This window comes from Triticum aestivum, chromosome 7D (assembly GCF_018294505.1).
Source record: "Triticum aestivum cultivar Chinese Spring chromosome 7D, IWGSC CS RefSeq v2.1, whole genome shotgun sequence".
In the NCBI taxonomy this organism is placed as follows: Eukaryota; Viridiplantae; Streptophyta; class Magnoliopsida; order Poales; family Poaceae; genus Triticum; species Triticum aestivum.
This window is the reverse complement of record NC_057814.1, coordinates 34,531,855-34,603,943: the sequence shown is the minus strand read 5'-3', so window position 1 is coordinate 34,603,943 and position 72,089 is coordinate 34,531,855. Positions and strand designations below refer to the sequence as shown.

General features: G+C 46.3%; 2 protein-coding genes across 3 annotated transcripts; both read left to right on the top strand.

The window, feature by feature from the left end:
* Window positions 1-54,182: 54,182 nt before the first annotated feature.
* On the top strand, window positions 54,183-55,332 carry LOC123168953 (histone H1). The gene is made up of 2 exons (XM_044586814.1): window positions 54,183-54,661; window positions 54,747-55,332. Exons 1-2 carry the CDS (start codon window positions 54,299-54,301, stop codon window positions 55,107-55,109), a joined length of 726 nt encoding a protein of 241 aa, XP_044442749.1. The 5' UTR covers window positions 54,183-54,298; the 3' UTR covers window positions 55,110-55,332.
* A 4,190-nt stretch (window positions 55,333-59,522) lies between these two features.
* LOC123168078 (barley B recombinant-like protein D) lies at window positions 59,523-62,935 on the top strand. 2 transcript variants are annotated; one of them, XM_044585942.1, is made up of 3 exons: window positions 59,523-59,863; window positions 60,986-61,102; window positions 61,750-62,935. In XM_044585942.1, exons 2-3 carry the CDS (start codon window positions 61,034-61,036, stop codon window positions 62,674-62,676), a joined length of 996 nt encoding a protein of 331 aa, XP_044441877.1. In that variant the 5' UTR covers window positions 59,523-59,863; window positions 60,986-61,033; the 3' UTR covers window positions 62,677-62,935. The 2 variants fall into 2 exon arrangements, with proteins under 2 accessions (XP_044441877.1, XP_044441878.1); XM_044585943.1 differs by lacking the exon at window positions 59,523-59,863 and adding an exon at window positions 59,899-60,075.
* Window positions 62,936-72,089: the final 9,154 nt, after the last annotated feature.

Genomic DNA, 72,089 nt, shown 5'->3' with positions numbered 1-72,089 from the left:
ATGTGTTTCAGTGTTTTACACGTCGTTTTTTGGATTATAGTTCGTGCCTTGCAAATACAGGTTATTTCGGTGCCTGCCAGTGGGCTGGCCCAGACGCGAACTGTTGTGCGTCCCACGCGCTATTTGACGCAACTAGTGTCATATAGTAGCTCCCACACGGCTGCCCTAAGAAAGGAAAAAAATATGTGTATAGATTTTGTTTCGTCCATTCCACACGTAGCTCCCCAATTTTTTCGGTTGTCCCCCAGCTGGGCCAAACTGGACCTACCACACATTTCTTTTTCTGTCGGACGGACGAGCAAAAAAAGAGGGGCGCGAGTGGATTGAACTATGGACCTTCCCTATTGTGCCCACGGATAAAACCAATCCAGCTAGCTTGCAATTATGATAGGAACAGTCTCATCTTGAAATTTTATACTAAATAACACCAGTTCTTATATGTCCATAAGTTGTCTGGAAATAAGGAAGTTATGTGAGAATAAGGAGGTTGTTTTGAGAATTATGAGCAGAACGAGGGAACTTGCCAATAAAAGACAATATGCTGGAGATAACTTGCACGTGCCATGCTGGCTGGCTATAATGGGAAAAAATTGTGGGCAGGTGCTAATAAAAGAGAATATGCTGGTTTTGCTCTAATTAATAAAATTTATAGGCACGTGAGCGTAAAAATAGTTGAAGAGAATAAACCCTGAGAATGATGGGACATTCATGCCTGGTTATGCGCTACTTATACTAATGAAACATAATTTATGCGCTGCAATTAGTAATCCATCCGGTTATGTCGTCGTAGGAGAAAGTGATCGAAGTAACCGTGCCTCGAAGGTCGCCTGCCGCCCAGCAACCAAATGAAGACGGAACCACAACTCCGAGACAGAGGTCGACCCGGAGGAAAAAAAGGTACAAGTTGGGTGGTCGCCGCCGCGTTGACTAGCCCCACCACTATTAAGATCTCACGGGCCAAACATGACCCGTGGGAAGACCGCAGCTCCTCGCTCTGTCACCCACCGCAGTGGAGATCATTTTTTATGAACACATCAATTATATTTTTCGCCGCTTGTTATAAAAACAATTATCTCCCCATTGCAACGCACGGGCATATGTGCTAGTTAGCAGAAAAAAAGGAATATCAACTCGGCCTGAGTGGCGTGGTAGTCCGCCATGCCAATGAAGCATCCGTTAGTCCGGCATGTGCTTAGTTTCAGCTGCAGAAGGACATCCATGGTTTGGATGGTTTTTTTTTTTTTTTTTTTTTTTTTGCGAATGGTTTGGATGGTTTTCTGCCCTTCTAATTTAACCCATCCCCGTTTTGTTCCTGTTTAGATCTTACTTTTTCTTTAAGCTGATTTAGATCTTACCTGATGATGTATGCATGCAATTTTGGATAGCTGAAAAGAAAGAAAAGGTGTGGGCTGAGAACCTTAACCTACAGACATCAGCATGTATGACCATCAAGAAAATTGTGTAACTTCCATACCTGGTGAGACCTGCACAGACCAGCATGTGGCGTTCTCAAGCTAATTGAGTTATTCATGCAACCTCATCCAGAACCGAGAAACTATTACCTCTCAATACATGCACAGTTTATTTTCCCCACTATGGTAGCTATTACATATTGCAGTTGTGAGGATGCACCATGGAATAAGTTAACACCATAGTTACTAATCCATTGCACAATAGTAGATGCATATACATTTATGAACATGAACATTGTATATAATTGTTCTATTCCTTCCCTATTATAATCTAACAAGAAGCTTGACAGGTAAAGTGTTTGTATACAAGATCCCAAGCTCACGATCTACTAAGAAATACAGATATCAACAAATTATTTCAACTCAATATTTTATATCTAGAATACATATTTTATAAAAGCTGATGTTTGTTATCCGTTGCTGTAATTTTTTGGATCGACAAAAAAAAGTAACCAGGACTTCAGCCTTTCTATATACTCACATACAAGTGGTCAGGTTCCACTATTGATAAATATTTTCTTCTGCAATGTGTGAGGTGCTGCATTATTTTTCTATTATTTATAGCCAGATTAATGTTACCTTACTCATATTATAATTTCATACCAATTGATTTCAATACTTATTTATGTAGATTTATTTGAGCTGATTATGCATAATTATATTCGAAAAGCGAAGGTTTTTGGTGCCAATGGCTAACTACAAATCGATCCTTCATTTCACTCGAAAGAATTTATCAAATCTATCTTTACGTAGATAACTATTCTTTGAAACAGTATGTCGCCAAGAAACGGAAGCGCTCAAAAAAGGTGCAACGAAGGAAAACTAATTACAAGAATAAAATTCATTTTCCCCACAGATAACAAAGAGATAATACGTCCTGTTGTAAATATGTTGGTTTGCCTATATTTAAGTCCTTTCTGATTTTTTATGCCGGTGTTAATTTACCAAAGATCAACTCCACTGAAATGGAAATTCAAAAATCAATTTTAACTTTCAAATATACTAAGGTTGTACTTTTCAGAATTGACACAGTTATAAGAATATCTTAGTCGGCTTTGGATTTACAAAACAGTTTTAATATATAACAATAATATGTCAGATATGTATATGAAATATGTTTCAAACTCAGATTTGCTTTCACAACTGATGTGCTTTTCAATATAGCTAGCCCGTGCAAGCGCACGGGTTGACGACTAGTATATATAATTACAGGGTAGGGTAAACTCCAATATACATGTAACACAAAATACATACTCAACACAATCTCGTGTCGTCGGCAGTCGGACACGGTCACCGGCGCGAGCCGGGCTCCGTTGGTGGCTGGGCTCTCCTCCCGGGGCCCCAGCGGCTTTGTCCGCGAGATGGGCTTCGTGGTGACCATGCCGACGCCCCTGGCTCGCTTGATGTACGTGCCGGTCCAGGCTCCCGCTCTGGCCATGCCGGAGCGGGGACGGAGCTGCTGCTGACAAGCCCGATCGCCGTCGTGCCTTGCGCCTTCATGTGGTACAGCGACTGCCCAGTGAGCTCAACCCCGTTGCCAAGGGAGGCTTCTCATGTGGCTGGCCTCCTCGGCGATCACCCGACAGGCGAACCCCGTCAGGACGGTCTTGTAGGTGTGGATGATTCTCTGGCTAGCTGCGACTGTGAGCATCCTAGAATAGGGATGAACACCGGTGTGTGTGTGGACGATGTAGACATGGGTCTCTGGTTGTGGCTGGGATGTGTTGACCGACTGAACGAACAGACAGTGGCGTAGCCAGGATTTTTGGGTTGGGTGGTCCAATTGATATAAAATTATATTTACATCATAAATACAACATACCAACATATAGTTATGTGTCAAGATGAGGGGGCCAATGCCCCCCGGCAAGTTTGAAGCAACTTTGGAAAAAATGGGAGAGCTTACATGGGAAAAATTTAGCCTTTGCTCTTCCCTATCCCCCAACACTTATGGTTTGTCTTTTTCCCTCCACGGGAAGATATCGGGTCTATTTGGTTCGGCGCCCCTTCATGTGGCACAGTGACTGCCCGGTGAGCTCAACCCCGTTGCCCAGGGAGGCTTGTCATGTGGCTGGCCTCCTCGGCGGTCGGCCGGCAGGCGAACCCCGTCAGGACGGTCTTGTAGGTGTGGATGATTCTTTGCCTAGCTGCGACTGCGAGCATCCTAGAATAGGGCCGAATACTGGTGTGCGTGTGGACGATGTAGACATGGGTCTCTGGCTGTGGCTGGGATGTGTTGATCGACTGAACGAACAGACAGTGGCGTAGCCAGGATTTTTGGGTTGGGTGGTCCAATTGATATAAAATTATATTTACATCATAAATACAACATACCAACATATAGTTATGTGTCAAGATGAGGGGGCCAATGCCCCCCGGCAACTTTGAAGCAACTTTGGAAAAAAATGGGAGAGCTTACATGGGAAAAATTTAGCCTTTGCTCTTCCCTATCCCCCTGTTGGTGAACGTAGTAATTTCAAAAAAATTCTACGCACATGCAAGATCATGGTGATGCATAGCAACGAGAGGGGAGAGTGTTGTCCACGTACCCTCGTAGACCGAAAGCGGAAGCGTTAGCACAACGCGGTTGATGTAGTCGTACGTCTTCACGATCCGACCGATCAAGTACCAAACGCACGGCACCTCCGAGTTCAGCACACGTTCAGCTCGATGACGTCACTCGAACTCTGATCCAGCCGAGCTTTGAGGGAGAGTTCCGTCAGCACGACGGCGTGGTGACGATGATGATGTTCTACTGACGCAGGGCTTCGCCTAAGCACCGCTACGATATTATCGAGGTGGATTATGGTGAAGGGGGGCACCGCACACGACTAAGAGATTAAGAGATCAATTGTTGTGTCTATGGGGTGCCCCCGTATATAAAGGAGCAAGGGCGGAGGCGGCCGGCCAAGGAGGAGGGCGCGCCAAGGGGGGAGTCCTACTCCCACCGGGAGTAGGACTCCTCCTTTCCTTGTTGGAGTAGGAGAGAAGGAAAGAGGGGGAGAGGGAGAAGGAAAAGGGGGCTGCACCCCTTGTCCAATTCGGACCAGAGGGGGGTGCGCGCCTCCTTCCTTTTGGCCTCTCTTCTCTATTCCCGTATGGCCCAATAAGGCCCAATACTTCTCCCCGGCGAATTCCCGTAACTCTCCGGTACTCCGATAAATACCCGAATCACTCGGAACCTTTCCGAAGTCCGAATATAGTCGTCCAATATATCGATCTTTACGTCTCGGCCATTTCGAGACTCCTCGTCATGTCCCCGATCTCATCCGGGACTCCGAACTACCTTCGGTACATCAAAACACATAAACTCATAATATAACCGTCATCGAACTTTAAGCGTGCGGACCCTACGGGTTGGAGAACTATGTAGACATGACCGAGACACGTCTCCGGTCAATAACCAATAGCGGAACCTGGATGCTCATATTGGCTCCCACATATTCTACGAAGATCTTTATCGGTCAGACCGCATAACAACATACGTTGTTCCCTTTGTCATCGGTATGTTACTTGCCCGAGATTCGATCGTCGGTATCTCAATACCTAATTCAATCTCGTTACCGGCAAGTCTCTTTACTCGTTTCGTAATACATCATCCCGCAACAAACTCATTAGTTGCAATGCTTGCAAGGCTTAAGTGATGTGCATTACCGAGAGGGCCCAGAGATACCTCTCCGACAATCGGAGTGACAAATCCTAATCTCGAAATACGCCAACCCAACAAGTACCTTCGGAGACACCTGTAGAGCACCTTTATAATCACCCAGATACGTTGTGACCTTTGGTAGCACACAAAGTGTTCCTCCGATAAACGGGAGTTGCATAATCTCATAGTCATAGGAACATGTATAAGTCATGAAGAAAGCAATAGCAACATACTAAACGATCGAGTGCTAAGCTAACGGAATGGGTCAAGTCAATCACATCATTCTCCTAATGATGTGATCCCGTTAATCAAATGACAACCCATGTCAATGGCTAGGAAACTTAATCATCTTTGATCAACGAGCTAGTCAAGTAGAGGCATACTAGTGACACTCTGTTTGTCTATGTATTCACATATGTATTATGTTTCCGGTTAATACAATTATAGCATGAATAATAAACATTTATCATGATATAAGGAAATAAATAATAACTTTATTATTGCCTCTAGGGCATATTTCCTTCACCCCCAACACTTATGGTTTGTCTTTTTCGCTCCACGGGAAGATATCGGGTCTATTTGGTTCGGCGCCCCAAGCAACCCGGCCAAATATTTGGCGTTGACTTCAACATCAGCCTCTGTTTTGGATCTCGTCCAATTTATAGATTAACGTAAGCCCCAATAGCTTTCCCTATTGATTTCTAATCCTATATTTTGGTGAGGGACTGGCAGTCGAATTCTCCGGCAATTATTTGGCGCGCCAATATTGGCATGGCGAGCACAAGAAGGATCCAAACAGACCCATTGTATAGCTCAGCCACTGCATACTGTCATAGAATTTATCAAAAGAACACATCGTTAAGTTTAATCTTGCAATAATTCTACAATAAAAAGATTTAATTTATCAACTGTCAGTTCGAATGAACCCATAACCATAATTAGTTAGTTGGCTCCATTTATCAATTTTGAGTTCTGATTTGTATTCACATCTCAACCTTGAAGGAAAAATCATACTTTGAATTGAAAATGGAAGTCATACTTTAAATTGGAAAGATGTGAAGTCGATGGAGTTCCTTCTTCGGTGGCTCAGTCTGCCCGGTGCACTTGTTACTACCTCCCGCCTCGCCGGCACACTACATCCTCTAGGATACAAGAAAACTTGTTTAAGGATACGAGGGAATATTTCTTGGCGAAAGCGTACACCTTTATTTTGAGACAATCTCACAAAGTTTTATTAATTTGTCACAGTGTTTACAGGGACGGACGAAAGATCTCCGGGATGTCCTAATCAGACATGGCAGCCATCACCAAGAGAGAGAGAACATGCTTCGCTAAATTGTGAGCTTCAACATTTGAGCTCCTAAATTCATGAATTACTTTGCAAAAAGTAAAAGAAGTCGACTGGTCTATAATCTCACTAATAATTGCACCATAACTAGCTAAACTCATTTGCTTGATGTCATCAACTACCACCTTACAATATGAGGCGATATGGACCCGTTGAATATAGAGATCATCCACCAGAGCCATTGCTTCCCTTACTGCGAGCGCCTCCAGAGTAGTGGGATCTGAAATATTACCGAAAGCCATTGTTGACGCACCCATGAAAGCTCCATCATAACTCCTGCACATTGCCCCCACTGCTCCGAAACCCAGTCGTGAGACAGCCTCGTCAACATTAGTCTTCACACAACCGAACTCTGGTGCGGTCCAATGAGATGCCCTTTGCGCTGTTGGAATTGGGATTCTCGGTAACCGGATACCAAGATTTCGAACTCTGAAAGATACGACGTGATAAATCCTTGAACCGAATGTGGACTTTGAAAAATGTTCTCATGTATCGCCTTCCTCCTCTCCTCGCTCTCCAAATCGCCCGAAGTGACACCACTAAGCGGGAGAACTCATCATGTGGTAGTATTTCATGTAGGGCAAAAATCCAACTCTTTGCATTAGTGTCGTTGTTTGCACTCATCTGGGCAAGAGGCTCTGGTGCTAAAGCCCACACGCATGTAGACATAGTGCAGCTAAGTAGTGCATGTCTCCAGAAAGTAGGAAAGAATGAGGCAGCTAGCTATCAGATCATGTAGTCGTACATATATTGTGGGCTCGGGCCTTGAACGTTCGCTAGGGCCTGCCAATTTTATTTTATTTTGCAGATGTACTGAATTACTCGGCTGATTTACAGGGTGGTCCATGGACCACCCTGTCCACCCTCCAAATACGCCACTGCGGACAGAGGCAGAGCCACAGAGCAGAGCAAGAGGGATAGCAGGTAGACGATGGACATGGTGGATGCCTCTTGTTTGTGATGGAGCTAAGAACATTATGCATAATTCAAGATGAATTACAACACTGGAAATCTCCTTATTCAGAAGGAAACATGGGAGATTTATAACTATGACAATTGTCAATTTGGCATAATCTGTACTAATCTACGCTTTTATAGAAGTTGTTCCAATACAATCAACGGGAGAGATTTTTTTGAAAGAAGCATCAGGAGAGATAATTGATGTGTCCATCAAAACGGTCTCCACAACAGTGGGGCGATAGAGCGGAGAGCTGTGGTGTTCTCGCGGGTCATGTTTGGCCCGAAAGATCTTTATAGTAGTGGGGTTGGGCGAAGTGGCGGCCACTACACAATTCGTGCCTATATTTTCTTCAAATCCGCCTTCTTGTCGAGGTTGTGATGACCTCCTGAATTGTTTTTTAACATGTGAGCATTTTTTTTGAAAACATAGTTAATTTCTGTAAAAAAAGTAAACAAAACTTGAAACATGAATATTTTTTTAAATTTACAAACATTTTTGAAAAAAGGACCATTTTTAAGGCAGAGAAACGAACATTTTTCGAATTTGTGAACAATTTTTTAAAACGGAAACTTGTTTTGATCATTGAAAACAATTTTCAAAAATGTATTTTTAATCACGAACCTTATATTGAATTTGTGAACATTTCAATAAAAAGAATTATATATCAAATTTCTACTCCCTCCGTTCCATAATGTAGTGCCTATAGATTTTTATAAAGTCAAACTTTACAAACTTTGACCAAGTTTATAGTGAAAACTATTTATATATACAATGTAAAATATATAAAATATGAAAATGCATCTTACGATGAATCTAATAATATATGTTTGGCATTCTAAATGTAAATATTTTTCTCCGTAAACTTGGTCAAAGTTTGTGAGGTTTGACATTTTCCAAAATCTATAGGCACTACATTATGGAACGGAGGGAGTATTATTTTTAAAATGAAATTTATTTTACAAATCTCGAACAATTTTAGATTTTTTTTTAAAATTTGATTTTTTTTCGAATTTCAAATACATTTTAAACAAAATAAAATTTTAAACTTCCAAATATTTTTGAAAATTCTAAGATTTAAAGAAAAGTAAAAAATTTAATTTTTGAAAATTCTAAAAATAATTTATGGGAAAAAATAAATTGGAATGGAAAATAATAATAATAAAACACAGAAAAATTGAAAATGGGCCGGCCCAACACTGGGCAACAGATGGGAAGCTCCAACTATATTCCGCTCTATGCGACAAATAAGGTTTCCCAGCTGCGTGCACAGGATATAAATGGGTGGCTTTTCTCGGCCTTAGCGCGTGCGGCCCATATACGAAATTCTGGGCAAAACTCTTTTGTTTTAGCAGATGGACCACAAAAATTTAGTACCACATCGGATAAAAAAATATTTTTAATGGTGAACGGATGAAAAGTTGGAGAAATGCACCTTGCTTTATTAGTAGGTATAAAAATGTGTATGAAAGATTCAAAACGTTAATAAATCATGCACCAAACTATTGGAATTCTGACCATAGATAGCTACAAGTAACTGTAAATGCCTGAATCAAAGAAACATCATCTTTCAAATGACTATAAAATAATCCCACGGTAACATACAACATTAAAGAAAGGAGCGGAGTAACTTCCAAATCGTTCTGTATTTAAACAACAGATTCGAACAAGTCCCTTTTACTAATTCGCGTTGATGAAAGCGACAACATACATACCACATGCATTGGTCTCTCTTGGCACAAGCGGTTGACTTAGTATGCATGTAAATTAAAGACAAAATGAGTGATGTCAGCAAAAGATTCTCTTTATTTCCAAACTTCAAAATATTTTGTAGCTCAAATCGTCCGCCAAATTGAAAAACTGTCTTCACATAAAAAATTCGTCGCGACGAGGGCTTCGAAACTAGATCCCATGTTGTTATGTTTCAACGAAATTTTTTTGGGGTCAAAAGTTACCCGACCTAGGCTAAATAAGTTATCACGTCTCTGATACGTCGGTTACCATCTTGTTTACATAGAAATTACCGAGGCATAAAAATGGCTCGTCCAACATTCACTCCAGATGCAAATGCACTAGAGCACAGGAATACTGATGTCATTGTAGATTCTCACTATTTAAAAACTGTAAAATGTTTTATAGCTTACTGTTGTTTCTGATTGAAAAATCATTTTAAAATAAAAATCCATCGCAACGAGAACTTCGAAACTAGATCTCATGTTGCCATGTTTTGATCACCTTTTTCGTCAAAACCTTTCTACTAGAGAAAGATTCATGTGATGTCGGTATTGGTGCAGTGCTTATGCAAGACGGAAGAAGTTATATGTATGTTAGCATGTTATTTATGCAGAAGTGATCGGGATGTGTTTTCAACAACTCCTTCCCCTGGGTCAAAGTTACCGTGGTATTTATACCTAAGTTATCAGGTCCACGATGCATATATCACCGTGCTACTTGCATAGAAGTAACCAGGGTATGTTTCAACAACTTTGTATTCGGGTCTAAAGTTATCATGGTGTTTGTATCTAAGTTATGAGGTCTATGGTGCTTATATTACCATGATAATTATCAATGTTCAGAAAATCTTTAATTGGTAGTTGCTCAGTCGATTTAGGCGTAGCGATTTATCAGTAAATGGGCATATTAACTGGATTAATCGGTCGACCATTAATCGGTAGATTGAATACGAACTTGCCAACATATATTCAAACTTTTTGTGTATTATACCATACTCTCATTGTCTGAGCTATGTAGTATACCAAAACATGCTTCCATACACATATGAAAACATAGAGAGGAGGTAAAATTATTAATGCAAGCTATTAAGGAGCGGGATGGGGCTAGAAGGGGTTACTAGCCAAAAATTTGGGCTTTGTTTGCCCACCCGTTCATGGGCCAGCAGGGATTAATCGGCATGACAACTGATTAATCGGTCTAACTGGCCTGACAAGTTAACATGATGAATAGGTGTTATTCGATTCGGCTATGCTATGAGTAGCGATTAACTGGCCAGTTAACTGATTAATCGGATGCATTCTTCAACAGTGATAATTATACAACCGGGGGGTGTATTCAATTTTTTCCAACATCCCTCCCCCACCCCTCACCACCGTCGCCAAAGTTATCATGACTGGGGAACATAAGTTACCAGGTCTGCGATGTGTGACTTATCACGCTATTCAAACAAAAATGGGGTATATTTCATCAAGCGCCCTCCCCCCATCCGGTTGCCTAATTTACCAAGACCGTGGTATAGGTTATCGAGTCTGCGATGTGTGAGTTACCGTACTATTCATATAAAAGTTACCGAGGGTATATTTCATCGCCCCTCGTCGTGAAAAGTTACCATGACTGGGGTGCATAAGTTATCAGGTCTCCTGTGTGTGAGTTACCATGCTATTTACACCAAAGTTACCGGAGGACATTTCATCAACCCCCTTCTCCCACCCCCGTGCCATAGTTATCAGCATTGGGGTACATAAGTTATCAGGTTTATGTTGTGTGAGTTGCCATGATATTCAGTTATTCACACAAAAGTTACGGGGGGATATTTGATCAAGCCCCCCCCCCCCCCCCCCAATTGCCAAAGTTGTTGTCAGGACCGGGGTACATAAATTGTCAGGTTTTTGATGTGTGAGTTACCATGTTATACACACACAAAATAACTGATGATATATTTCATCCCCCCCCCCCCCCGCGTCCATCTCGCCAAACTTACCACAGTGTCATCAACTCAAGACTAGTTGGTAAAATAATCTACTTAAGTGCGAAAAAGATAGGACATTGCATTAACTTTTGTGTAAACCTAGAACATGAGACATGTTAAATAGCCTATTTACTTTCATCTGTTCAAGAAAAGGGAACGTACGTGAGGTGGTTGGCTAGTAGAGTTACCTCATAAGAGGTATAAGGATCGAAACATGTCGTGCATATAACCATACTAATAGAGTAGATAAGTCATCGGACTAGAAAAGAACAAGAAAACAAATGCCAAAATGATAAGAAAAAAATAGTGCAAAAAAGGAAAAGAAAGAAAAAGGTTTATTTTTCACCCCGCGTTACATGCATGTACAAAAGACTGCTGACCTAATTGTAAACACAAGCTAAATGTAGGCCAGGCCTTGGCCTTCCAATCAAAGTGATTTCTCTCTCTAGTAGTATTTCTATGTCTATGTCTGTGTGATGCCAGCAGCCTTGGACTTGGAGGCTTGAACTGCTACGTGTGATGCCTTGCCAGCAGCTAGCCTTGGAGGCTTCAACTGCTAGTGTAAGGGTGCCGTACCGTCGGACGATGAGGATGCTCACCTAGCTTCTGGATGGACACTAACATTGAGACCACATTGGAGGTTTCCGAGCACAACCGCTCAACAAACTAATGCACTTGAAGATCACCATCACTGAGACCATAGCCCTATCGACGAGAAGAGGAAATTGCCGCCCATGACCACAGCCTGTTCCAACGGAAAAGTCATGAGAAGGGAAAGAGGTAGAGTGAGTTCAAGCACTATCAGAAAAGCGAGTTCAAGCACTACGAGGAAATTGTGAATATGCTGCATTCTGACATCCTGTTCTTTGATTTGAATTGACCACATGAGACGTGATTGTTCTTTGATCATTCTTTTTGAATAGTTTGGATTGCTTTGCGACGTGGTTGTTCGTTCTTTGATCATTAGAGACTGCAAATGTTTGAGTGCGATCCTTTTTTGTCAATTTGATTGATAGGAGTACTTTGCGATGGCAGTGGGTCCCGGTTTGGTTTGATGTCTCCGAGTGGGACTGAGCTTCAGTGACGTAACTATAGGTGCAGTTGCTGGCTCACATGTCAGTGACCCAACTGCACCTGCAGTTACATCACTGAAGCCGAGTCTCTCCGGGTGTGCCTGTGCCGTGTGGACGACGGATTCTCATCGACTCCAGATTGCACAGCTAGAAAGCCTTTTTTGCCTTGGCTGACCAATTTTGGGGCAACACGTGTTTCGACAAGGAACGCTTGTGCTAGGAAGGAAATTTTGCTTCGTCCAGTAAGAAAGCGGCAAAACACGTCTGAAAAGCAAAGGAATTGACTTGTTTTATTGTCCATCCACATTAGTAATAAGAACATCTACAACTGGATATAGCAAATTCAGCCCCTATACTTCTCCAGAGATGTCCGTGAACAATGACCGGTCAGCCCTCGAATACCTCAAATTCGACCCCTCAAAACAATGTTATCCATGCAACATGCTATCTATGTCAAATTCGACCCCTAAAAACCATATTATCCATGCAACATGAAAAATTATTTACGTCGAATTCGACCCCTAAAAACCATGTTATCCATTCAAGATGAGAAACTATCTACGTCGATAATCATATGAACATAGATGAACACAGTTATAAAAAAAATACACAAGCATATAAACAATTATCGGTCCAACAATGCTAGTTCATCACGGGTAACATAGATAAAAACTAGATTAACTAGAAATTTAAACGGTGACAGAGAGGTGTCGGGACATCACCATTTACGTGCCGGTTCCTTGCTCTTGCGGTTACCGGTGCAACTGTAGCCCTTCATGTAGGCATCGGTGGCGCAAGCGTCGTCATCGTCGGATCCGTCGAAGGACGAGACGAGGCCGACCATCCTCAAGACCATGCGTGCCTGCTCCTTCGCCAGTCGGCGGCCTTGGTCTTGGCCGCCGCATCTACCTACGCTTCACGCTATGACTGCTCGATGGCGAGCCGGGTGCTTTGACGTTTTTGGGGTGGAGCCGCCGTGCCGAGCAAGTAGCGGAAGACCGACACGAGAAGCTAGTCCTCCAGATCGACCAGAGCACACACGTGGGACCGACAGGACATTGCATCCGCCGCCATCGCATTCTCCCTGACCTGTTGTCTCTCATGGTGTGTGGCCCGCGCCTCGGATTCAGGCGTTCGCGTCTATGCCAGCACCGGCGTGAACCCAACCGTGGCCTAGGACGCCATCCGGAGCGGGTAGAAAAGGGCGGCAGTGGGGGGGGGGGGGGGTACATCAGGAGGAGCGTCGAAGTTGTGCGAACGCGATGGGCCGACGTCATTGTCCGCACTGCGTTGCTGAGCGACAAGGGACGACGTGGAGTCATAGCTTCCGCTTCCGCCATGGTCCAGTCGTGACCGACGCAACGCAATGTGAACGATGAGCTCCTCCACGTCGTCCGCCTTCACCTCGCGTAGCAACAACTCCTAGTCGATGTTGCTGTCGGATCCGCCGTCGAATGATGCGCTGATGCCGGAGCTCGACATGGATCGGAAGGGGATGGGATGGGAGAGAAGGAGACAAAGAGTGGCGTGGAGTGAGCTTTGACTGCGTTCTATGGTTCCTCTGAGTGGGGATGTTTGTGGGGTCCACATGGGCCATGGTGGGCTGATCCGATGTCACCGGGCACGTCCGGATCTCCCCACGCCCACCCCATATTTGGGCTGGGTTTGAGTGATGCCGATCAGCCCGGACGACCGCGACCGGTTTGGGGAGACCGGCTGGGTCACGATTTTGTGACTGAGTACTCACCAGGTCGTCCACCTAGTTAGTTTGCAGAGCTCGGTTGCAGATGTTCTAATCTACAAATTGGAGACTCACCAAGTTTTTCTTATGGTAGTACTGTAATTAATTCATTGTTTTTTCAAACGAGCCAAGAGATTAGTCATTTTTATTGGTCGATAAGAAGAAATCTGCCTGTTTAATTAGAGGAAACCAAACAAAAACCTAGGGCCTTTTTGATTCACGGGATTCTGAAAACGCGGGAATAGGAAAAGTTATAGGATTGAAGTGTCATGCCCATTTGAATCCTATTGGATAGCAAGGAGTGTTTGATTTCACGGGAAAAGCAAAGGAACTGTAAAAAGAGGTCGGAGTGGATGTTAGATTTCCTATGGAAGTAGTACAAAAGATTTCATTGGAAAAATTCCTATATGATTCAATCTTATGAATCAAAGGACAAATGTAGGAAAAATTTCAAAGGATTTCAATCCTCCAAGAATCCAATAGAATTCCTTTAAATCAAACGAGTCCTTAGATTACAAAGTCGTCCCATATTTGTCGTTGGGTTACCGCCTCGCACCCTTCTTTGCAACACATCCCACATGGCAAGCACCGTGCGTAGTATATTGGGAGGTTGCCGCGCGCCGTACAATCAAAGGCTGATCGGACGGTCGCTTCAACTGAAGGGAGACTTTTCCGCGTAATTTTCTCGCGCAATGCCGAGGGGAACAAGCTCGAGGCGGCACACAAGCTGACCGACAGTGTCACACGTACGCACACAAGCACAAACATGCAGGAAACGGACTCCCCCACCGCCATCTCCCGCCCGGCGAGAGAAAACCCGAGAAGCGACCGACCGTTCATATCTGGTTAGTAGGCGTACGTTTGATCTGGAGCCCTGTAGAAGTAGCCACCGCCCGTGTGTGTGTATGTGCCCGGGGCAATAATGGAGCTCTCGTTCTGGTTTCATCAAGAAGAAGAAGGTGATACATCATGTTGATGTGTGCCTTGCAGCGAGCTGTCTTTGATGGCTCTATTGCTGGTTTTGGTTCTGATCGCTGCCTTGGCGTTAGGTAGAGCGAGCTGCATGGATAGATGCTGTCGACCATGGAAATGGAAGGATTCTGCCGCGAGTGCAGGCCATGGAAGGGACAGCAAAGCACATCCGCCGAAGTGTGAACCAAGTGGAGTAACGCTTTGGTCTTTGGTGCGAGCCACGTGATTGCCGGTCACTTGCAGCTACAGTGAGGCCTCGTTTGGTATCCCTCCCACCTCCCACAATGTGGGTTCCCAAATGGCAAAGGGAAGGGCCCTCAAATTAACACAGATCACAACAGACTTAGCTGCACAAATAACAATAGATTTGCACTTACAAAATTTCATAGCCTCCATACAAAATTCTACAGATAACAATGGACCACAGATAAGAATTCCACAAATAATCCTAAAAAAACAAGCGCATAAAATATCAAAATTCATGAACTAGAATTTTAGGAGATATTACAACCGATAACCATCTGTTCACAAGGGTTCAGATACCGGTCGAGCGTTGGTCTAAACCGTTTTCATGTGCCATCATCACTCAAATTTGTTCATGACAAGAAAAATGAATTATCACTTACCATGTTCAAGGCAGAGATACTCTCGAATTAGATGAACTGCATGGGCGCGATCACTGGCCCTACTCAAGTCGTTGAGAAACTTCGCATCAACATCAGGTACTGCATCTTGATGTTGATTGAACTACACAAAAAATTAAGTTGGCACCAGTACACAATTTCAATACACAAATTTAATTATAAACGGATTAAGATGAAATAGTATCAACCAACGTATGATATGTGCAGTGTGCATAACAAAATCGAGACTATATTGCTTGCTAAAAGAATATAATTTCTTCAAGCTTCTCTGAAGCTCTGCAAAGTACTCACAGTCAGATTGTCCTAAGAGCCAGAATGCCACTTGCAGTCACTACAAAGTACTTATATTTTATATTCATTTGTCAGGGGACAAAGCAAAAAGAATCTTCAACCAGATGTTTGTGTGTGTGTCATCCTTAGACTACCCACAGTGGGAGTAACATAGGTGGTAACATCACACTTATCTAGGCAAAATAGATGATGTGGCATGTAATTAATGAAGAAAGAGAGGCATGTGGTAACATAGCTAGTTACTGTAATATCACACATATCAAGAAAAGATGAGTCTACAACGTAATAAATGAAGTGATCCATGACACAACACATATGTTACTACCCACTGTAGAGGTAGTAACATAGACTAGTAACATATGCATGTTACTACTCTAAGTTACTCCCCACTGTGACTAGTCTTAGCCACGAATGCCTATGTAAGGACGGGTTATCGATTAGGTGAGCTGTATATTCGAAAATTTGGGCTGGACAATGATAAAACACGAAACAATGGGATGAAGTTATGTTAGATGTGAGATAATGTGAGATATTATCTCACATCTAGATGTGACATAGTCAAGCCCTTTTCTTTTATGATTGTAATGCGTAGGTGAACCAACAAACAACTACCTCTGTTTAGGTATATTAGTTCCTTAGAGCATCTCCAGCCACACCCCCAACAGCCCCCCCCCTCCCAAGACGTCATTTTTTTCGCCGGCGCCAAAGAAAAACCTAGTCGCCCCCTAGGATGCCGAATTCTGTCGGTTCAGTCCATTTTTTAGCCCGGCGATTCCAGGCCGAACCCAGCGCACTGGGGGGCACTTGGGGGCTCCGGCGGAAGGAAAAGTGATGCGTGGGCCAGCACTGTCAGGCGAGAAACGCCTTTTCCCCGCCCAGATTCGACCCGCGCTTCGCATGACGCCACTTCCCCTTTCGCCGCCATGCCGATCCTGGCGCCGCCCACCTACCCACAGCCGCTGCTCCGCCGCTAGAAAGGCCATTTCCCCACGGAAGAGAGAGTTTCGCCGCGACAGCCTCCATCCCGCTCCTGTGCGAGCTTTGCAGGGGCGCTAAAAACCATGTTATCCATGCAACATGAGAAACTATCTACGTCAAATTCGACCCCTAAAAACCATGTTATCCATGCAACATGAGAAACTATCTACGTCAAATTTGACCCCTAAAAACCCGCGTACGTTCGATCTGGAGCCCTATAGAAGTAGCCACCGCGTGTGTGTGCACGGCCCGGGGCGATAATGGCGCTCTCGTTCTGGTTTCATCAAGAAGAAGAAGGTGATATATCATGTTCATGTGAGCCTTGCAGTGAGCGAGCAGTCCTCTATTGCTGGTTTTGGTTCTGATCGGTGGCTTGGCGTTGGCTAGAGCGAGCTGCATGCAGAGATCCTGCCTGCCGCGAGAATATACCCGGTGGAAGAGACAGCAAAGCACATCCGCCGAAGTGTGAACCAAGTGGAGGAGCAACGGCTTGCAGCTACCGTGAAGTGGTGCACATACAATCTCTTGAAATAAAATAATTTTATTTAGCAAAGTTACACTACAATATTGCATGCTTGCATTTAATCGTAAGAATTTTGAGTCTAGAATATACCCGGTGGTTAGCTCGAGAAACCAACAAGAAATACAACGAATCTACCCGGTTTACCATGTGATGGGTGCATACCCTTTTTGTGTCGCCGTTTATTTTGTCACCAAACTTGAAGCCCACGCTGAGCGGATTTAATTTGGTATTTGGCAGTATCCGTATCAGCAACCGAGAATACAAATCATTCATTCAGTATTGTTTTCTTTTACTACCTCCGTTCTCATCTATTCGTTCCTTAGAGCATCTCTAGCCGCACACCCAACAGGCCCGTCAAGACATCATTTTTTTCGCCGGCGCCAAAGAAAAAACCCAGTCGCCCCCTAGGATATCGAATTCCGTCGGTTCGGCCCCTTTTTGGCCCGATGACGCCAGGCCGAACCCAGCGCACTGGGGGGCACTTAGGGCTCCAGCGGAAGGAAAAGTGGCACGTGGACCACCACTGTCAGGCAAGAAAAGCCTCTTCCCCGCCCAGATTCGACCCGCGCACCGCAGGACAGCAATTCCCCTTTCGCCGCCATGCCGATCCCGGCGCCGCCCACCTACCCACAGCCGCTGCTCCGCCGCTAGAAAGGCCATTTCCCGGCGGGAAAGAGAGGGTTTCGCTGCGACAGCCTCCATCGCGCTCCCGGACGAGCTTTCGAGGGGCCCTAAAAACCATGTTATCCATCCAACATGAGAAACTATCCACGTCAAATTCAACCCCTAAAAACCCGCGTACGTTCGATCTGGAGCCCTATAGTAGTAGCCACCGCGCGTGTGTGTGCGCGCCCGGGGCAATAATGGAGCTCTCGTTCTGGTTCCGTCAAGAAGAAAAAGGTGATATATCATGTTCATGTGTGCCTTGCAGCAGCGAGCAGTCCTCTCTATTGCTGGTTTTGGTTCTGATCGGTGGCTTGGCGTTAGGTAGAGCGGGCTGCATGCAGAGACGCTGTCGACCATGGAAATGGAAGGGTCCTACCGCGAGCCACTAGTAGAAAACAGGGCTTTGGTCACAGCGCAATATACACATTAGTCCCGGTTGCATTAAGAACCGGGACTAATGTGAGCATTAGCCCCGGTTCAAATGGGCCCTCTAGTACATGGAGATATAAACCGGGACTAAAGGGCGATGCCCTTTGTCCCGGTTTGTGTCTCAAACCGAGACTAAAGGGCCCATTTCTCAAACTCTACCCCCCCCCCCCTTGTATCGCCATTTCGGTTTTGAAAAAAAAAACAAAAGAAAATGATAAAAACTTCAAAAAAGAAAATCCTTCAAGATGTAATTATATTACTACATCTACTAGTTAGGAAAATTAAAAAACTTAAATTTGGACATGTTTTTCAAAAAAGTGTCATGAAAAAGTAAAACGGCTATAACTTTTGCATACGATGTCGGAAAAAACGTATAATATATCAAAATGTTCAGCACGAAAATCCGCATCCGATTTTGGCGGCCGTAAACCTGTTTGCAAATTTTTAGAATCCTCAAATTCTAAAAGGAAAAAAAGGTATGCTCAAATTTTAGTTTTTTTGAATTTTGGTTAAATTTGGTCAAACTATCGTCAAACTACTTATTCAAGAAGTATTAGTGTTACTACATAATTTTTCACGAATATTAGTGTTACTAAATCATTATTTTATTTTTTTTGAATTTTGGTCAAATCTAGTCAAACTGTGGTCAAACTACTTACTCAAGAAATATTAGTGTTACTAAATAATGATTGTTTTTTAGAATAATAGTTTCAAACTCAAACAGTAAAACGTGTGACTTCATGCTCAAGCTAAACTCCTGAGGGTTAATAGGATTGACATCTTACTATTGTCAGGAAAACAACAAGTGCAGACTTGGAAACGAGGGGGAATAGAACCCGGAAGTTAAGTGTGCTCAGGCTGGAGTAGTGAGAGGATGTAACCGGCCGGGAAGTTAGATGATTTGGAATGATGAGGGGTGATTAGAGATTAGAGGTTAAATTAAGCAGTGATGAGGGGTGATTAGAGATTAAATTGTAAAATAATTCAGAAATTTGTAAATAAAAAAAATCATAATTTCCTTTAGTCCCGGTTGGTGTTACTAGCCGGGACTAAAGGTGGAGCTCCAGACAGCAGCCACATGGAGGGTCTTTAGTCCCGGTTCGTATAAGAACCGGGACTAAAAGAGGGGCTTTTAGTACCGACCCTTTAGTCCCAGTTCCAGAATCAGGACTAAAGGCTCTCTAAAACCGGGACAAATGGCCCTTTTTCTACAGGTGAGCACAGGCCATGGAAGAGACAGCAAAGCACATCCGGCGAAGTGTGAACCAAGTGCAGGAGCAACGCTTTGGTCTTTGGTGCGAGCCACATGATTGCCGGTCACTTGCAGCTACAGTGAGGCCTCGTTTGGTATCCCTCCCGCCTCCCACCATGTGGGTTCCCGAATGGCAAATGGGCCCTCAAATTAACACACATCACAACAGACTTGGCTGCACAAACAACAATAGATTTGTGCTTACAAAATTCATAGCCTTTGTACAAAGTTCTACAGATAACAATGGACCACAGATAAGAATTCCACAAATAATCCTAAAAAACAAACACATGAAATCTCAAAATTCATGTGAACAGAATTCTAGGAAATATTACAACCGATAACCATCTGTTCACAAGGGCTCAAATACCGGTCGAGCGTTGGCATAGACCGTTTTGATGTGGCATCATCACTCAAATTTGTTCACGACAAAAAAAAATTGAATTATCACTTCCATGTTCAAGGCAGAGATACTCTTGAAGAATTAGATGAATGGCAAGGCGGCGATCACTCCACATATGATATGTGCAGTGTGCATAACAAAATCGAGACTATATTGCTTGGTAAGAGAATATAATTTCTTCAAGCTTCTTTGAAGCTCTGCAATGTACTCAGAATCAGAATGTCCTAAGAACCAGAATGTCACTTGCAGTCACTACAAAGTACTCATGACTTAATATTCATTTGTAGGGGACAAAGCAAAAAGAACCAGAATGCCATTTGCAGTCACTACAAAGTATTCAGATTTTATATTCATTTATCAGGGGACAAAGCAAAAAGAATCTTCAAGCAGGTGTTTGTGTGTGTCATCCTATGACATGTATAAACGTTGGACAAGATTGTGCCTGAAGCAAGCAAGAAAAGCAAGAGCATCTACAGCCGGACTCAGCAAATCCGGCCCTTCAAACACCTGCGTCCGCAGGCGCTCCCTATATTCGCGTCTCCGCCCCCACGTATCTCTTATTCCGTCCCCTATTTTCACACTAAACCATGCAACGTTGATAAAAACTATGTAGATCAAGAGCGGACATACAAATGCACAATCGGTTCATCAAAAGATTACAGCCGGATCATCGAAAGATAGCCAAAATTCACATAATACACATAATACGGCAGGCAAATTCAAACTACAACTACAAGCTTGAAATAAAGACGGATCTTCACCACTTCCTCGTCGGCCCTTTGCCCTTCCGGTCGCCAGCGCGGCTGTAGGAGTCCGCGCAGGAGGTGGGTCCATGTTGGAGCCATCGGACCCGTCGGAGGAGGAGGAATCAGAGATGACGATGAAGCCTTGCAAGCGCCAGACAACGCGGTCTTGCTGCCGCTTGAACTTGGTCACCCTCGCCGCCTCGCTTGCTGCCTCCGCCTCCTCCCGCTCGGATTGCTCAATGTCGAGCCGGAGCTGCTTGGCGTTGAGCCTCCGGAGTCGTCGGGCCTTCGTCTCCTCCTCAGTCAGTGACCGGCGGCACGCCCACACAAAGAGACGGTCCTCCTTGTTGGGCACCCGGCGGCGGCGGCGGACTACGCAGACCCGTCAGACCCGCCCGCCATCTCCATAGCCCTCTGCCTCTCGCGGCGGGCAGGTCGTGCCTCCGACTCCGGAGTCGGCATCCGTTGTGTCGGCTGAGCGGGCACTAGAACCTAACGCTGCCCGCGCGGAGCAGCGGCCTGAGGTGGACGAGGCCGTCGGGCGGGAGGAGCAGATCTGGCAGGCCTCGCTGATCCGAACGCAGGGCAGGAAGGGCTGGCACCGGCATCGGCGCTGGCGCGATGGGCGACAGGGGGCGTCGCACCACACCCGGAGCTGCCGCCCGTATCGACCCGCGAGCGCTCGAGCGCGATACCAAACGCCAGCTCCTCCTCTTCTCCGGAGCTGCCGTCGGAGTGGCTGCCGGTGCTGGACATGGTCGCCGGCTCTAGGGATTTGGCTGATTGGGTAAAAGGGACAGTCGGGAAGGGGAGAGGAGTGGAACGGAGCGGAGTAAGCTAGGGTTTCTGCCGAACAGCGGTTTTTGTGAGGTCGGGGTGGGCCAACAATGGGCCGGGCTGATGTGGCGGGCGTGCCCGGACCGCCTCATATCCGCCCTACATTTTGGGACGGATATGAGGGGTGCCGGTCAGCCCGGGCGTTTGAGGACTGTTTGAGAGCTCTGGTTGGGTCAATATTTTGTGACCGGTCAGTTATCGGACGGCCTGCCCGGACGTATGAGACGGATATAGGGCGCCCGGTTGTAGATGGTCTAATTAGAAGCTGAAAAAGCACGACCAGAGTACCAAATTACTAATAAACTAATAATAATAAATATATAAAGGTTTGAGTCGTTGGTGATGAGTTCACCCACCTCCTCCTATTCATTCTTACACATGGGACCCCCTACAGCAGAAGAAATAAAAAAGTATGTATCATAAGTCTTACACATGGAACCTGCTGCAGCTAAAAGATTAAAAGAAATGTGCACCAGATGACCAGAAGTCAACCTCAGGATGTCTGTAAAGAAATGCATGGCTTGGCAACCGAACCACCCAATTGCTTGCACGTAGAGAACAATGTACTCCATAATCTATCTATCTATCTACCTATCTATTATCTATTATATTATTAAAATGATAGAAAACGAACGGACAAGATTTAACTAGCAAAAATGAAAGGTGATGATTTAAAGAAGCTACTAATATAGATCTGTACGTGGGAGTCAAAACGTTTTTGACTTGGGCCAGATTGGAATCGGAAAGGTATTACAAGAACGTACAAGTAACCTCGCTGGACAAAAAATGTAACCAGAGCAGTCGCGTTTTCACATGTTTGTAAGGCAAAGGGTGATGGCCTGGATTCATGTCACAAATAAGAATATTTGACGGCGGCCAGACTCGACGGACAAAAAGAAAGGAATCTAGAGCAGTCCGGTTCTTACACGTTCTTAAGACAAGAGTGCTGTGGCGTAGCTTCACGTTAATTACAGAAAACAGTGCCGTGGTGGAAATCATATTGGTATAAATTGGCATCCCATAGTAGTGGAAACAATGACATCACGTGTTGATGTCTATCAGTCAATATATTTTGTTGGCAGCTTTTTTCTTTACTAACAATTAGACAAGTACTAACAAAGCTGTTGTCTACAAGATAATATACTAGGCACAGCCATTTTGTATTTGATAAACAAATATACCGTATTTTCAAGATTAGAAGTAAACAAATGTTCTCACATACGTACTTCAGAATTTTATAAATAATAAAATTTAGATGGTAATAAATTGAAATTAGCATTCTCGCTAGAAAAAGACGAGCTTAGATATTTATTTCAACATGCTACATGTGTGAGTACTGTATCATATGAAAGAAGGAAATTGATATTGTAGTTACTATAGCACATGTTGGAATTAAGAACAATAGAACATGCAATAAAAAGCAAATAATTATATATTTTTATGTCTTTTTTTCCTTCTGCAATATAATATATATGGCATAGCAAATCAATATGGTTACGATCACAAAGAACACGCTAAGATGGGGCGAGAAAAGGGAATGTTTAAGACATTTCCAATGAATATACACGGATAAATATATATTGAAAATGAAAATATATTATGTGAGGCCCTAATAAAAGTATAAAAATAAATATGAACCTAAATTGATTGAGGGATGATTTAGATAAACTAAAAGACTCACAAATGAAAGAGTGAGTGTGAGATAATGTTTTAACAAACAAAATGTAAAACATACATGTCAAGTATGTAATATATGAACGGCAAGGAAAATGAAAACCCACACAAGTGGTAAGAAATAACAAAAAAAGGCTATAATTAGGACGATGAATCCCAAAATGGATAATATAAAAAACACAACCGTCAGTGTGAGATGATTCGCAAAAACTATAAACTCACAAGAAAGGGTGTAGATAATATTTTAACAATAAAGTTATAGAAGGGTCATGGTAAGTTTCTACTGGCGTATCTTAATTATGCAAAAAAAAGTAAGGCCAAGTCAAACAACATCGAGATGACTGGAAAAAACCATATGACATGTCCAAGTAAAAGAGGGAATGTTTTTGAAACTTTGAGGGATATATACCAATAATTGTATTGTCTTACATCAGTGGTCGGTCCACATAGGTAATTTAAGTAAGATGAGTTTGGTAAAAGCCTCTAGAAGCTCGACATGGCACTAATCGAAAACACCATAAATATCTAAGTAAAGGATGAAAATGGAGTAACATGGTGCGAAAAAAAGAAACACAATTTAAACCAATAAGGAGGCTGGGAGACTCGGCTCCAGGAGGCTCGCTCGATTTTGTTGCGTTCTGGCCATCGGATGCTGATCAAAGAGGTGGTTGGCGTGCTCCTTCTCGTTCGATTCATCGTTGCGGTGTCGCGTCTCGTTTTGGCCGGCCGGTGAAATCGCAGGGGCTAATGACGTGTAGGCTCATGGCTTGTAGCGATAGGCTGGGTCAAACGTTTCTTGGTGTTTGCGCGGCCTCTCCTCACCCGCCGCGTGCGCGCGCCGCACGCTGCGCCTGTCGGGCACGCCTGACTGTTCGTTGTTGTGGGCAGTTGGACCGCTGCAGGTGGGCCTGCCTCCCCTCTGGTCCAATCCGTCAATTTCCCGCCGTTGCTTGTTTTGTATGCGTGTGGCGTCGGTGTCTGAAGAGAGGCCCGTGGTTGACTCCTACATGGTGCGTTGGGGCCGACCCCCACTCCATGCCGCGTCTCGTCCAACGTTGTACCGGCGCCTTTTGCTGCGGGTCGTTCTTTACCATGGTTCTCTCCTTAGCCATCTGATCAGCGGTCCATGTTTCCTTCTGGGCCCGCGCACCAGTGTCGATTGCTGCTGTGTTGACCGTCTCACCCAGCCACAGGCTCCTCCTCCCTCACCCAATGGCGGCTTCCTACCTTTGCCTGCGCCTCGCCTCTTCCTCCTTCTGACAGCGGCAGCGGCGAGCATGAGAGCAGCGGAAGCGGCTGGACGCCATAAGCTGGCCAAGGTGGTCTACGGCGAGGAACGGTCAAGCTCGACGCCGTCCTCCAACCCGTACGTCCCAACCCGATGCATACCCAAGGATTTCGGTGGTAGCTCGAAGGAAGGACCAAGGCCTGGGACGACGTGTCTTGTCCTCATCTCCCTCTAACATCTCCATGCCGATTGCTGCTTATTAGGGTGGGAGGGAGGGAGGGAAAAAGATAGATGGCGGCAGCTGGAGCTGGATGAGTTATTTGGGGAGCTGCGCAGGCGTCGGGCGACAGCGAGCGCATCCGACGCCAACACACCGGGGTGAGATTCGCTCGTTCTTTCTCTCCCCATGCGGCCTCCTCCCTTCGCCCCGATTCATGGGCGTGTTCAGACACCTTTTCTTCTTTGACTTCTCCCCTCTTTTTCATAAAAGCAAAAAGAAGCAGGAGCAAAACGAAAGTGAGCACTAAACCATGGCTGATCATCACGTGAGATGGAGTAGTTTTCAATGGTGAACATCTATATGTTGATCATATCTACTATATAATTCACGTTCGACCTTTCGGTCTCCAGTGTTCCGAGGCCATGTCTGTACATGCTAGCCTCGTCAAGTTTAACCCGAGTATTCCGCACGTGCAAAACTGTCTTGCACCCGTTGTATGTGAACGTAGAGCTTATCACACCCGAGCATCACGTGGTGTCTCGGCACGACAAACTATCCCAACGGTGCATACTCAGAGAGAACACTTATACATTGGAATTTTAGTGAGGGGTCATCTTATGATGCTACCGCCGTACTAAGAAAAATAAGATGCATAAAAGATAAACATCACATGCAATCAAAATATGTGACATGATATGGCCATCATCATCTTGTGCCTTTGATTTCCATCTCCAAAGCACCGTCATGATCTCCATTGTCACCATCTTGACACCTTGATCAACATCGTAGCGTCGTTGTCGTCTCGTCAACTATTGCTTCTACAACTATCGCTAACGCATAGTGATAAAGTAAAGCAATTACATGGCGATTGCATTTCATACAATAAAGTGACAACCATAAGGCTCCTGCCTGTTGCCGATAACTTCTACAAAACATGATCATCCCATACAATAACGTATATCACATCATGTCTTGACCATATCACATCACAACATGCCCTGCAAAAACAAGTTAGACGTCCTCTACTTTGTTGTTGCAAGTTTTACATGGCTGCTACGGGCTTCTAGTAAGAGCTGTTCTTACCTACGCATCGAAACCACAACGATGTTTCGTCAAGTTTGCTGTTTTAACCTTCAACAAGGACCGGCCGTAGTCAAATTCGATTCAACTAAAGTTGGAGAGATAGACACCCGCCAGGCACCTTTATGCAAAACAAGTTGCATGTCTGTCGGTTGAACCGGTCTCATGAACGTGGTCATGTAAGGTTGGTACGGGCCGCTTCATCCAAAAATACCGCCGAATCAAAATAAGACGTTAGATCTATCCTGCCATGGTAACAAACTATGTGTTCTATCCTGATCAGCTAGATCGGCAGTCCAATTGGGGGAGAAGCTAGGCCAGTGTGAAGGCAATTCAACTCTAATATGGCAGAGTGTTATTGGTGCTGCTCTTACCTGATCCTTAATTAGTACACAATATACAATTTATGTTGGTAGAACCACCCCATATGCATAATTGAAAAAGGAATATTTTCCTCACAAACAAATACAAAAAGACTTTTTACTTAGTGCGATGTCCACGTAATTTGTCAGGGTCGTTAGTGGCAGATTTTTTTAACTAAAATAACACCTAGAGTTTGTTCAAAATAACTATATGTTCTTTTTCTTTTCTTATTATTTGAACCAAATAAATTCCATGGCATTTTAGATTTGCAAGCTTGATCTTTTGTACCTATATTGGACATTCTTGACATAGAAATGATATAATTGGCTTCTTTCTTTTCTTCTCCTAAGACATTTTGGTCATCTCTTGACATCCATAACTTATCATAGATGGTTCAAAAATTTATCATTCTATTTCTGTTTCCTGTAAGTTATGTCTTTGTTTGCATTAATTTGTAATGCAATTAGTGAGCTTAGCATTGTCATTGCTTCCTGACAATAAATCATGCATGTTATTTTGCACATATCCTTTGTCTTTTATCAGAGTGATATGGATGAAGTGAGGCATGAAAGTAGAAGCAAACCACACTCAGAATTGACAATCCACGATTCACTACACTAGTCGTTTCTCATTTTTAACCGTGTAACCAATAATCGTGCATGGTACCCCTAGCTTCGTGTACCAACTAGACATGTTATGTACCCAGCTAGATTTTGCTATCCATTCGCAACCTCTTCATTCATATATCTCTGTCCACCACATCTTTCACACAAAAATAACAACCGAATGGTCGACAAATAATTCAATAATGGGCACTTAAACGGGCAACGTGTGACGCCATGCTTCTGCACTGCTAGCTAGTACATATTAAAAAGAAAACAAGAACAATCTATACCATGCAAACACGTACATGTATATCATGTATCCCAATATTTGTACGTAATGAAAAGAAAGAAAGAAAATATCAATCTAGCATACACGCACATGTAAATAATGTATCTTACTCATACCTTTCTATTATCACTTTCAATTATCATGAGCTTATTAAAATTAGTATGAGCCATTAAAGGTCATCTTTCGATAGGGCTATCGGAAGGAGTAGGAAATAACATGTTAGTTCCTTTGTCCGGTGACCGTAAGCGCCCCAACTCCTTTGTTTACTTGGACAAACATCAGCTACAACCCTAACAACAGTAAGTATCGTTTTAGATTTCAAGAAAGCATCGGTTGGTAACATATCATTTGACTTCCTCGCTGCCATTGATTACAAGCAACACCAGCACCCTTATCTCATACAAACTAGAATCGACCACCAACAGCTAAGGAAGAAGGCCCTGTTGCAATCCAGCGGTAATGTGCAATGACAAGGATTAACCGATTTGTTAAGTTTAGGAACCTATATGGAGGACATACGATCTGTTGATACAATTTGTGTAATTGTTCACACAAAGAAAAAGGAAAAGGTTAGCTAAATCGCTATGATTCTGAAGCACCCGATCGAGTTAAGGTACTATCAAAGTTTGTTGCTGCGGACAAGTAGGAGTATATTGGCAAACAAAGTTCTTGAAATCTGAGTGAAGCTTGTTAAAAATATGACTGACTGATATATGAGATGGAGTGAGTAGTTTAAACCAGCAAGTAGTATATCATAATATATCACTGACTTGACTGATACATGATTTTTCTTTTTGAGAAGAATAATCACCGGGGCTCACTGAACTGAAGTGAACAGAACTGAAGCCTGAGGTGGAGAATCAGCTATAAAAGGTCGACCACCCGCAGCTAGCTCCATCACAAACAAGAGCCATCCACCATGTCCATCGTCTACCTGCTAACCCTCTTGCTCTGCTTTATGGCTCTGCCTCTGTCCGTTCACTCGACCAACACATCCCAGCCACAGCCAGAGACCCATGTATACATCGTCCACACGCACTCCGGTGTTCAGCCCTATTCTAGGATGCTCGCAGTCGCAGCTAGCCAAAGAATCATCCACACCTACGAGACCGTCCTGACGGGGTTCGCCTGCCGGCTGAGTGGACCTGCAAGGGCTTGTGTGACTTCAGTGGAAGCCATCGAGTGCTTCTCGTTTTGTATGATAGGGAGAGGAGTGGAGAATAACCCTGTGGTCACATGGAATGTTGCTCCATGGCCGGGGCCAGGCAAAACGGTCACTGCAAACGCTGAAAGGGACTCAGAGAGGTTGACAGCAGCTTCTATTTATAGATCTGGGTAGAATCAGTTGGTTAACTCTGGCTAAAAGGTTGGTTAGTACTCTCCGTACCAGTACTACTCTACTCAGAGTGCAGAAAAGTTAGCTCTACCAAACCCCCAAACTTGGATAATATACTCTAGAGTTTTCTTTTGGTTATATGTAATCGTATGCTAGAATCGGCTATCAAGTTATTTGTTAGAACGTATATTTTAAAGAACTATACGAAGATTTTTTAAATATGTACTACATGTAAACACATTCAAACATGCATCATAAATTAACCCGTGGAGGTATGGGATCTTGTCATGCTTTATTTTCCTCGCATACACAGAGATTAGATGTAAATGTTTTTAAAAGGTTAAGTATTGAAAAGGAAAGGGACTAGCAAAGTTTTATTACAAAATATGGTTTAAATTTACAGTACCACAAATGTTGATTTCCAATAATAAAAAAGCTAGAAATGTAAAACGAATAACATCATAATTGCCGAATATTTAGTAAAAATGATATTTATTTACTAATTATAGATAAGTTGAAAATATATTTTGATATAATGAATTCTAAAAGTATAAGAGTTTGATATAAATAAAACGATCTAGAACTACATATATTCGTTTCATGTTTATCAATCATTGGCGGTCGGACGTATGGCGAAGCCGTGGAGGACGGTGCTGTAAGTGTGAATGACTCTCTTGCTAGGTGCGAGGAGGGTGTGGTAGGGGCGCACACCCACGGTGTGTATGATTCTTTGGCTAGCTGCGATTGCGAGCATCCTAGAATAGGGCTGAACACCGGTGTGGACGATGTAAACATGGGTCTAACCAACCGCGTGTGTAGCCGTGATGGTTTCTTTTCGGCGGAGTCCGGAAAGTGAACACGGTTTGGGTTATGTATGAACGTAAGTAGTTTCAGGATCACTTCTTGATCACTTCTAGCTTCTCGACCGTTGCGTTGTTTCTCTTCTCGCTCTTATCTACGTATGTTAGCCACCATATTTTCTTAGTGCTTGCTGCAGCTCCACCTCATCACCCCTTTCCTACCCATAAGCTTAAATAGTCTTGATCTCGCGGGTGTGAGATTGCTGAGTCCTCGTGACTCACAGATTCTACCAAAACAGTTGCAGGTGCCGAGGATACCAGTGCAGGTGATGCTACTGAACTCAAGTGGGAGTTCGACGAGGAACTTGGTCGTTACTACGTTTCATTTCCTGATGATCAGTAGTGGAGCCCAGTTGAGACGATCGGGGATCTAGCATTTGGGGTTATCTTCTTTTCATTTGGATTTGACCGTAGTCGGTCTACATGTGTATTTTGAATGATGTATGAATTTATTTATGTATTGTGTGAAGTGGCGATTGTAAGCCAACTCTCTTTATCCCTTTCTTGTTCATTACATGGGATTGTGTGAAGATGACCCTTCTTGCGACAAAACCTACAATGTGGTTATGCCTCTAAGTCGTGACTCGACACGTGAGAGATATATCTGCATCGTGGGCGTTACAAGTTGGTATCAGAGCCATCCCCGACTTAGGAGCCCCCTGCTTGATCGAATCGCTGACGTTGTTGAGTCTAGAACAAAAATGTTTTGAGTCTTAGGATTATATATATCGGAGAGTAGGATTCTTTTTACTCCTCAGTCCCTTCGTCGCTCTGGTGAGGCCTCCTGACGTAGATGTTTTGACTTTCTTCTCCTCAAATTTCACTAATTTTTTTAGGATCACGCAGGTATGGGATCATTTCGATATTCTTGTGACGAGAACATTGTTCTTGGTGCCTCCTGGCATTTAGGGGTAGTGGCAGTGTCCCGGGGAGTTGAGCTCCGAGGTGTTGTCGTCACCATTTTATCGTTGCAGTTCTGGAATACCTGAGTTTCGCCGACATCGAAAATCTCTTTTATGCAGCCAGTGGTGAGATAACCTCGACGCCACCAAGTACTGGGCGGGAGTTCGGGAGTATCGCCATAGCTCGTACAACGGATGCTTTTCGAAGGTTGAGGTACACGATTTCCGAAGGTTTCTTGGTTATGTGTTGACGGATGGATACAGCTGGATGTAGGGATTGTTAGTTTGGGTGAGATATATTGCTTCCCCTCTATCCCCAACACCAGATTGCATAACCAGAAAGTTTCGGGAGTTTATAGGTGGGAATTCAAGTAGCTCTAGCTTTTCTTCGGGCAGATATTTGGTTTGTGATTGGGTAATCCTTACCACTTATTTGCTCCAGTCGTACCTTGTTATTTCATTCTTCAATCTCTTATCAAGTGGCTTCTCACCTTAATGGACGTGTGATGTTAGCTTTGGAATTCATTCGTTCATCCTTGTTCGAATGTTTATTGTGAAGCTCTGGTTCGATCCATTTTGTAAACTTGTCAATTGCCACCAAGAGTGAGTCTTTTTATCTTTGGATCTTTTGAAAGGCCCAACCATATCAAGTCCCCAGAGTGCAAACGACCAAGTAATTGGAATCATCCTCAACTCTTGAGCCGGTACATGAGCCTGGCGTGAAAATTTCTGACAACCATCACACTTGCTGACCAAATCCTCTGCATCAGCGTGAGCCATCAGCCAATAAAACCCGTGGCGAAAAGCCTTAGTCACAAGAGATTTTGAACCGGCATGATGACCACAATCACCTTCATGAATCTCATGAAGAATTTCACGACCTTCCTCAGGTGAAACACATCGTTGAAACGTCCCAGTGACACTGCGATGGTGCAATTCTCCGTTGACAATTGTCATGGACTTAGACCGCCGGGTTATTTGTCTGGCTAAAGTTTCATCTTCAGGTAATTCACCCCGGGTCATATACGCCAAATACGGAATTTTCCAATCAGGAATCGCATGAAGCGCCGCCACCAACTGCCCTCCGGGTCAGGAACTGCAAGACCTTCCTCTGTGGGCAATTTGACTGAAGGGTTATGCAGAATATCCAGGAAAGTGTTAGATGGCACCGACTTACGCTGGGACCCTAATCGGCTCAAAGCATCTGCTGCCTCATTCTTCCTGCGATCAATATGTTCGACTTGATAACCCCTGAAATAACCAGCAATAACATCAACCTCGCGTCAATAAGCCGCCATGAGTGGACCATGGGGCAAGGCTTCATACTCAGCTGCATTGTTAGTACAAGGGAACATCAACCTTAAGACATAACATAATTTATCACCTCGTGGGAAAGTCAATACAACTCCAGCCCCCGAGCCCTCCAATCACCTGGACCCATCAAAATGAATAGTCCAATATGTGTTATTTGGCTTGTCCTCAGGCATCTGCAGCTCTGTCCAGTCATTGATGAAATCCACAAGTGCTTGGGACTTGACGGCCGTGCGAGGCATATATTTCAAACCATGAGGTCCAAGCTCAATGGCCCACTTGGCTACCCTACCTGCGGCCTCTCTGTTTTGAATAATATCCCCCAAGGGAGTGGAACTAACCACAGTGATAGGATGACTGAAGAAATACTGCTTGAGCTTGCGACTAGCCATGAACACCCCATAGACAAGCTTCTGCCAGTGCGGATACCTCTGCTTGGACTCAATAAGCACTTCACTGATGTAGTAAAGCGGCTGTTGAACCGGATATTCTTTGCCTGATTCCTTCCGTTCTACCACAATAGCTACGCTGACTGCCCGGGCATTAGCAGCCACGTATAATAACAACGGCTCTTTATCAATAGGAGCAGCAAGGATCGGCGGCTCAGCTAATTGTTTCTTCAAGGCGTCAAACGCTTCATTAGCAGCATCACTTCAGACAAAATTATCTGTCTTTTTCATCATCTGATACAAAGGGAGAGCCTTCTCTCCCAGCCGGCTTATGAACTGACTTAAGGCCGCAATACGACCCGCCAGACGCTGAACATCATTGACCGCTGGTTTAGCCAAGGAAGTAATAGCCTTAATTTTCTCCGGGTTAGCTTCAATACCCCGTTCAGAAACCAAAAAGCCCAAGAGCTTGCGTGCTGGTAGACCAAAGACACACTTAGCCGGGTTAAGCATCATCTTATAGACCCGGAGATTGTCAAAGGTCTCCTTCAAATCATCTATCAAGGTTTCCTTCTTTCTGGATTTCACCACAATATCATCCACATAAGCATGAACGTTGCGCCCAATCTGATTATGAAGACAATTCTACACGCAGCGCTGGTAAGTCGCCTGGGCACTCTTGAGCCCAAAAGGCATAGACACGTAGCAGAAGGCTCCAAAAGGAGTGATGAAAGCCATCTTCTCCTGGTCCTTAACTGCCATCTTGATTTGATGATATCCAGAATAAGCATCCAAAAAGCTCTAACGCTCACAACCCGCCGTAGCATCAATAATTTGATCAATACGAGGGAGAGCAAAAGGTTCAGCCGGACAAGCCTTGTTTAAATCCATGTAGTCCACACACATACGCCAAGTGCCATTCTTCTTAAGTACCAGCACCGAGTTAGCTAACCACTCAGGATGAAAGACTTCAACAATGAACCCAGCCGCCAAGAGCCGGGCCACTTCTTCACCAATGGCCTTACGCCTCTCCTCATTGAAGCGACGAAGGAATTGCTTGACCGGCTTAAACTTCAGATCAATATTAAGAGTGTGCTCAGCGAGTTCCCTCGGTACACCTGGCATATCAGAAGGTTTCCATGCAAAGATGTCCCGGTTCTCACGGATGAACTCGATGAGCGCGCTTTCCTATTTCGGATCCAGATTAGCACTGATGCTGAACTGCTTGGACGAGTCGCCAGGAACGAAATCAACCATTTTAGTGTCATCTGCCGACTTAAACTTCAATAGAGGATCATGTTCCGTGGTTGGCTTTTTCAAAGATGTCATATCCGCCGGGTCAACATTATCTTTGTAAAATTTCAATTCCTCTGTTGCACAAACAGACTCAGCGTAAGCAGCATCGCCTTCTTCACACTCTAAGGCTATCTTGCGACTCCCATGCACTGTGATAGTGCCCTTATAACTCGGCATCTTAAGCTGTAAATAAACATAACATGGTCGTGCCATGAACTTGGCATAAGCCGGCCGCCCAAATAGAGCATGATACGGGCTTTGGATCTTAACCACCTCAAAAGTCAGCTTCTCTGCCCTGGAGTCATATTCATTCCCAAAGGCTACTTCCAAAGTGATCTTGCCTACAGGATACGCCGACTTATCACGCACCACTCCATGGAAAACAGTATTGGATGGCTCAAGATTTTTGTCAGTTAACCCCATACGGCGGAAAGTGTCATAATAAAGGATATTAATGCTGCTACCTCCATCCATGAGTACCTTAGTGAACTTGTACCCTCCAACTTGAGGCGCCACCATCAAAGTCAAGTGACCCGGGTTATCGACCCGGGGCGGGTGGTCCTCTCGACTCCACACAATGGGCTGCTCAGACCATCGTAAGCAACAGGGAATCGCCGGTTCAACTGCGCTTACGGCCCTTTTATGGAGCTTTTGATCCCGCTTGCATAAACTCGTGGTGAAGACGTGATATTGCGCACTATTCAACTGCTTCGGATTACTTTGATAACCAGACTGTTGCTGCTGCTGTCGCTGTTGCTGATTCCCCTGATTATTCTGCTGGCTGTAACCACCTTGATTACCTTGGCCTTGAAAACCGGCACTTGAACCGCCACCTCTATGACCCGAATCATGAGGGCCGGATCCTGAACCGCCATTTGGGCCATGGCCGTGCTGGAAAAGTTGAGAATCCCTGAACTGCCTCATGATAAAACAATCCTTCCACAAATAAATGACTAGATGGCTTTTCACGTGTTCCGTGCTTCGGACACGGCTGATTCATTATTGCTTCAAGGTCGTATCTTGGTCCCTGAGTCGACCTCATCTTGCGACGCTGATTATTATTCTATGTGTTGGTATTAGCCACAAAATCCAAATTATTATCAGCTTTGCGCTTACCATTGCCCCCCCCTGATTCGCCGGGTTACGATGCTGTTGCTTGGCGTTGCCACTCTTCTTTCCCTTTCCCGGATTTTCATCATCAGACTCGGGGTCCTTGGTTCCATCAGAGTCGGCATACTTAACCAGAGCCGCAATCAGCTCCCCCATGTTGCTGCAGTGGCGCTTGACCCGCCCTAGCTTCTGTTTAAGGGGCAAAAAACGACGATTCTTTTCTAGCATCAAGACTGCTGTGTCGGCATTGATGCAATCCGATGAGTGCAGGATAGTTGAGACCCGGCGCACCCAATGGGTTGTTGACTCGCCATCTTCTTGGACACAAGCGTCCAAATCCACAATTGACATAGGCTGCTTGCACGTATCTTTAAAATTCTGGATAAACCGGGCTTTTAACTCGGCCCATGATCTAATAGAATTGGCAGGCAGAGCTTTCAACCAAGTACGGGCCGTTCCATCCGGCATCATGGTGAAGTACTTAGCACATGCTGTGTCGCTGACATCCAACAGCTGCATGGCCATCTCATAACTCTCAACCAACGCCTCGGGGGGTAAGTCGGCTGTGTAATTTGGCACTTTACGAGGACCTTTGAAATCCTTGGGTAAGCGCTCATTACGTAGAGCCGGCACTAAACACAGCACCCCCAAGGTTCTAGACCTCACGCCTATCTCCACTGAAGTGGTTGGATAAACCGAAGAGTGTTGATAAGCCGCTTGTTGAGCCGCCGGCTCAACCTCCCGTCGTACTCTTCCTTGATCCACCAAAGCCTGAACACCATCCTGCGCCGGGTTCTGCCCACGAGGCTGGTTACGACGCCTGTCACTGCTTGAAACTTCTGGTGAATCGATGTGTCTTCTATAGCTCCGACTCGGGCGAGGGGTGGAATGAATCCTCTCACGACTGTAAGAATAAGCCGCCTGCTGGGCCACAGCCATTTGAAGCAATTCTCCGGCCCGTCGTATTTCCATGGCCGCCGGCGATTCTCCTTCGACAGGTAGAGCCGCCAGCCGAGTCGCCGCAGCAATCATATTATCCAAAGGGTTAGAATAATGACCCGGCGGCGTTGGTATATGCTGAGGCGGAGTAATATTCAGGCGGAGTGGCTCCGTCGCACGCGGCCGAGCCGGTGTTCTCACCCTAGGTGCTTCAATCTGGTTTATCACCGGCGGCTTACTGGTTCCCGCTCCAGGTGTGTTGAAGAGATGCCTCGCCTCGTAAACCGGAGGTAGACGGCTCTGGTGCCTCCTTCTCATGACTTCATTTGCCGCGTTTTGATCCAAGTTGAGCCAGAAAGAGTCCGCCTGAATCCGCTGTGCATGAGCGTCCAAAAAAGCTTGCTCCGTGGCCATCCTAGCGTTCTCCGCCGCGAAATCCTTGTTGGCCTGAGCTATCTCATCCCTTAGCTTTGCCACATCCACCTTATGTTGTTCTTGATTATCTGGGGTTACCTCCACCCCCATTAAGGTTGTTAAGGCTTCCAGCAACTCTGTCAGAGCCTGAGCCGGCCGGCGCACAGAGCCGGCAACGCTGGCTGTCGCCGCGGCCGTAGAATCGAGGCCATAGCAGCAGTTGCAGACCCAAGCGCCGGCTGAGTACCGGCCATGAAAATTGCCACCCGGCTCGATAACTCGTAGAGGTCCGGAATACTATCGCCATCGGAATAACCCCCAAGCCGGCCATCTTGTAGTTGATACATTGAATCCGTTGAGCCGAACGACTCGCTGTCAGAGTATACGACCGTCTCTCCACCAGATACGGAACCTTCCTCAAATTCCGCCCCATGGATATGTCCAACAAAGGCGTGCTTCACAGCGGATCGATCCCGAGCGGGTTGTGCACGCTGAGCCGTCTCGATGATGTCGGTGCAGATGTCCGGCTCAGGGCCCGGTTCGCCGATCTTGCCGATGAAGACGTGAACTCCGCCGAAGGGGACCCGGTACCCATACTCAATTGAGCCGGCCTCGGGGCCCCAGCCTGCGTCGTCGATGTAGAGCTTGCCGCGATGACTCTTGGTCATCCAGTCCACGGCGTATCCCTTGATCCCTTCGAACTTGCCCTTCAAGAACTCGAAACCACCGTGCGCAGGCCCCATGGTGGGCGCCAACTGCCATGGGGTTAACATGGCAGATGTCCTAGTGCAAGGACTTAGTTGTGGAGCCATCACGCCGAGGTTAGCTTAAATGGGTTAATTGGGACAAAAGACACGGAGAGTTTATACTGGTTCGGCCCCTTGCGGTGAAGGTAAAAGCCTAATCCAGTTTGAGGTGGAATTACGTGGGTTTCGATTACCAGGGAGCGAATACGCTTGACCTAGCTTTCGATCTCTTGTTTCTTGTCCTAAAACGCCGTCGGGTCATCCCTTTATATACACAGGTTGACGCCTGTCGGTTCATAGAGTCCCGGCCGGCTCATACAACGTGTCCGGCTCAGTGACTAATTACTCCTACCTTACAGCACAAGTCATACATACATGGCGGTTTACACCTACGGGCCTTAAGTCGCCTTTGTGCTTTAGGCCCTTAGCAAGCCTGCTTCATGAAACGCCATCTTCAATATTCGTGGGTTGTCTTGGTAACCCGCCATCGTCTTAACCCGGCCCCTCCTGGCCGGGTTATACCTAGTAGTTATATCCCCCAACAAGTCTCATGAACGCGGTCATGTAATGTCGGTCTGAGCCGCTTCATCCAACAATACCGCCGAATCAAAGTATGACATTGTAGTAAGCAATATGACTATTATCGTCCACAACTCATTGTGTTCTACTCGTGCATATCATCTACGCATAGATCTGGCTCATGATGCCCCTGTTGGGGAACGTAGTATTTCAAAAAAAAAATCCTACGATCACGCAAGATCTATGTAGGAGAAGCATAGCAACGAGTGGGAAGAGTGTGTCCACGTACCCTCGTAGACCGAAAGCGGAAGCATTTAGTAACGCGGTTGATGTAGTCGAACATCTTCGCGATCCAACCGATCAAGTACCAAACGCACGGCACCTCCGCGATCTGCACACGTTCAGCTCAGTGACGTCCCTCGAACTCTTGATCCAGTTGAGGCCGAGGGAGAGTTTCGTCAGCATGACGGCGTGGTGATGGTGTTGATGAAGTTACCGATGCAGGGCTTCGCCTAAGCACTACGACAATATGGCCGAGGTGTATAACTGTGGAGGGGGGCACCGCACACGGCTAAGAAATCAACTTGTGTGTCTATGGGGTGCCCCCTCCCCACGTATATAAAGGAGGGAGGAGGAGGCCGACCTACATGGGGCGTGCCAAGGGGGAGGAATCCTACTCCTAGTAGGAGTAGGTTTCCCCCCTTTCCTAGTCCAACAAGGAGGAGGAGGAAGGAGGAAGGGGAGAGAAGGAAGGAGGGGGGCGCCGCACCCACCCCTTGTCCAATTCGAACTATGGGGGCGCGCGCCACCTCCTGGCCGGCCCTCTTTCCTCTAAGGCCCATGGTGGCCCATTAACCTCCGGGGGGGTTCCGGTAACCCTCCGGTACTCCCGTTTTATCCGAAACTCTCCGGAACACTTCCGGTGTCCGAACAACATGGTCCAATATATCAATCTTTATGTCTCGGCCATTTCGAGACTCCTCATCATGTCTGTGATCTCATCCGGGACTCGGAACAACCTTCGGTACATCAAAACACATAAATTCATAATACCGATCGTCATCGAATGTTAAGCGTGCGGACCCTACGGGTTCGAGAACTATGTAGACATGACTGAGACTCATCTCCGGTCAATAACCAATAGCAGAACCTGGATGCTCATATTGGTTCCTACATATTCTATGAAGATCTTTGTTGGTCAAGCCGCATAACAACATACGTTGTTCCCTTTGTCATCGGTATGTTACTTGCCCGAGATTCGATCGTCGGTATCATCATACCTAGTTCAAACTCGTTACCGGCAAGTCTCTTTACTCGTTCCGTAATACATCATCTCGTGACTAACTCATTAGTCTTTTGCTTGCAAGGCTTATTATGATGAGTATTACCGAGAGGGCCCAGAGATACTTCTCCGACACTCGGAGTGACAAAACCTAATATTGATCTATGCCAACACCACAAACACTTTCGGAAACACCTGTAGAGCATATTTATAATCACCCAGTTATGTTGTGACGTTTGATAGCACACAGGGTGTTCCTCCGGTATTCGGGAGTTGCGTAATCTCATAGTTAGAGGTACATGTATAAGTCATGAAGAAAGCAATAGTAGTAAAACTAAACGATCATAGTGCTAAGCTAACGGATGGGTCTTGTCCATCACATCATTCTCCTAAGGATGTGATCCCGTTGATCAAATGGCAACACATGTCTATGGTTAGGAAACACAACCATCTTTGATTAACGAGCTAGTCTAGTAGAGGCATACTAGGGACACTATGTTTTGTCCATGTATTCACACATGTATCAACTTTTCGATTAATACAATTCTAGCATGAATAAAAGACATTTATCATGATATATAAGAAAATATAAATAACAACTTTATTATTGCCTCTAGGGCATATTTCCTTCAAAACAAACGTGGTGAAAGGAAGACAAGTTGGTCTCTTGGGAGAAGATGACAAGGCCAAAATATGAAGGTGGACTGGGTTTTAGGGATATTGAACTATGTAATCTTGCTCTTTTGGCAAGACAGGCGTGGAGGATCCTACAAACACCAGAGACACTTAGTGCAAAAATTCTGAAAGCGCGTTACTTTCCAGCTACAGATTTTCTTGATGCTCCACTGGGCAGCCAGCCATCTCAAATTTGGAGGGCAAATGTAGACGACAAGGAGATCCTCTCACAGGGACTCATCAAACGCATTGGTGATGGCAAAGAAACTTTGATATGGCAACATAATTGGGTTCAAAAAGAGGCGTCCTTAAGGCCCATTGTTTGCCTGAGTCAACATAGGCCACAGTTTGTGGCTGAACTTATTGATAGCTCCAATGCTAGGTGGAAGCAGGATGTGGTCCGAGTGACTTTTCTCCCAATAGACGCGGATGTGATTCTCACCATTCCACTTGCTACTCGGCAATGTAGTGACTCCTGGGCATGGGCATACGAACAGAAGGGGTCTTTCTCCGTTCACTCGGCATATCATATGCTCATCAATACGAAGCTAAGAAGGGATGCATGGCTTGAGGGCCAACCAGGTCCATCTGATAGAACCAGAGAAGAAACAAGCTGAGTCAGTCTCTGGAAGATTGCGGTTCCGTCAAAACTAAAGGTGTTCCTATGGAGACTTGCACAATGCTCTATACCCACGGCGGATGTCCTCAGTCATCGTAATATGTCCACATCGTCGCGCTGTGCTATCTGTGGAGAGGAGGACTCGTGGATGCATTCATTGATAACTTGTACGATGGCTCGTTGTGTATGGGCTCTAAGCGATCCGGAGCTGGTGGAGCACGTGATTGCAACAGCGGAGCCTAATGCAAAGGGATGGATCTTTAGCATGCAAGAATCAATGCCACATGAGGAGTTCACAAAGCTAGCCGTGACACTGTGGGCAATTTGGTCGGCGCGGAGAAAGCTAATCCATGAAGGGGAACACCAGAGCCCGATGGGGACACATTCTTTCATCACACGGTACTTGGCAGACTTGCGTATTGCTTTCTCATCACATGAAATACCGAAGCCAAGGACAATTCCAGCGCGGGTACAAGAATGGGTACCACCACCGGCAGGTCACCATAAGGTAAACGTCGATGCAGCCACCTGTAAACATCCTCCTATGGGGGCTGTTAGTGCTGTCTGCCGGGATCAGTCAGGAGCATATGTTGGATCGGCGGCAGTGGTCTTCCATGGAATGACTGATCCGAATATCTTGGAAGCTCTTGCATGTCGCGGGGCTATTGCACTGGCCAAGGACCTGACACTGACTCATATCAGGGTGGCCTCAGATTGCCTCTCGGTGGTCAAGGACATACAAACTGGAACTATGGGCACAATTGCTCCAATTGTGCAGGAGATCGACGACTTGAGCAGGGATTTTCAGTCCTGCTCCTTTACCCATGAGAGACGTCTTTCCAATAAGGAGGCTCATGGCTTAGCTAGACATGCTTTACATTTAGGGGAGGGTCGCCATGTGTGGCTGTTACACCCTCATGATACTTCTATCATTCCTGTAATTCGCTCTATTGATCAATAAAGTAAAGCATGCTTCCCTCAAAAAAAATTAGGGAAAGATGTATGGTTCTTTCGGCTGTCTGGCTCGTTCGTTTTGATCGTTGTCGGTTTCTTTAGAGGCTTGACCGTTGTGCTTTCGCAGAGGCACGGCGGAATGAAAAAAAACGTGTTTTCTTTTTTTTTCTTCTACGAGAGGCACATTTTTGCTTCGGTGAGAGGCACGGTTGTGGAAACAAAAAAAACACATTTTCTATATTGTTTTCTTCCGCGAGAGGCACGTTTTTGCTTCCACGAAAGGCGCGATTGTGCTTTCACGAGAGGCATGGCCTTGTATCTTTCGGAAAGGGAAAAAAGGTGCTCCCGGTTCGTTTTTTTTCTCTGTTTTTTTCGTGAAATAAAAGTTCGTCAAAACCTAACAACATGGGTCTAGTTTTGAAGATCTCGACGCGGGAAATCCAATAATGAAAACGGTTCAAGACTTGAACACATGATTTAAGAGGTAAAACATTTTCAATAAACAGATGCATGAAAAAAGGGAAACTCTCATGTTGCGATAAGTGGCGCACATGCAGTGCGTCACTTGTCGCAAGCTGAGAAGGTGAGATTGATCTTTGAAACACATACTTTTTAATTAGTGATTTCGGCCGCACAGGGAGAGGAGGTGGTTAACAACTCGAAGCCCAGCAATCAGGAAAACAAAAACGTAAGATACATGTGCAAATCCTGAAGCCCAACAAACAGGAAAACAAAAACGAAAAAGCCCAGCAAGCACGTCAAAACAGGTACACACGCAACGCACGAATCTTGACAAAAAAACTTATGTGATGGACAACTTAGATGTGACATAATTATTTCTTATTTAGATGTGAATAGCAAACCCGTAATTTTATAAGTTAGTCGGATAGTTTCCTTGTGATGAGATCAGTCCACCTGCGTTTAAGTTTTAAAATTTGGCACCAGTGCTTGTATTTTTCTTAAATTTATTTTAGCCCCCACCCGCCTTTACTCTATCTATGGTATGGCGTGCCAGTGAACTACGAGTACCATATGAATGACTTCGTCAATCTCAAGTTCTGTCGGCTCGGTCTCTCGGGGGTATAGAGACAACTACCCAATGCATTGTCTCTTAGGTGTTGTGGTATTTGACTGGTCAGACATCAAGTGTGCATCATAATATTGTGGCCTGCTTGTGGAGAAAAGTAAATGACAGAAACATGGGGAGAGAAGCCACACCGGATCTAAGAGCCGTATGTCCACTAAGAGCATGGTTAATAGTATAGCCATATATTGGCTATATGATCTTACCACATCATCTATAGCCAAACTTATAGCCGACAAGTACAATAGTTGCATATAAATATGTATCCTCTCCATCCTGATTTATTGATCCATTTCATATTTGTGCTAATTTTGACCTTAGATTTAACTAACAAAATATTAATGTATGTCACAGAAAATAATATCGATGGAAACTATGCTCAAATACGAATCCATAATTTTAGGTGACATGCACTAATATTTTGTTAGTTATTGGTCAAATTTTGGCATAAGATACGAAGGGGACCAATAAACCGGGATGAAGATAGTACTACTTTTTTTATACATGACCCACCTCACTCTTTCACAACATGTCTAGAAACGTGTGCTGCGGCCGGCTATTAATAGCCCGCTTCCTTTCTTTCTCCTCTAACTCATAAAAATATAATATTTAAAGGCTTACAGCTCGCCTATGTCATCCTATTTTACTTGCTCTAATATACAACTCTCATCTCTCTTTTTTAATTGATTTGTCACTTTAGCTTTTTAGCTATGACACATTTGAGGAAATATCTTTGACATGACGCTCCACTCGGGGCATCCTCCCGTCAAGCGGCATACCTTATACATGGCTAGCTTCGCTATGAGAGCGACGCCCGAGCTTTCGTCGAGAGAAATTGAACATGATGGTGCCTCGAATCTTGGGCCTACAACCATCACTGCCACCTGTGTGTAGTGTTCCACTTTGACAAGGGAGGGGCCATCGTACCATTTATGTTCATATTTGTTGCCGGGGGGGAGGGGGGGCAATTGCCCCCATATATGTTATGTTTCTTGCAAATGGGCTTTGCAAGGCTCCTGATTGGCTGGTATATTTTGAGAAACTCCATGATTTGAAAATCAATAGGAGAGCGCCCAACATATCACATTTATTGTTTGTTGATGATAATGTGTTTTTTTTCAAAACTAATACATAACAAGCCACAATTGTACAATTTGCTTTGGGTCTTTGAGGAGAAGTATCTTGGTCTACCTATCACTATTAGTGTCTATGCTAGAAGGAAGAAATAAAGTTGCCAAATGTCAACTTATAACTTACATATTTGACAAGATAATGGCGGTTTGTCAGAAAAATATCCATGGGTTGTAGGAAAGGAAATTCTTATCAAGCCAGTGGCGCAAGCTATCCCAACTTACACGATGGGGATACTTAAAATGGCAACCAGACTTCATGATGACTAAACGATTAGGAGATTATCTTGGGGAGAACATCAATCAAAAAGAAGGGTGCACTGAACCGCATGATCTTAAAAACTCAAAGGCTAGAGGGCTTGGGCTTCGTGATATGGCATTGTTTAACCAAACTCTTCTGGACTGTCACGGGTGGAGCTTGACCCAAAAGCAAGATTATTTGTGGGGGAAATCGACGAATGAAAAATATTACCCAAATGAAAAAATTATAGAGAGAATGTTCATGGGGATGCATCCTTTTTGGGGCTAATACGGAACAACTGGGGCATTGCATATATTTCGTGTTCGCCGTGTGTTTTATTTTGTTTGTTGCATTCATCATGTCATCATGAGCATTGCATCGCATGTTTTCATAAAACTTGCACCCGTTGATAGTCGTCGCTTCTTCCTCGTCTCTGTTGACCTTTCTCAAGACCGACCATTCTTTTGTTGCCCGACTGTTTGACCCTCTCTACACAATGCTCAAACCCCTCACACGCGTCCGGAAACTGCCCCGAACCCGAACTGCTCAATCATCACCGTTGCTTTGAGATTATCCCCTAACATCCCTAAAATATCTCCGTTTTCTTAATTGGACTTCCTAACCTATATTTTCTCGGTCGTTCAATTTAGATCAAAGGGCTTCCATTAGTCTGCATTTAGATCCACTTCCTATATAAACTAGACCAACCCTAGAATCTAGGGGGATGTCCCATCGATTCCTCTCGGCCGCCGCCACTATCTTCCTCGGGATCCATCCCGATGCACCCACCTCCTCTCCCCGAATTCTCCATCGGGCCAATCCCGCAGCCTCCTCCCGATCCACCAGCCAGCCACCACCAAATCCTCCTCCTTGCCTCGATCAAGCCCACAAAGAGAGGAGCTCCTCCTCTGCTTTCTCCTCGAGCCCGCAGCAACAGCGCAGCGCCCGAGCGCTCCTCACCTTGCCGCTGCACCCCGCCTCCATTCAGGCGCCGGGAACGAAACCCCCGCACCTGGATCTCACCGCCGTGTCAACCGTTCGAGCTCCGGTGAACCCAACCGCCTGAACCGCGTCCCGTCTTCCTCGTCGACCCCTGCAGCAGGACCAGGTCCAGCACCATGCCCCGCCTCCTTCCCTCGTTCTTCCTCCTCCCTTTGTATTCATCTCCCAGGGCTCTCTCTGCCGTGGACAGGAACCGCCCATGGAGCTCTCTGCAGCCTCCCGTGCGTCTTGCCGGAGCTCCACCCCATGACCTCCTCGAGCACCCCGCGCCGGCCAGGTCGCCTCACCTCATCCAGCTCTCCCTTCGGTTCTCTCTCTCTCTAATCTCTCAGCCTCTTGTCTGAATTTCTCCCCCGCCATGGCCTTGCAGCTCCCGCCGCCGCTCTGCTCTGTTCGTGGCCGTCTCCGACAGATCCGACGCGGCCCCGTGTCTTCGGCCTCTTCCCCGCCTCCAGGGTGCCGCACCGCCCCATAGGAGACCACCTGCGCCGCCCGCCAAGTCCCCTGCTTCGCCCCCTGCATCCTCTGCTTCGAGCAGGAGGACGAACGCGCGCCTCACGCGTTGATCGCGACCACCCCGCACCTGGTCGCTGCCCCGTTGACCAGCTCGCCTTCAGATCCGCGCCCAGGCCCACTGTCGCCAGCAGCCTCCCAGATCCAGCCGGCCCGCTGGCCCGCCGGCCTGCTGCCTCCACCAAATCGGGCCTTAGCCCATGGTGAGCCTCCAGCGTCCCTGCTCCTGTTGGCCCAGCCAGATTCAGCCCGATCATGTTTTTTTCTCGTTCTGCGAATTTGTCCAATTATCCAGAGTATTACAGATTTGCAGACAACCCCTTGCTGTTCATGCATTCAATAACTAAATAACCATGCACCATATGTTAAAACTTCAAATATGAAAAGTGCTTAGAATTTCATCTAGTTTTATAATATGCTACTTTCATCCATGTTTAAAATGTTTAAAATGTTGTTTGTTTAAATTTGCTTAAATGCCATGTTAAAATGATTCATTTCATAACTAAATAACCGTAGCTCCATTTTAAATAAACTTTATATGTATATGGGGTAGGAAAATGCATAGATTAAATATGTTGCACTTTATTTTCCTGTTTAACAACAATAAAATATGGTTTTAGGCAGAACAGTACCAAATCTAAAATATGGACATGAGGATTTTCCGGAATTCTTGTTTGTTGTTCCGGCCTCATTTAAATTTGCCTAAATAGTTAGTTTACTTATGCTTCACCTTTTGCCATGTTTAACAACATTTAATATTATTGGGTACATAACCAAGAGAGAACTAAATGAGTCATGTGGTGTTTCGTCAATATGCAAGTCGTTGCATATTGAGCTTCACTTAATTTGTAGTATTGTTTGTGCACTTTTCCATGCCATGCCCCATTAAACCGGACATGCATCACACTTGATTGTGCATCATGCCATGATTATGCTTGGTTGTTTACCATGTTGTTTGCTTCTTTCCGGTGGTGCTTCTTCTTGATAGTTCCAGTTATGTTGCGATTGTGAGGATCCGTTCGACTACGTTGGTTCGTCTACTTCATGGACCCGTTCTTCTTCCTTGCGGGATCTCAGGCAAGATGACCATTACCCTCGATATCACTTCTATCTTTGCTTGCTAGTTGTTCGCTCTATCGCTATGCTTGCGCTACCTACCACTTGCTATATCATGCCTCCCGTATTGCCATGTCAAGCATCTATCCATCATTTTCTAGCAAACCATTGTTTGGCTAAGTTACCGCTTTTGCTCAGCCCCTCTTATAGCGTTGTTAGTTGCAGGTGAAGATGAAGTTGGTTCCATGTTGAAACATGGATATTTTGGGATATCACAATATCTCTTATTTAATTAATGCATCTATATACTTGGTAAAGGGTGGAAGGCTCGGCCTTATGCCTGGTGTTTTGTTCCACTCTTGCCGCCCTAGTTTCCGTCATACCGGTATTATGTTCCTTGATTTTGCGTTCCTTACGCGGTTGGGTGTTATGGGAACCCCTTGACAGTTCGCTTTGAATAAAACTCCTCCAGTAAGGCCCAACCTTGGTTTTACATTTGCCTACCTAAGCCTTTTTCCCTTGGGTTTTCGCGAGCCCAAGGGTCATCTTTATTTTCAACCCCCGGGCCAGTGCTCCTCTGAGTGTTGGTCCAACCTGTCAGCCGCCGGTGGTCACCAGGGGCAACTCTGGGCTGGCCTATCGGAAGTTTGGACAATCCGGTGTGCCCTGAGAACGAGATATGTGCAGCTCCTATCGGGATTTGTCGGCACATTCGGGCGGCTTTGCTGGTCTTGTTTTACCATTGTCGAAATGTCTTGTAAACCGAGATTCTGAAACTGATCGGGTCTTCCTGGGAGAAGGAATATCCTTCGTTGACCGTGAGAGCTTGTGATGGGCTAAGTTGGGACACCCCTACAGGGTATTATCTTTCAAAAGCCGTGCCCGCGGTTATGTGGCAGGTGGGAATTTGTTAATGTCCGGTTGTAGAGAACTTGTCACTTGACTTAATTAAAATACATCAACCGCGTGTGTAGCCGTGATGGTCTCTTTTCGGCGGAGCCCGGGAAGAGAACACGGTCTAGTATGATGCTTGAACGTAAGTAGCTTCAGGTTCACTTCTTGATCATTTCTAGCCTCTCGGCCGTGCGTTGCTTCCCTTCTCGCTCTCATTTGCGTATGTTAGCCATCATATTTGCTTAGTGCTTGCTGCAGCTCCACCTCATTACCCCCTCCTTCCTATAAGCTTAAATAATCTTGATCTCGCGGGTGTGAGATTGCTGAGTCCTCGTGACTCACAGATTCTACCAAAACAGTTGCAGGTGCCGACGATACCAGTGCAGGTGACGCAATCGAGCTCAAGTGGGAGTTCGACGAGGAACTTGGTCGTTACTATGTTTCACTCCCTGATGATCAGTAATGGAGCCCAGTTGGGACGATCGGGGATCTAGCATTTGGGGTTGTCTTCTTTTATTTCGGTTCCGTACTCGGACCTTGATTGTACTTTGAATTATGTATGTTTAATTTATGTATTGTGTGAAGTGGCGATTGTAAGCCAACTCTTTATTCCATTCTTGTTCATTACATGGGATTGTGTGAAGATGACCCTTCTTGCGACAAAACCACCATGCGGTTATGCCTCCAAGTCGTGCCTCGACACGTGGGAGATATAGCCGCATCGTGGGCGTTACACATGTATAAGAAGAGGCTAGCAAATTGGTTAGAGAAATACCTATCCAGGAGGAAATGAGATTGTTATCGAGTATTTTGGACAAGCTATCCCAACTTTCATGATGGATGAAATTAAAATGTTGACGCGGTTTCAAGACGCGACCACGCTCCATTCAGGGAACACTCAAGGCATCCACCCGTCAATTTGTACACCTTATGCATGCCAGATCTTGGCCCTTGGGAACAATGCCCCAAGTGCTTCCTCACGAGAAGAAGAATGCGGTGCCTCCGACCTTGGAGCATGTAGTCGTCGACGCGACATCTGTAACATACCCCACTTTGTCCCTATGGGAGTGAATCAATGAAGTTAATAGAATTGTAGGAGGTATATATGACTGATTCTCCACCACCGCGTTGGAGATCGTCGTGCCGTTCGTCGTAAGTTAGGGCCTGTTCAGCAGCCCTCCAGCTCCTGATTCCTCCAACTCAACGGGTGGAGCTGAGCCGAACACGCCAACTCCTAGAGTTCAAAACCCAAACAAAGAAGAGATTGAGACACTGCTTCAGATCATACACCTCTTTGGCGATGCAATTGGACTAATGGTCTACCTGAGCAAGTCTTCTACGGCGTCGATTAGTTCAAAACTCTCTTGATCTAGCTCAGGTGCTTTACAATTTCGGTGGTCAAACAGTAAGCTTCTCGATCAAATGCCTAGGGCTGCCAGTCATCACCAGGCCTCGCATGGTTCACCTGCAATTCATCTTTGATTGCATCAGAGCAAGGCTGGCAGGGGGGAAAGGAAAGCTTATGTCAATTGCCAGCCGGAGAGTCTTGGTACGACGTGTCCTCAACGCGATTCCAATGTTCGCCCCAACTGTTCTGCGTGCACCAAAGAGACTTCTCCGTGTGAGCGACAACGGTTACAGTTAACTATGGTCGTACTGCCTCCTTCTGACACTGCCCATGGCTTCAGAGTCTGACGCTCGCACAGCTCTTTCCCAGCTCTACAAACGCTCGAAGCGGAAGAATAGGACGGTCGATGCTGCTCTGCACAACAACACCTGGATCGAAGACCTGCGGCGCGGCAATGCTGCATATCTGGTCGTCAAGTTCCTCGTGCCGTTGAGAGCCCTTTAGGAAGCCAATATCACGCTACAAAATGATGACCCCGACGACATCAAGTGGAACTTCGAGACGTCTAGCAATTACTCAACCAAGTCTGCGTACAATTTGCAACTCAATAGAATCGTGCAAACAAACTTCAAGCAAATGATTTGCTAGGTCTGGCCCCTGACAAGGTCAAGTTCATCGTTTGGCTGCTGTTACAGGACAGATTATGTCGCGATGATAGACTACAAAGAATGTGTTGGGAGAACAATTACCTTTGCCGGATGTGCATTCAGAACCTAGAATGCTCAATGCACATCGTCTGGGAATGCAAGGCGAAGAGCTTCCCAAAATCATGGTTGCACGGTGATCGACCCTGCGGGCTGGAACCACTGCCGCAGATCAATGGATCAGGTTCAGATGATCACTGCAAAGGGTTCTGCTCACGACAGAAAGAGGGATCAGTCCATGATGTCCATCGTGTTGTGGAAAATTTGACAGGAAAGGAACCAGCGCATGTGCATGCACTCTTGCTCATTGGTGAGTCCGATCATGGCGGCTATCAGGCGTGACATGGATTCATGGAGGTTAGCTGGTGCTAAGTGCCTGCAAACACCACTAGGTGATCCTGGCTGAAGTTTGTTTCTTCAGCTTGTTGGGTCTGCAGTCCACACCCCTGTTTTTTTAATCTTTTTTTCTCTTGTAACCTCCAACCCATGATCATTTGATCACAGCGACTGTTTTGTTGCATTCTCCGTACTTAATATAATTTCAAGCCTGTAGTGCTGGATCTTAAAAAAAGGTGGTGCGTGACTCCTATCTCATGTGGGAAATGAGCGATATATGTGCATGTAGCTGCTGCATGTCTAACAAAATTTCAATTCAGCATATGGATGCAACTTACAATGCACCACGCACATCAAGCACACAAAAAAACTTCTTGAATAAGAAGTGCCATCCATGATGAGGCACAAAGGCAGAACCAAACACAACTTGATGGCGATCCCACTATCGTCTCCTTCAAGAAGCCGAGAAGACACAAGACCCTCCTCCCTCGTCGAAGAGGCACTCTACCCCCTTGCCTGACTCGAAGGATGCCAATTGGACGAACGAGACGCTCACCCTTTAACTAGGAGAGGCGCTGGCCTCAAGACTGCCAAGGCAGAATAACCCGTGGACAACCATCACGCCATGATGAGCAGACCTCAACAACTACAATGGCGGTGCCCACGAACAACCAAACTGAAAGGAGAAAGCTTCATAATGTAGTCACCAAACAACAAGGTGCAAAGAGGCGGGCCAAGCAACAAACATCGAGCATGAACCCAAGTGCGCCCCAAGTTATTTGCACCTTTGGAACATGTTGCTGTCGTGAAGGGGAACTCTATCTCCCCTTTCCGAGGAACGAGTGCACCGACCCTCCATCGAATAGAATCATGCAATAGACACCTAGGCATAACACATTAGACTCACCAAAACCTCAACACGGATGTCACCACTCAAAACAGGCTGCCGAAGGTGCCCACCAGCCATAGCACTAGTTGCACACGCCCCTGCATTGCCCAAGGTGATGCATGCAAAGAGGGTACAATACCCTCAATGCTACAGCTGCCAATCTGAGAAGGATTATGAGCTTTCACCCAGGAACGAGGGATAGGGATGGGAGGGAGGCACCTCGGCGAAGCCCAATATCGTCGCCCCCATTAAGGTTGGACTGGATGAGCAAAGATTTTTCCTAGTCGGGAGCACACATCACTAACCGAATGTCCTCGGCAACTGGATCTGACTGGAAGAAGAGAAAAAAGGGTAAGGGAACAGACTTGCTTCAAAATCACACATCAGGGTTCAACAAGGCATCTCACACAACACGAGCCGCAAATGTCGTCGTCTTACCATCCGCACGACTGAGGACGCCACCTATCGCTTAGACGCGTCACCGCTCCATTCAAGGTTGTCACGTCAACATTGAACTTACTCCTGAAAAGCGCAACGCCGAACTTTCCACCGACTTTCTCAAATCACAAACAAGGGGAAAGTGAGCGAAGAAGTGACTTCCTCAAACATCAGAGAGTGAGAGAGGGCAAACACATGTAGTAGGTGAGGAACCCTAGCCGCCTCATAGCCGCCCTGTGTCAAACGACACGTCATTACAACGAACTGGGACTAGGGCTGCAAGAAAAGCTCGAGACTCGTGAGCCGCTCGAGATTGACTCATATTTTGACTCGACTCGAGATCGACTCGAAAAGAAATGAGTTGAGTATGAACATTTTATGTAGCTTGATGGAGAAACGAGTTAATCCTGATGGAGAAACGAGTTAATCTTGAACCGCGAACCAACCATCGAGCCTTGTAGCGCTCGAGAGAACCGTCCGGGCGAGTCTTGTGGCGAAACACCCACTTGCAAGAGATGATGTTGGCTCGAGGGGGTCGCGGAACAAGCTGCCACGTGCGGTTGCGCTGCAGGGCGTCGAACTCCTCCTGCATCGCGGCCAGCCAATGGGGATCCCGAAGGGCGGCACGAGCGGAGGTGGGGATGCGTGATGGCGTCGATGTCGAGGCAGCGCACACATACTCGTTGGAGGAGTAGCGCGTGCTCGGCCGATACACTCCTGCACGGGCACGGGTAGTCACGCCGAGCGGCGGAGCAACCAGGCCGGCGATAGTGGCAGCGCGGGCACCAGTGGCGGCAGGGGCCGTGGCCAGGATGGGTGCACCCGCGGCGGCGGGGGCCGCGACGTCAGGAGCGGGGGCCGCGGCGTCAGGGACCACGATGGCGGGGGCCGCGGCGGCGGCACGGCCAGCCGAGCCAGCGGAGGAGGAGGCGACAGGCGAGGTCGAGGTCGAGCCCGTCGCAGGGGTGGCGGTGCCAGCCGGGGTGGTGGGTGGTGTGCCCACCGGCTCGACCTCGTAGGAGGGAGCCGGGGACCCAAGGGCCCGGTCATACTCAACCTCGGGGGAGGGAGTCGAGAACCCGGGAGGGGGCGGCAGAAGGCGCCGGGCCGGGGGGTGCCGCCGCTTTATCGCTCCAGGTAGGGGGGCGCGGGGGCTGGCGCCGAAGACGCCGCGGCTGGAGGAACCTGAAAAAAAGGGAACACCGTGTCGACAAAGTACACGTGCCTCGAGGTGTACACACAATGAGTGACAGGATCATAGCACCGGTAACCTTTGGTGTTGGGAGGGTAGCCAAGGAAGACGCATGTGACGGATCGTGGTGCGAGCTTGTGTGGTGTGGTGGATGCGGTGCTAGGATAACAAAGACACCCAAAGATGCGGAGACCATCATAGGACGGTGGTGTACCGAAGAGAAGGTGGTGAGGGGCGTAGTTCCACCGAGGACGACACGGACGAATGTTAACTAAAAGAGTGGCGGTGGCAAGGGCATCGGGCCAGAACCGAGCAGGCACGTTAGCGTGAAAGAGCAACGTGCAAACGCAGTCATTAAGAGTGCGGAGAATGCGCTCAGCGTGGCCGTTCTGCTGTGAGGTGTAGGGGAAAGTCAGTCGGAAGATGGTGCCATGAAAGGCGAGAAGTGAGCGAATAGCGACCTTATCAAACTCTTTTACGTTATCAGTTTGGAGTGCAAGTATGGGGCGACCGAACTGAGTGGTGACATAGGAGTAAAAGGCGGTGAGTGTGGCTAAAGCATCGGATTTACGACGAAGAGGAAAAATCCACACATAATGAGAATAATCATCTAAAATCACCAAATAGTATAGATAGCCCGTGTTACTCGCAACGGGAGACGTCCAAACATCACTATGAATCAAGTGAAACGGAAAAGTGGAAACTGAAGTAGACGCATTGAAAGAAAGACGAACGTGCTTGCCCAAACGACAAGCCTCACAAGTATGCTCGTCGAGCTTATTACATGAGAAAGAAAAACTCCTAAGAATCTGACGCAAAACGACGGGGTTGGGGTGGCCCAAGCGAGCGTGCCAAAGGTCGACGCCGGCGGAGAGGGCGACGGTTGTGGAAGTGGAGGCGCCGGCGTGCACGGGGTAAAGCTCGTCAGGGCTATCACATCGGTGGAGCACCATCCGGGTACGGGCGTCCTTCACAGAAAAACCAACACCGTCAAATTCAATAGTAAGAGGATTCTCACGAGTAAGACGACGAATGGAGACTAAGTTAGTGACTAAGTCAGGTGAAACGAGAACATTAGATATAGTGATAGGTGTGGAATTGGAAGGAAAACTAGTGCTACCGACATGGGTGATGGGTAAAAAGGAACCGTTGCCAAGGGTGATACGAGTAGGGGTGTGAACTGGAGTGGAAGAGGAAAGGTTACCGTGATGAGCTGTCATGTGTGCAGTAGCACCCGAGTCCATGTACCAGTCGCCTCCACCACCATAGTTGCTCGGCGACGGCGCCGAGTGTAGGGCGGCCAGGAGGGCAGGGTCCCACGATGCAGGCGCCGGCGGCGGCAGCGGGCCTCCATAGGTCGGCGCCTGGGCGGGCGCGCCGTAGCCACCGAGGGGTGGCAGCGCGAGCGGGGCGCCGTAGGGCTGGTAGGGGGCGGCGACGAACGCCTGGTGGCCCGCTGGACATGGGCCAAGGAGACCCGGTGCAGGAGCCCGCAGGACGGGCATGTGATAGGCGTGGACGACGCCCGTCCACGGGTTCTGCCCGGCGGCCCACGGTGGAGGCGGCTGCTGGAAGTGGGGCGCCCCCCGGCGCCCTGCGCCTGCTGCGGCGGCGGCTGCTGCTGAGGCGGCCCCCGCCACCCCACCTGTTGCGCCGGCCCCCGCCACCTTGCGGCTGCTGGGGAGGTGTTGGGGGCGCGGGCGGAGCGGGCGGCAGCGGGTAGTAGCCGGCGGGTGCTGGCGGCGCGGGCTGGCGGGGGGCGGCCAGAGGAGCGGGGCCGCCGCGGGTGGTACCCGCGGCGAGAGCGGTGTGCTGGACCCGCTGCTTCAGCTTCGTCATCCGGTGGGCACAGCACCCACCACCCCGGCTGGCACCTAGGCATAACACATTAGACTCATCAAAACCTCAACACGGATGTCACCACTCAAAACAGGTTGCCGAAGGTGCCCACCAGCCATAGCACTAGTTGCACACGCCCCTGCATTGCCCAAGGTGATGCATGCAAAGAGGGTACAATACCCTCAATGCTACAGCTGCCAATCTGAGAAGGATTATGAACTTTCACCCAGGAGCGAGGGATGGGGATGAGAGGGAGGCACCTCGACGAAGCCCAATATCGTCGCCCCCATTAAGGTTGGACTGGATGAGCAAAGATTTTTCCTAGTCGGGAGCACACATCACTAACCGAATGTCCTCGGCAACTGGATCTGACTGGAAGAAGAGAAAAAAGGGTAAGGGAACAGACTTGCTTCAAAATCACACATCAGGGTTCAACAAGGCATCTCACATAACATGAGCCGCAAATGTCGCCGTCTTACCGTCCGCACAAGCGAGGACGCCACCTATCGCTTAGACATGTCACAACTCCATTCAAGGTTGTCACGTCAACATTGAACTTACTACTGAAAAGCGCAACGCCGAACTTTCCACCGACTTTCTCAAAGCACAAACAAGGAGAAAATGAGCGAAGAAGTGACTTCCTCAAACATTAGAGAGTGAGAGAGGGCAAACACATGTACTAGTAGGTGAGGAACTCTAGCCGCCTCATAGCCGCCCTGTGTCAAACGACACGTCATTACAACGAACTGGGAGTCTGGGACGTGTCAGCGAATTCACCTTACATCAGCCGTTGCCAAATCGAACGAGCCGAATGGACGGTGGCACACGCACGCACATGCACCGAACCCACCGGAAAACACAGAAGCACACGCCCCGACGAACACACGAGAAGAAACACACGCGTCGCGCGGCGATCCCACGCGTACGCCCGCCATCTCGCGCCCCACGGATCGCGATCCGGCCGCGGGGCTCGCCGGCCAATGGCAGCGCCCCGCGCGGCGGTATAAAGCGCGGACCTCAGACCCCCACACCTCGCCACAGCTTTGAGTTCCGCTTCACCAGTCACCACTCACCACTCGCTAGAAGGTGCTCTGTTTTGATCCAAGAAAAAGAGAGGGGGCGCTCTGCTTCGTTCGATGGCGACCGTGATGGAGGCGGCTGCTGCTCCGGCGATGGTCGGAGCTGGCGAGGAGGTGAAGGAGGCGGTTGCTGCGCCGGAGAAAGTGGAGGAGGTGAAGGAGGCGGTTGCTGCGCCGGAGAAAGTGGAGGAGGTGAAGGAGGCCGGTGCGGGCGAGGAGGTGATGGAGGTCGCCGCAGGTGAGGCAAAGGAGGCGGGTGCGGGCGAGGAGGCGATGGAGGTCGCCGGCGGTGAGGCGAAGAAGGCGGAGGAAGGGGGTGAGGTGAAGAAGACGGAGGGGGGGCAGGGGAAGGGGGAGGAGAAGAAGCCGAGGAGCAGGAAGCCCCGGTCGGCGGGGCCGCACCACCCGCCCTACTTCGAGGTGAGCGCTCTGATCTGGCCTGATGTGATTAAAGTACGGTAGGAATTCAGTTTGTGTTGGGTTCTGAAATGATCTTTGTGCGCAGATGATCAAGGAGGCGATCATGGCGGCGGGCGACGGCAAGGCGGGGGCGAGCGCGTACGCGATCGCGAAGCGCGTGGGGGAGCGGCACGGGGAGGCGCTGCCGGGCAACTACCGCAAGGTGCTGGCCGCGCAGCTCCGGAGCTTCGCCGCCAAGGGCCGGCTCGTCCGCGTCAAGGCCTCCTTCCGCCTCGCCCCCGCCGAGGAGAAGAAGGCCCTGCCGGCCAAGAAGACGACCACCAACAAGGCCGCGTCGAAGAAGGCGCGGCCGAAGAGGGCGAAGAGGGCGGGGCCGCCGCCGGCGAAGCCGAAGCCGAAGCAGCCCAAGTCGATCCGCGCCAGGAAGGCCAACAAGGCCAGCGCCTGATGCCGCCGCCGCCGCCGATGCCCTGTCCCCTGTACATATCTGCTCCGTAGCAGTACTAGTCGTACTGGCACGTTCGATCGAGCGCCGTGTTCTGTAAATATCCACCCGTGTGTGTGTGTTCCGGCAATAATGGCGCTCTCGTGCCGGTGTCGATGGATGTGAGGAAGGAGAAGATGGTGCATGTGCCTGTGACCGCAAATCTGCAAGACTGATGCTTGTAACACTCGGTCTCTGTGTTGTGATCATGCTCTGCTCCTACCCTCTGCGGTTTCTGGCTTCGATTGGTGGGGGGAACTGGCCGTGGATGCTGCTGACCATGGCAATCGAAGGATCTTGTGGGTAGGGGTGGAAAGTGACAGGGGATAATCCGAAATATCCGATATTCGTATTCGAGAAAATGCCATTCGCATCTGAAACATCTGCATCTGAACCAAAATGAAAATGGAAATTATTCGTATCCGAATTTATTTAACAAATAAAAATAAAATATGCTTTGAGTTTTTGACACAAATATGGATATGGAGTGGATATATTCGTATCCAAATAAAATTATGGAGGTAGTTTTCAAAATTCTAGCCCCAATATGCGAATTATCCAACATAAAAGCCAAATAAGTGGTCAAATTTTACTCTTTTTATGATTAAACTTAGAAGTAGTATGCATTACAATAGTATTTATTCATAAACCTGTTTATCATTGATTTATTGTATGTCACAAGTTAATTATTTCATGTCACATAGCTATTGTCGCTATTATTCGTATCTGTCCGAATGAAGAAAACATCCGATATGTATCCGTATTCAGATAACATCCGAACCGCATCCGTATCCGATAACATCCATACTCGCATCTGTATTCGTTTTGAAAATAAGAAAATGGAAGTGGTAAGAACACTATTCGATCCGTTTTCACCGCTACTTGTGGGGCGCATGTCTTGGAAGAGCAACCGCATCCGTATTCATTTTGAAAATAAGAAAATGGAAGTGGTAAGAGCACTATCCGACTCGCATTCGATCCGTTTTCACCCCTACTTATGGGGCGCATGTCTTGGAAGAGCAACCAGACGATTTCCTTAAGAAATAACTCAACATCAGAGCAGCTTGCAAAATTTAGATCGTGCTCTTTGCGGGATGAAAGTTCTAGATATGCTATTTTCTGTCTGCACGCGTAAAAATCATATTAAGGCACTTGGTACTGATAGCTCTCTTGTTCACTGTCACTCCTCGGTTCCTCGGTAGTCCTCACTCCGGGAAGCAAGCCATCCTACACAAAATTTTGAAAGATCTTCTCTGTTTACTTGTTCGACGAACTCCTCCTATTTTAATGTTGCCCTTTTGCTTGAAACTTGAAAGTTTCGTGCTCAATTCTGATCAGGCTCAGTTTCTTTATGCTCAGTCTCTTGTTGCCACTTCCAATTCACAAATGCTATTTCTCATTCAAGTCGTCGCCTATAGCGTGTCCGCTACAGGGCTGGGCCAGTAATATTGCTGTGGCAGGATTTTTTTTCATCAACGTTCTTTTTATCGGGTTATCACTGTATTGAAGCGGTTTTCTTTGTTTTCTTATGTTCTAATTGTTTCCTTTTCTTTTTTGTTTTCTGAACACATGTCTTACTTTTTCGTACATATTGTATATTTTTTATACATCAGATTTTTTTATAACACATTTGACATTTTTAAATACATGATTAACTTTTAAAAATGAATAATTTTATATCTTTTTCACACATTACATATTTATCCACATATAAAATAATTTTATATACGTTTAACAGTTTTAAAGTACATGATTAATATATTTAAAAAAAATAAGTTTTCATGTCAATATTTCTAATACACATTGTATACTTTTATATAGATATTACAGTTTGTTATACACTTTCAATTTTATTTAAATACATAATTAACATTTAAAAATATCTAATGTACATATTCTTGGAAGGAATGATTTTTTTGAAAATTGCACACATTTTAACATGTCATGCACTTTTTTGAACGTGTGAACATTTTGTGCCAATCTTTTTTAATTCTTTCTACATTTTTGAAAAGTATGTGGTCCAAATTCGCGGAAAATATTTTTAAAAATAATCACGAGTGTTTCGAATATTTATATATTTTGGAAATAGAAACCAAAAACCCCCAACAATAATAACCAGAAAACCTAAGAAAATCGGTGATATGTTAACTGGGCCTGGCCATTTCAAGCTGGCTTGAGGCGATGTGTTCTTCGTCTTGCTAGAGGCGAGACATAGTGCCCCTGAAAGCCGAAGCTGTGGACCTGCTCTTGATTCGACGGACGTCAACGTTATCTACGGCCTAGATGGGCTCAGTCCAGTTTTTCACAAAGCTGATACTCCCTCCGTCCGGAATAACTTGTTGAAGAAATGGATAAGATCAGAGCCCACAGAAAATTACACTTTTTTCAAAATGTCATATCACTTGTGTGGTGGAGTAGGCAAGCTCATTATCGCACACCTGGGATCACTAGGTCCATGATCTATGCTTTTATTCGTTTTGTTTTCTCCCACTATGTATGATTTGAGAAAAATATTTCCTGATTAAATAATGTTCATTTAAAAAAACTGAAATTTTCAAAATTTTATGAATCTGAAAGTATTCTCTTGAGTTCTTAAAAATGTCCATGAATTCAAATTTTAAAAAGTATTCATGAAAAGAATAAAGGAAACAAAGAAAGAAAACGAGAAAAGAAAAACAAAGAATAAAAAGGTTAGAGTACTAGAAAACTAGTTATAGAAGCATAGAAAAAAAACCGTCCGAAAGCTTACCAAAACCGAGTGGAGTCTTCCTAACCCTGTGAGTGATGCTTTGTAAAAATGTTCCAGTGCTTCTGCTAATGAGCCGACCCACCAAAAGTGTTGCGTGCGCCTATGATATTGCTTGCATTGAGCGATACATATCATTGATGATGTTTCTTGTCATATCTGACTGCTTTCGCACCAAAACACATAAACTTAGCCTTATAGAGTCATTAACCTTGACAACTTCAAGGCGATGTATCTGCAAAAGTGTTCGATAAAACTAAAATCCAAATGCTCACATAATCCAACCATTCATCACGAAGCTGGTCCAACATGACAAAATGTTTATCCAAGGAAGGAAGTATGTATGAAAATTTATAAATGTCGTTGATGTTATCCAGCCTTTTGCCCCCATCTGAAAGCTGCCTCTATTGTATTGTTGTAATCTGTAAAATTATTGCATCCCATTTGGCGATGGGACGGGGAGCCCTCAATGCATGTGGTGCAAGCCTATGTTCGGCTGCCAATGCACGTCTGAGCTACCACTTTCCTTCGTGTGTGTTAGCGCTAAAACGTGAGGCATGCCACATCGCTATGTAGTCACATCGATATTTGAAATGTTCCTTTATAACGAGTAGGCAAATCAACTTGCCAACTAAAAAAACTACTCCTTTCGACTTTATATTAAAGTTTTTTTTTTGCGGAAAGACTTTATATTAAAGTTGTGCTGAAGCTGCTACAAGTAATATCGATGGGAGGGAGTAGTTGATCTTTTTCTTTGGAAATTGAAAATCACGAGCAATGGAAAATATGAGCACAAGGATTTTGCCCTAAATCTACTTGATCGATGATGAGGCCAAAGCCAATGTCCTTCATTCCAGTCTAGCTTGGCTTAGCCCACTCTCTGCAAACAAAGTAGGACCTCTAAATGTCTTTGAAGATCCTGATTTTTCTATGTGAATAATCTCTCAAAGTCCAAATCTAAATGCAGTCTAGACAGAGAGATACAACGTGAATACGGGATTAGTCTTTCTTTTTAATCTACGCGTGGACTGAATTTGGTCTAGAACGGTAAGACATACTCCGTTCATCCAAAAATACTTGTCGATCAAATGGATGCACTCCATCTGTAAAGAAATATAAGATCGTTTTAGATCACTAAAGTAGTTATCTAAACAGTTAAAAAAAAACAAAGTAGCGATCTAAACGCTTTAGTGATCTAAAACGATCTTATATTTTTTTTTACAAAATGAGTATGTAGTGTAATGGTAGCAACCGAATGACGGGGAATGTGGGTCTATCCCTTTATAAGTTGGTGGCAACCCTAAAACTCGTCCTAGAGCGAATTTCAAAAGAAAAAGAAAACTCGTCAGAGCTCAGACGTTCCAAATACCAAAAATCTATCAACGTGCCAAAATTACCGCTACTAGTTTCCTTGCAGAAAAGTCAGAATAACCTCGTAAAAGTTTTAATAATAATTAAAATTAAAGCCAGTGTGGTTATATCCGGTGGATGAAGAGGTGTGTCGTCCAAGGAGTCTGCCTTCCTTCCTGCCCCTCCTCCGTCCAGCGGTGGGCCCCGGCGGCAAGTCTCTGCAAGCGACAGCGCCAGAGGGAGCGAGCGAGCGTTTCCTCCCTTTCCTTCCACCCTCGCTCTCCCCCCCCCATCGGCCTCATCCACCATCAATCTACCCGCCACCCCCGCCTCCCTCTGGACCGTGGGCCACCCCTCCCCCTCCCCTCTCCCTCCCGCGCGTCGACGCCCGTCCTCGCCGCCGCCCCTGCTCCCCAACCCCCGCCATTCACCAGCGCCCCCAAAGTCCGAGCGAGACAGACGGGGGAGCGGGAGAGGGAGGGGAGAGCGGCGGCGAGCAGCCAGCTCCGACCCCGCAGGCCCGGTCGCCGGCGGCCGTGCCCCGCCGTCCCCCGTCCCGCTGGCCGGCGGGCCCCGCCTCCTCGCCTCCGGGAGCTGCTGCTGCTGCTGATAGTACTGTGTGGTAACCCCTCTCTCTTTCTCTCGCCCTCTCTGATAAGTACAGTGCAGCGGGGGTTGCTTAATTATTTCCCCAAACGAAATTTCCGCGGCGAGCAGGGGAGGGGCCGCATTGGGTGCCTGCGGCGGATTAGGAGGGGATTCGTCGCTTACTCCACCCGCGAATCCGCGGAATCCGCGCGGGCGCCGGGGGGGAGCGAGCGGCGGCGGTCCTCGGTGAGTGATCTAGGGTTTAGCGCTTCCCCTAACTGGGCTCGTTTCCTCTGTTGCTAATTTAGCGTCCTCGTTTCCAAGTCACGGCTGTGAATTCCGCAGGAGGTGGCGGCTGGCCCTGTTTTTGCCCCCCTTTTGCAGTTAGAGGGCGCACAGAGTGGAAGTGCTGCTTACTGTGGGATGGGTACTAGTGAGCGGGTGCATGTGGTGTAACTCTCCACAGCTTCCTAGTGAGCGGGTGCATGTGGACAGTGTACTGCTAGTTTCAATTGAAGGCAGCATTGTGTGCAGTTGGATTCTATGATGCTCACCGGTCTGTTTGTGAAGCTTTGGTTTGGCTATTTGAGCATTAGATTCAGAGTCATGTCCATAACTGTTTATGCATCCAATGTTTTGAAAGGACAATAGCTGATCTGCTGCCCCCTCCTACTTGCCTAGCTAGAGATGAGTACTATTATTTGAAATTGTTCAGCTGCGAAACTATGTGGCAAGTTTGGTCTCCGGGGATTTGGAGGCCATATTGAGGCTCTGGTTCTGCATTTCTGCTATCTGAGAAACTGAATCTGGAGTTAAAGTCGGTGAATGAATAATTGTTTATCTTGATACTAGCTGATTGACTTGTTGCCTTCTCTTATGCATTGAGTAAACATGCGTTGCTACTTTGTTCCCCAATTATACTGACACATTTTATTCTGATATCTATTGCATTTCTGAACTGGTTCATGTGTTGGCTTAGAAAGCATTCTACATTGATTACCTTTTGCCTTTCCATTCCTTATTCTCGTTTTCCCCGGTAGCTCTTTTGAGCTCTGACATAGCAACAAGACAATCTAGCTAGGTTACTCTTAGGCAATACCTTCCCTGTGATAACACATTTGCCGTACTCTTAACTCTTTTTCTTCTTATCTTGAAGGTAGTCACATAGTTGCCCTATTTCTCCTCTCTGCAAACATATGTGATAATGGACAACCTTGGACATAGGGAAAATGGGAGGCAAAGGCCAGACCCATATAAAGCACTTCATACTCAGGTTTGTGCAATTCATCACGAATAATTCTTGTGCAAGATTTTAGATTTATATATTTGTATTTTGACATATGAAAGTTACACTGTGTTAGTAATTAAGGCATAGAACATTGATTTGATTTATCTTCTGCTAGTAAGAATTGTCCTGTAACAAATCTTCTTTAAGGGCATAACCAGATCACAAGCGGTAGATGAGTGGCTAAAGTGTACGTGTGCTTGTTTTAGACTGAAGACAATATTATTCAGCTTTATGAGAAAGCTAAAAGTTGAGATAGTATGCTGGTCAGTGCTTGTCCCTCAGCTAATGTACATAGTATCCCTAAAGTTTCTCCAAACTGAGGAATGATCAAACTAAATAGCAGAAGTTCATGGTGATAAGATAGTAACAAATTTCATAGCCCTCTTTTTGTCATATTTTTTGTTTTGTTCTCCTGCATAGCTGCAGAGCAAATGGTACAGTTGAAACAACCATGCCCAAGAAATGACGATCACGACCTAAACTAGTCTTGGAAATGTGTGACGTTGAGCTTTTTTGTACTGCATTCAGAATTGTCACAAACATCATTTTATATTTTTTTTCTGAACATAATTGTTGCAAAGATTTGCTCTCTGAACGAATGCGGACCTTATGATAATTGCTCTATGTTTCAGTGGATGATGCCCCAAAGGCAAATGAAAGACCACCACAGCATGAACCTCCTAGCACTAATGAGTGAGAGGGACACCGCCATCATGGAGAGAGACCATGCTCTGGCTGAGAAGAAAGCTGCCATGGCTGAGAGAGACATGGCGTTTGCCCAGCGGGACTCTGCAATGGCTGAACGGAATGCTGCAATCGTCGAACGAGACAATGCCCTTGCCGCACTTGAACTAGCCCGTACAAATGGATTTAATATGAATAATGGGACCGGATTCAACCCAGGATCTCTCAATGGAGCAAAGAACTTCCACCACCAGGACCAGCAGCCCCATGCTCAATCATCGCCACTGCAACTGGCAGATTCTCCATATGACCATGCGAGGGAAATGCACATATCAGACGCATACCCGATCTCAACAGCCCCGGTGAGTGCTGCTGGAAAGGCAAAGAAGCCCAAGAAGAACAGTTCCCAAGCATCTCCACTGAAGAGGCCGTCAGGCGTGCTCCGGAAAACCAAGAAAGCCGGCGGTGACTGGAGAGACGCCGGAATGTCTGGTGTCGGGGAGGATCCAGCTCGCGCCGCTTCTGAGATGAAGAACGAGTGGAAGGACCAGGACCTTGGCCTGAACCAGGTCTCGTTCGACGAGTCGTCCATGCCTGCGCCTGCCTGCTCGTGCACGGGGGTCCTCCGGCAGTGCTACAAGTGGGGCAACGGCGGGTGGCAGTCGTCCTGCTGCACCATGAGCATGTCCATGTACCCGCTCCCGGTGATGCCCAACAAGCGCCACGCGCGCATGGGCGGACGGAAGATGAGCGGCAGCGCGTTCACCAAGCTGCTCAGCCGACTAGCGGCTGAGGGCCACGATCTCTCGGCGTCGGTGGACCTCAAGGACCACTGGGCCAAGCATGGCACAAACAGGTACATCACCATCCGGTAGCTCTGCTGCTTCTGTTCAACATGTAAGGAGGGGTATGCGGCAAAGGTCCTATAATCTCCTTGCTGGGGTTGGACGGGTCATCATCTCTGTAATGTCATTGAGGGATGTAGGCTAGAATTCTGTGTAGGTCCTCCTCCCTTTCTGAACCCCGAGTCGCGCTGGACAGTGGAAATGTAATTTTAGCAACCCCAGGTATTCGTCGTCGATTCACTGTATAGTTTTGACTACTAGATTTAATTGGCAGTAGGCGTTTCTTGCTTTGTCATTGGTTTACATATCAGATGCTGCATTAGGATTCGTGTCTTGCTCCTGCAGGATAGCAGACGAATTAGAAAGAAGCAAGAATAATAGCAGCATCAGGCTGCACGAACGTACGTACCTCAGCAGTGAAATCCCATTTTCCATTATTATTATTACGTTGCAGTTGTTCAACGTTGCCATCATCGTACACAATCTGGATGCCAAAAGTAAAGTACAGAGATAGGAAAAATAATTTAGTTAGCACGAAAGTAGCTTTCTACACTCTGGCTCGAAATGCTCCCGGCGTGAACAGTAAAATACTACTTTTAATAAATGTTTGTTGTGCATGTAAAATGCGTTTTAAACATTTTCAGGACATAATTTTGTTTTTTTATCACGCCTTACACCAATGTGATTTCGCGAGCAAACACACCAAACATTCTTTAAATTTTGCCACAAAAAATCACAATTTTTTGAATTTATTTTCTATTTTTTTTGAATCTATTGTTAACCCGGGAGCATTTGAGCCCGGATGTAGAAACTTCATATCTGACAGACCAGAGGGAAAAAGTGGAGATGGCAAAATAATAATGCCCGTCTACTGAATGTGTACCTTGAGCTTTTGTGAACAAGTGCCAAATGACATAGCATCACCACCACAGAACCTGTAGAGAAAGAAACAGCTTCAAAACTAACCAAACTGGCTAACTTAACACATGGAGGTAACAACAACATAAATAGCAAAGAAGAAAGAATAAAAGCAAGGACGAAGCGGATCACCGGAAACTCCTATAAATTCATCCTAGCGGACGTGGGATTGAGCGCCCACCAGACCATTAGCGCTCGTTCGCTCGCATCGGTCACTAACAGTGCTGGGCCGCTTCTCTGAGGACAATTTTGGTCATTTGGTGTCAATTTCTGCCCATTCACTTCACTTTCTATTGTAGCACTCTTTCGGAAACACGGTTTTTTTTCTTTCACGAGAGGCACGGTTTTACTTCCGCGAGAGGCGCGGTTGTGATTTTGTGAGAGGCACGGTCGTGCCTCTTTCGGAAAGGGAAAAAACCGTGCTCCCGGTTCGGTTTTTCATCCGGTTTTTTCGTCTTTTTTTCATGAAAAAGTTCGTCAAAACCTATCAACATGGGATCTAGTTTTGAAGATCTCGACGCGATAAATCCAACGGTGAAAACGGTTCGAGATTTAGACGCACGGTTTAAGAGATAAAATGTTTTGAATAGATGAATCTACGAAAAAAAGGAAAACTACCAGGTTCGACAAGTGGCACACATGGAGCGCGCTGTGGGAGTGATCTTTGCGAGGAGTACTCCTCAATTAGTGATTTCGGACCATGTATTATGTTCTAATATCCATAGCACGACCCATTAACGCAGCAAACCACATATAATAAGCAAACATATTTTTATTTTTTGCGAAATAATAAGCCTACATTTATTCAATGAGGGTTACTTTTTTGTGGTGCCTTTTTGTAAATGCCAAAATAATTCAAACGACAACATTTGTGTTCTTCTCAACACCCAAATGCTGCATACAAAAGTGTAGGGGCAAAAACTACACATTTTTGCCTATGAAAAAAAAACAAACTTTACAAAAAAAATGTCTCTTTGAGTTTGTTTTTTCACTAGCAAAAAACCGCAGCACTATGTCACTTGGAAATTTTGATAGATGCTTCTTCCACTAAAAGGAACATGTACAACACATGACATTTTTTTTAATATTTAGTATATTGTTTTGCTCAATATTTACACTGCACAATGCACTCTTGTGCACGCAAAGGCCGTAAGTAGGATATTTGCAGTATCCATACTACCATGAATATGTGATTGCTACGAAAATAATTACAAACCATCAATATATTATCTTTTCACGTGTAGACATACTAGATCTGCTAAAAACGATTTTGTTGGATAAATAATAAACAATTACACTAATTTACCGGCAAAAAGTTGAGCACCCTACTTGCACTTCACCAGAACACTCCCACACGGGGCCGCTCGCGCTAACGGCATGCGTGTCCATCCCATGCGCTTCTTCTCAGCGACGCCTCGACACGTGCATGCCTTTCCCCTTTCTGCCCCTGCCTCCAGCCCGCGCCGTCGATACAAATGAGGCAACAAAAAAGAGCATGGTTGGAAAGTCTTCGTACCCTGTGTGAACACGCTGGAATTAGGCCAACTCCACCGCGCGACCCCAAACGGACATCCGGTTTGGCCGGATTTTGTCCCTTTGGGGCGCCGATGGATTCGCCCGTGTCCGCCTCTGTCCGTTGGGTCGTGCATGCGCCCACCGCACAGCCGCACCCCGAATCACGTCTGTGTTGGACATGATTTAAAAAAAAAGAAAAATGTAAATAAAATGACGTAAAAAAGTAAATAAGCGCAGTTTAATAAACTTAAAACTTAGTTAGGGTGGTCACGGCCACAAAACGGCCCAGTTTCACGTCGAACTTGACATAAAAAGGAAAATACAAAACGGCCGCCGCTAGCGCGCTCCTGCCCGTGCCCGTCGATGACGTCGTCGTCGCCGTCTTCACTGGCTGTCGGCGTCGTTGTCATCGCTGACAAGGTCCACGTAGGCCGGCAGCGTCCAGAGGTGGGCCGGCGGTGCGTGGTAGACGGGGGCGGGCTGGACGGCGGGAGGTGCCTGCACCACCTCCTCTCAAAGCGATGCCTCTCGCTCCGGTGACCGCGGCGGCGTCGGGCGCCAGTTCACGCCCACGGCGTCGGCCATCTCGTCTGCAGTGCACAACTAGCCCCACCCCTGGCCCACCAGGCCGGGGTGGAACGCGGACACCGGCTCCACCTCCATGGCCTCCCCCCTCCTCTCCTCCTCCTTGACGGCCACCATCTCCATCTCGGGGAAGGCGACGTCGCCGGCGGCAGAGAGTGCCATCGCCTCCTCCAGGTCGTGCCACTGGCGCTCGTCGTGCGTGTTCATGGAGTCCTCCATGACACGCTGCATGAGCCGGGCCTCCTCCTCCGCTGTCATGCGAGGAGGTGGAGGTGGTGACGGAGACGGGGAAGGCGACGGCGTGGGCGTGAGGCCGCGCACCCGCGTACGCCTGCGCACCTCCCGACGTGGCCGCCGCGGCCCCGACACCGTGCCGGCGAAGTAGGACGCGCGACGCGTGTCGTGCTCGTCCTGGAGCCATGTGTCCCAGAGCACCGAGTCGGGGGTGTACCTGTCGTCGTAGAACAGGTCGTCGGGGAGGAGGCGGCGGCGGCGCTCGATCTCATCGCGGCGCATACGGCCGCTCGCCGGCACCGGCGGGATCGGCACACGGTTGGCGCTGAGGTGCCATCCGTTGGGGAGGTGGACGTCGCTCCACGGGACTGGCGTCCTCGTATCCCAGTACCGCCGGCACACCTCCGCCGCGAGGTACTGCCGGTCGCGCTCGCCGGCAGGCCTAGGGTTGATGGTGAAGGGGGCCTGCGCGGGGGCTCGACGGGAGGAGCGCGGCGGTGACTGATACGTCTCCAATGTATCTGTATTTTTTGATTGCTCCATGTTATATTATCTACTGTTTTGGACATTATTGGGCTTTATTATTCACTTTTATATTATTTTTGGGACTAACCTATTAACCGGAGGCCCAGCCCAGAATTGTTGTTTTTTGCCTATTTCAGAGTTTCGCAGAAAAGGAATATCAAACGGAGTCCAAACGGAATGAAACCTTCGGGAACGTGATTTTTAGGAAGAATATGATCCAGGAGAGTTGGACCCTACGTCAAGAAAGAAAGGAGGAGGCCACGAGGTAGGGGGGCGCGCCTAACCCCCCAGGGCGCGCCCTCCACCCTCGTGGGCCCCCTGTTGCTCCACCGACGTACTCCTTCCTCCTATATATACCTACGTACCCCCAAACGATCATATATAGAGCCAAAACCCTAATTCCACCGCCGCAACCTTCTGTACCCACGAGATCCCATCTTGGGGCCTGTTCCGGAGCTCCACCGGAGGGGGCATCGATCACGGAGGGCTTCTACATCATCACCATAGCCCCTCCGATGAAGTGTGAGTAGTTTACCTCAGACCTTCGGGTCCATAGTTATTAGCTAGATGGCTTCTTCTCTCTTTTTGGATCTCAATACAATGTCCTCCCCCTCTCTCGTGGAGATCTATTCGATGTAATCTTCTTTTTGCGGTGTGTTTGTTGAGACCGATGAATTGTGGGTTTATGATCAAGATTATTTATGAACAATATTTGAATCTTCTGAATTCTTTTATGTATGATTGGTTATCTTTGCAAGTCTCTTCGAATTATTAGTTTGGTTTGGCCTACTAGATTGATCTTTCTTGCAATGGGAGAAGTGCTTAGCTTTGGGTTCAATCTTGCGGTGTCCTTTCCCAGTGACAGTAGGGGCAGCAAGGCACGTATTGTATTGTTGCCATCGAGGATAACAAGATGGGGTTTTTATCATATTGCATGAATTTACCCCTCTACATCATGTCATCTTGCTTGAGGCGTTACTCTGTTTTTATGAACTTAATACTCTAGATGCATGCTGGATAGCGGTCGATGAGTGGAGTAATAGTAGTAGATGCAGGCAGGAGTCGGTCTACTTGTCTCGGACGTGATGCCTATATACATGATCATACCTAGATATTCTCATAACTATGCTCAATTCTGTCAATTGCTCAACAGTAATTTGTTCACCCACCGTAGAATACTTATGCTCTCGAGAGAAGCCACTAGTGAAACCTATGGCCCCCGGGTCTATCTTCATCATATTAATCTTCCAACACTTAGTTATTTCCTTTGCTTTTACTTTGCTTTTATTTTACTTTGCATCTTTATCACAAAAATACCAAAAATATTATCCTATCATATCTATCAAATCTCACTCTCGTAAGTGGCCATGTAGGGATTGACAACCCCTTATCGCATTGGTTGCGAGAATTTATTTGTTTTGTGTAGGTGCGAGGGACTCGCGCGTAGCCTCCTACTGGATTGATACCTTGGTTCTCAAAAACTGAGGGAAATACTTACGCTACTTTGCTGCATCACCCTTTCCTCTTCAAGGGAAAACCAACGCAGTGCTCAAGAGGTAGAAAGAAGGATTTCTGGCGCCGTTGCCAGGGAGGTCTACGCAAAAGTCAACATACCAAGTACCCATCACAATCCCTTATCTCCCGCATTACATTATTTGCCATTTGCCTCTCGTTTTCCTCTCCCCCACTTCACCCTTGCTGTTTTATTCGCCCTCTCTTTTCCGTTCGCCTTCTTCTTTTTGCCCCTCGCTCTTTTCTGTCGTTATGTCTGAAATTGGGGAAATTATTGCCGATATGGACAATAATAATATCATGGAAAATTCTGATGCTCCTGCTGAAGAACCCCCTACCTTGCATACAAAAAAAATTCGAATTGGTAGTGGTAATATCATTGGAAAAGGGGTTATTCAAGATTTCTTTACTTGTGCCGGTGCTTTGCCTTCTATGGGAGGTTCTATTCTTCATAGAACTAGTAGTCTTGCGGACGCTATTGCCTTGAACTTGAAAGGCAATTTATGCACATGCACCCTTGAATACAAAGGATTTTCCTAGAATTTTCTAATATAGAGCACTCTTCTGTTAAGCGTGCCGCTACTATCTTTTTGGCTAATGAGTTCAGATTTATAATAAAAGAGGCCAAAGAAATCTTTGCGCATTATAGGGTGGACGCTGGCCGTCCTCCCATAGAAGCTATCCTCTTTGATCAAGAAGAAATAATGCGTTTTCAATCTCTAGACTATGTTGCTTTCAATGAAAACCTTAGAAAAAGGGTCCCTACCAATGTTCTAGTTGATAGAATTTCTGAACTTAATGATGATTTGGCTATTCGAAATAATGAGCTAGGATATTATCTCGAGTATAGGCTCACCAAGTTCTGTCAAAAGAATGCTTATAATGATGAATTGGTTGTGCAATACGAAGGGCCGAAGGAGGAACCTATACCTCCTAAAATTGATCTTTGGGACTTTTGTCCCATTAAATTTAGCCCTTTTGATTACTTTTGCTTTCTCAAAGAAAACTTGCTGCAGAACGTAGAGAGTATGAGATGAGTTTCACCGATCTATCCTATTACTATGGCACTACCTAGATCTATCCTTGCTTTTATGCCTAGCTAGGGGCGTTAAACGATAGCGCTTGTTGGGAGGCAAGCCAATTTTATTTTTAGTGTTTTTGCTTTTTGCTTCTGTTTAGGAATAAATATTTGTTCTAGCCTCTGGTTAGATGTGTTTTTATGTTTTAATTAGTGTTTGTGCCAAGTTAAACCTATAGGATCTTCTTGGATGATAGTTATTTGATCTTGCAGAAATTTCCAGAAACTTTCTGTTCACGAAAACAATTGTTAAAAATCACCAGAACGTGATAAAATATTGATTCCAATTGCTGCTGATCAATAAACAAATTGTCTAGGTCGTCCTATTTTGGCTGATATTTTGGAGTTCCAGAAGTTTGCGTTAGTTACAGATTACTACAGACTGTTCTGTTTTTGACAGATTCTGTTTTTGGTGTGTTGTTTGCTTATTTTGATGAATCTATGGCTAGTAAAATAGTTTATAAACCATAGAGAAGTTGGAATACAGTAGGTTTAACACCAATATAAATAAATAATGAGTTCATTACAGTACCTTGAAGTGGTCTTTTGTTTTCTTTCGCTAACGAACCTCACGAGATTTTCTATTGAGTTCTGTGTTGTGAAGTTTTCAAGTTTTGGGTGAAAGATTAGATGGCTTATGGAACAAAGAGTGGCAAGAGCCTAAGCTTGGGGATGCCCATGGCACCCCCAAGATAATCTAAGGACACCAAAAAGCCAAAGCTTGGGGATGCCCCGGAAGGCATCCCCTCTTTCGTCTACTTCCATCGGTAACTTTAATTGGAGCTATATTTTTATTCACCACATGATATGTGTTTTGCTTGGAGCGTCTTGTATGATTTGAGTCTTTGCTTTTTAGTTTACCACAATCATCCTTGCTGTACACACCTTTTGAGAGAGCCATACATGATTTGGAATTTGTTATAATACTCTATGTGCTTCGTTTATATCTTTTGAGTTATATAGTTTTGCTTTAGTGCTTCACTTATATCTTTTAGAGCACGGTGGTGGATTTGTTTTATAGAAACTATTTATCTCTCATGCTTCACTTAGATTATCACTACAAAAAAATACACTTCTGTGATGATACGTGTTTGTCACAGTAGGTCGCGTTTTCTGTCATGCATGTACATCCATGACAAATTTATGACAGAATCAAGATAGTCATACCTGTGCTGTCGTAGAAGTGTTCCATGACATTGCCAAAATTATCATCACGGAAGTATCCACTTCCATGACGATAAATCGCGCGTCACAGAAGTGCTTTCGTCAAGGGTGACCGGCACGTGGCATCCACCGTAACGGAACGCCTTTAAGCTATCGGGTCGGATTTTGGATCCGATAACCCGTTAACAGCCCTGACCAATAGGAATTTTCCACGTGTAAAATTCTGATTGGCCGAAGGGAACACTTGTCAGCTTGTCAGTGGGCCAGATGTCGCCCGTCCATTGGAGGAGACATGCCTATGATACGTCGACACGTGGCTGGGCCCAACAGAGGCCCATATAGGTTAAAAAGGCCGGCCTAGTCAAAGGCCCGTAGAACTTAATCAGGTACTAGTGGGCCAGCCCAATAACGGCCTGCTTAATAAAGGCCCATTTACGGCCCGAAGCCAGATCTGGCCCGTTAATTGTTCGCCCAATATTTGGGCCCATTTACGGCCCGAAGCCAGATCTGGCCCGTTAATTGTTCGCCCAATATTTGGGCCCATTTGCGGCCCGAAGCCAGATCTGGCCCGTTAATTGTTCGCCGAATATTTGGGCCCAACTACAGCCCAGTGACTTTCGGCCTGTTAGAGGCCTGATGTAGACATGGGCCCATTTCAGCCCGGTGTGACTTTCGGCCTGGGAATGGCCCGTGCTGCCCATGGGCCATATATGGTCCGACGGGACATCGGGCCCACTAACGGCCCGTGCTAAAGGTGGCAACAGTTAAGCCCAACGTGACTTTGGGCCTGTTAAAGGCCTGTCGCGTAATTCGGCCCGTTGATGCCTGTGCTAAGCTTTCGGCCTCTTAAAGGCCCATGATATCAGTGGGCCAACTAAGGCCCGAGATATGTTTCGGCCTGGTAACGGCCCGTGAGCTAACTGGGCCCAAAACGGCCCGGTCTACATTTCGGCCTGCTGAAGGCCCGTCGACGACTAGTGAAAATTGAGGCCCAACATGCATTTTGGCCTGCTAAAGGCCCGTGGTTTCATCTCGGCCGTAACAGGCCAGTACAATATTCAGCCTGTTAATGGCCCAACGCTACCTGGGCCAAACTAAGCGCTGGGTCGACAAAAGGCCCAACTAAAATATAGGCCGGTGTAAGTTTGGGCCTGGCGCAATGTGTGAAGGCCCCAATCATTCGGGCCCAAGAAAGACGCAGGCCGGCCCAATTGTGGCCCGCTAAAAACCTGGCCCGTTAGAGTCGAATGTTTCGGTCCGGTCGACTACATCTGATTTTTTTCAGATAGCGAATGATGGCAGTAACTAGTAGGAATTAAGAACAAACCTACTCTATACAATAAAGAAATTACGGCATAGTAACTAAGAATAAACCTACACTATACAATAAAGGATTTAAGGTATATTACATCCACTGGGCATCGAAGTTCGCCACCAGTGATCATAAAGCGCAACGAAGAAGCAGATTACAAAAACTGGGCACCATTGCAGCGTAACAAAATAATACTGAACCGAGACCACTTCCAAGACAGTTCAAGAAAGGTTAGCCTTGCGGGGGAACTGCTGCGCAAGCTGCTGAGCAAGGCTGTGAGACCGGCCTAGCATGTCGGTCATAGCTTCCAGGTGTAGCTGTTTAGCGATGAGGTTCTCATTGGTGTTCTCCGCAATCTTTCTTAGAGATAGGACTTCAAGTCGAAGTTGAGTTGCAGAATGCCTTTCTGCTAGAACTTGGGACTGAAGAAGTCGAACTGATTCAGACAACGAATTCTGTGAGCTTGTCTGACTGTTAGTCTCAAGTAACTTGAACACTGCATCAAGACAAGACTTTGGGGTTGTCTCGCTATCTTCAAGATGTTTTGCCTTCTTTGCTGCAATATATGTTGGGTTTGTCTCACAGCCTTCAGCAGACTTG

Excerpts from the sequence above, each read along its gene's own strand:
- LOC123168953 (XM_044586814.1), top strand. The coding sequence starts at position 54,299 with ATGGCGACCGTGATGGAGGCGGCTGCTGCTCCGGCGATGGTCGGAGCT. Across the intron at positions 54,662-54,746 it reads ACCACCCGCCCTACTTCGAG|ATGATCAAGGAGGCGATCAT; the intron begins GTGAGCGCTCTG and ends CTTTGTGCGCAG.
- LOC123168078 (XM_044585942.1), top strand. The coding sequence starts at position 61,034 with ATGGACAACCTTGGACATAGGGAAAATGGGAGGCAAAGGCCAGACCCA. Across the intron at positions 61,103-61,749 it reads ATAAAGCACTTCATACTCAG|TGGATGATGCCCCAAAGGCA; the intron begins GTTTGTGCAATT and ends TCTATGTTTCAG.